This window comes from Natrix helvetica (genome assembly GCF_964273705.1).
Source record: "Natrix helvetica genome assembly, chromosome: Z".
In the NCBI taxonomy this organism is placed as follows: Eukaryota; Metazoa; Chordata; class Lepidosauria; order Squamata; family Natricidae; genus Natrix; species Natrix helvetica.
This window is the reverse complement of record NC_138554.1, coordinates 10,735,385-10,807,473: the sequence shown is the minus strand read 5'-3', so window position 1 is coordinate 10,807,473 and position 72,089 is coordinate 10,735,385. Positions and strand designations below refer to the sequence as shown.

Genomic DNA, 72,089 nt, shown 5'->3' with positions numbered 1-72,089 from the left:
AAGGGGATTGCCCCTACCATAGGAAATAAAAGAGGAATGAAAGGGGAGTGGGCTTTTGCAGGAAACAATTTGCTTGTTCTTTTGTTAGATTTGTTTCAGGAGTGTGAAGATCTGTCCGTGAATCTCAGAGACTCTGTGCCCAGCTTTCCTTGCACAGCAGCTCATTTGGAAGATATCTACATATCAAGTTAGAGAAGATCTGTAGTCATAAATATTTCTTTGAAAGATGGCTTGCCAGGCCTTGTAGAATGTGAATCAGAGGAATTCACATTCATTTTTTAAAAATGGGGCTTTGTCGGGACCAGGACTCTGCCTCATGCTTCTTGGAGAAGCCTAGGTCAGATCACATATTATATTTTAGACTTATGTCTTCCTCTCTTGTCTTTTGAATGTCTTCAGATCGTATATGGCTCTGCTCCAGTGATGAATGAACAAATTCAAGCTGTCTTTTCCCACCAGATGTTCCCAAACCGGGCCCATCAATATAATGGGATTCTTCAGCTGCTGTTGCATTTCAACTGGATATGGATCGGGGTGGTTTATCAAAACGAGGATATTACAGAGGAGTTTGTAGAGAAGGTACTCCCTAGTTTTTCCCAAAAAGGGATCTGTTTCGATTTCATTGAGCGGCTTCCGAAACAAACCTTTTCTGATTATATACCTGAGAGCATTGAAGAGGGCACCAGAAAAATGAAGGTTGTTATGGAAAGCAGTGCCAAGGTAGTGGTTATTCATGGTGAAGTTCACGGCCTAATGTTTTTCAGAGTCATGAAAGCCTACGTCGACTGGGATAATATTTCAATGAATACGAAAGCTAAAGTGTGGATCGTGACCGCCCAGATAGAATTCATATCGCTACCATTTCAAAGAAATTGGGATATCAGTTTCCTCCACGGTGCCCTGTCCTTTGCCCTTCACTCAAAAGAGTTGCATGGATTCTATGAATTCCTTCAAAGGAGAAGTCCCCTCTTGGAAAAAAAAGATGGTTTCTTGGCAGAAGTTTGGCAGCATGCTTTTACGTGCTCGTTTTCTGATGGTGAAACAGATGAGAGAGTTGAAAAACCATGCACCGGGGAAGAGAAACTGGAGGCTCTTCCTATGACTCTGTTTGGAATGAGCATGACTGGCCACAGCTACAGCATCTACAATGCAATCTATGCTGTAGCACATGCTTTTCATGCCATGCACTCATCCAGGAATAAGCAAAATGCATTGGTAAAGGCAAAGAGCTGGGATCTTTTCAATCAGCATCCGTGGAAGGTAATGTTTTGAACTTATTATGGGAAAGAGCACAATCTATGCTACAAGCAAACACATTGAGCTAAATGTGATGTGTCAGGGTAATGATTATTTAACAGTTGACCCGTATCTGTAAGACTGCAATACTTAAATGATGATGCAGTGAGAATGAGTCAGCAGGGTTATCACTTTAAGAGGCTGTATATACAAGAGAGGCCCTGTGAGGGTACCTTTCTCTCTCCATGTGTGCTTCTGTGCTATAGGTGATGATTGATTGCATGATTTTGCATAGCAGGTATATGTATATATTCCTTGTAGATAAACCACTATTTGAAAGACAAACCTCTGTTAGTTTGCTCCAGGGTTGTCTCAAAATAGTCACTCATGTGTGCACTCTGACATGATATGTTTCAATGAAGATGCCTCAAATGTGGCCTCTGTTAAAATGTATATTGTTTAGTATTATTATAAGGAAATAATACTGAGGGTGACATGACACCAATGTTTGGGGCTACAGCAAACAAGAAGGAGTCAACCTATTCTCCAAAGCACCTTAAAGAAGCACAAGAAGCAATAGGTGGAAACTAAGGAAAGAGACAACCAAACTAGAACTAAGGAGACATTTCCTGATAGGGAGAACAATTAATCTGTGAAACAGCTTGCCTCCCGAAATTGCGGGTGCTCCATCACTAGATGTCTTTAAGAAGAGATTGGACAACCATTTGGTATAGGGTCCCCTGCTTGAGCAGAAGGTTGGACTAGAAGACCTTTAATATCTCTCTTGTTATTCTGTTTTAATTTGGAATAAAAAATTAAAATATTGTTATTTGTTGCATAAACAGGGATCGAATTCCCTCTCTACAGAAGCTCATTGGCATTTACTTCATTTTTCACTATGAATTCATGGTATTATCACTTTGTGCAATTTTATTGCATGAGCTGAATAAACAATCAACTTTCTTCTGCTTCTATGCACAATCTGCACTTTAAATCAGAGATGGTATTCAGCTGGTTCTGGAAATTTTGAGTAGTTCAGAGAACTGATAAATACCACCTCTGACTGGCCCTGCCCCCATCTATTCTCTGCCTCCAAAGTCCCAGCAAATCAGGAGGAAATGGGAATTTTGCAGTAACCTTCCCCTGGAGTGGGGAGGGAATGGGAATTTTACAATATCCTTCCTCTACCATGCCCACCAAGCCATGCCTACCAAGCCATGCCCACAGAACTGGTAGTAAAAAAAATTGAATCCCACCACTGCTTCAAATCATTTGATATTCATTGAAATCATTGATTTTTTAGGTCTGTCCTTGATTACAATTACTCTAACAGCTTGCTTTTGAATAGTCAAAATCAAGCCTTGGGATTTTTTAATGTTCTAGTTGTAAGGCATATCCAGATTTTATCATTATGCACTTTCCCCTGCATCTTTTGTAGAAATTGACAGTATGAATTAGTATGGTTCATCACACCATTAGCCAGCTGTTTAGATTGGATTTGGTATTTTTATCCACCCATTGAGTCCTTCCCAAGGAGCTGAGATAGGCAGATGTTGTTGACCAGTGGTGTTAAAGATATGGTTACAGGATATAAGTTGATTCAAGTCAAGCTTGAAGAGACAATAACTTAGCCCTTAACACCAATAAGACCAAGGAGCTTATAGTGGACTACAGAAGGAATAGATCAGACATCCAGCTCTTGGTTATCAATGGAGAGCGAGTGGAGCAAATGGCCAGTTTTATGTTTCTGGGTGTTATCATAAAAGAAGACCTAACCTGGGGCGCTCACATTGCAGCACCGGTCAAAAGGGCCCAGCAGAGATTATACTACCTGAGGCTTCTCAGGAAACAACAACTGAACAAAAAACTGCTGGTGACTTTCTACCACTGCACTTAAAGAGAGTATTTTAACTTACTGCACTTGTGTATGGTTTGCCAATTGCACAGTGGCAGATAGGACAGCACTCCAGAGGGTCAAAGTCATTGCCCAGAGGATCATGGGTTGTCCTCTCCCCTCTTTGGAAGAGCTTTATAGCTCCCGCTGCCTTAAGAAAGTTCAAAACATTCTTAAAGATCCATCTCATCCTAGGCATCCCTTTTTTTTTTTTTGAACGATTACCATCCGGCAGATGGTACAGGATAATAAAAACAAGGACAAATAGGTTGAAAAACAGCTTCTATCCCATGGCAGTAACCATATTGAATTCTATAGTATAGTGTAGTGATGGTGAAACTTTCCGGCACTGAGTGCCCAAACTATAATGCCTTTGCATATGTGTGTGTGTGTGTGTGTGTGTGTGTGTGTGTGCATGTGTGTGTGCTGGAGCACCAGAAACCTGAAGAGTAGAAACTGGCGCATGAATGTCTGTTTTTGACCATTTTTCAGGCTATTTTCAGGCTGTTTTTAGGCCATTTTTGCCCCCAAAATGGCCTGCAAATGGCCAAAAAAATGGTCTGAAAAAGCCCTAAAAACCAGCCTGATTTTTGGGCTTTAAGGGGCATTTTCAAGCCTTTTTCCATCGCTCCGGCACCCACAAAGACCAGGTAGCTGGTGTGCATGTGCATGCCAGAAACCAATTGACTTTGTAAATTATAACATTTGGTGATTTTGTCAATGCCAATGACCATGAGGTGGTGCTCCCAATTTTGGGGGGATTGCACACCACACACATTACTATTAGTACTATATTTCCTTTCTGTTTGTAAGTTAAGAGTTTTTTTTTTTAGTTCCTTATTTTCTATTGTATTGTCCCCAGGATCTGCGATGTTCACTACTGAGAATGATTTTGTTTTCCACTTGTTTCTCTTTTCTCCCAATTTAGCTCCACCACTATCTGAGAAGCACCTCATTCAATAACAGTGCTGAGGAAGAGATTTCTTTTGATCAGAATGGAGAATTAGTTGGTGGTTTCAATATTTTAAATTGGATCATGTTCCCCAATCAATCTTTTCTCAGAGTTAGCATTGGTAAAATTGACATGCAGGAATCCTCAGATGAAATTCTTACTATCCAAGAAGATGCCATTGTGTGGCCTGGGGTATTTAACCAGGTAAGGTTGAGATGTATATGAAACTGTATAAACCTATCCACAATGGTTAAAATTAGTTTTAATATTTCTGGAAATGCACAAATTAAATGGGGCATGAGAGAGCAAATTACCCCTGAATTAAGATGAATCACCAATTAACTTTATAGTTAGAAGTACTTTTATTCTTTGGGACACACACAGAGAGAGAGAGAGAGTACAAATTTGTGTACAGTACAAATAATGTTTTGAATGGGCTAGAAGTTAAATATGCCTTTTGAAGACAGAGCCAGGTGATGTGATGGTTAAAGCATCAGGCTAGAAACTGGGGGATTGTAGTTCTAATTCTTCCCTAGGCACGAGAGCAGGTGCATGACCTTCAATCTAGAACCTAGGACCTCTAAATCCTAAAATGGATTTAAGATCCATCTACTTCTGAAAAATCTTGCCAACAAAATGAAAGGAACCATTTGTCACTAGGAATCAAGACTGAGTGGAAGGAATAAAACTGACAGGAAGGGGGAGGAGAAGGATGGGGGAGGGGAGGAGATCATGTTAATATAGTCTCTAAAACTTTAAAATGAAATGGAAAATTATCCTGTCCTTTTATAAGAGGGGTGTCAAACTCAAGGCCCAGGGGCCAGATCTGGCCCATGGGCTGCTTAATTCTGGCCCATGGGGTTGCCCTGGAAACAGCAAAGGACTGGCCAACTGTGCCTCTGCCAGTGAAAATGGTGCCCTGGAGGGCTGCACGTGGCCACACCCTCCCGAGCTCCGTTTTTGCTGGCAGAGTGCTCGTAGTGCTCCAGGCACCCCCGATACAAATGACATTGATCTGGCCACGCCCATCCTGGCCACACCCACCCCAGTCCCCCAAGGTCAAACACTACCCTGATGCGGCCCTCAATGAAATCGAGTTTGATACCCCTGTTTTATAACTTGTGTATGTTTTTAATCAATTAGAAAGGCATGATCCAAACATGATTTCAGTGTAAAATTATCCTCTGTGGAAAAGTAAGATCAGGGGTGAAATTCAGCAGGTTCTGACAGGTTCTGCAGAACCAGTAGTGGAAATTTTGAGTAGTTTCGAGAACTAACAATTACCACCTCTGGCTGTCCCCAGAGTGGGGTAGGAATGGAGATTTTGCAAATTCCTTCCCCCAGAATTGGGGAGAGAATGGGGGGTTTGCAATATCCTTTCCCTGGAGTGGGGTGGGAATGGAGATTTTGCAAATTCCTTCCCCCAGGATTTGGGAGGGAATGGGGATTTTGCAATATCTTTTCCCTACCATGCCCAACAAGCCACGCCCATAGAACCGGTAGTAAAAAAATAATGAATTTCACCACTGGGTAGGATGGAGATATTTGGAACTCTACACTGATTGGGAGGCATGAATTATAAGCATGGCAGGTAACTAAAAAAATAAATAAAAATAAACAACATGTGATAAAGGAAAATACAAACTGGAAACAAGAAAGCTGAAAGGGTTCTGCCTTTGTTAAAAAAAAATTTAACAACTAAGAAATAAAATATATTTTCTATAACTAAGTAGCTAAGATACAAATCAGAGGTGGCATTCAGCCAGTTCTGACCAGTTCTGGCAAATCAAAATTTTGAGTAGTTCAGAGAACTGGCAAATACCACCTCCGGATGACTCCGCCCCATCTATGCACTGCCACCCAAGTCTCGGCTGATCAGTTGAGTCTTCTTCTGTTGCCCTGCACAGGAGAACAGAGCTGGAAAGAAGATTAGTGGGGTGGGGAGGGAAGGGGATTTTACAGTATCCTTGCCCTGGAGTGGGGTGGAAATGGACATTTTATGGTATCCTTGCCCTGCCATGTCCACGAAGTCACTCCCATCAAGCCATGCCCACCAAGACATGCCATGCCCACAGAACTGGTAGTAAACCAATTTGAATCCCACCACTGATACAAATGTAAAAAATTATTCATGTAAATATAAGTGGTCCACAAAAAATTTATAGCATAATATCAGGAACTGCCTTGCCAGAACTAAATCACTCCAATTAGTGACATCATCTCAGGAAGATTTTCTGAAAATCCCCTAAGAGTTTGAGGGCAAAGAGGGCATGTCAGCCCTTCATTGTAGTTACCCCACTCTTTGGAAACACTCTTTCAAAGCCGAAGAGCCAGTGCTGTCCGAAGACGTCTCCGTGGTATTGTGGCTAGCATGACTAAATGCCGAAGGCGCACGGAAGGCTGTTACCTTCCCACCAAAGGTGGTCCCTATTTTTCTACTTGCATTTTTACGCGCTTTCAAACTGCTAGGTTGGCAGAAGATGGGACAAGTAAGAGGAGCTCACTCCATTATGCGGTGCTAGGGATTTGAACCTCTGAACTGCCAACCTTCTGATCAACAAGCTCAGCGTCCTAGCCCCTGAGCCGCCTCATCCCTTTAGAATATTTAAAATTAATTTAAATTTAGTAATTTAGAAGATTTAGATGATGATCTAAATTACACAGTTTAGAAGATCATAAAAGCCAGTTTTGTTTCACAGAGTCTTCAACTCACTCAAATGTCGTTGGAATCAGTCTTAATGGATTATTGATGTTGTTGCTATTGTTGTTGTTACTCTTGGCTGATGTCTTTAACTCACCCTGATTTGTTTGATTTGAGTTCACAGCAAAACAAAACAAAAACTAATAAACTGAGCAGAAAATATTATCTTAGCAAAAGTAATAGAAGTAAATACATAGATAAATATCTTCTCGTTCTATCAAACTGTCTTCCTAAGCCATATATTGTCTAATGAGTTGCAAAAACTAAACTAACTTTATTCTGTTTTTGTTCAGATGCGGCCCCTTTCTCTGTGTAATCCTCATTGCCGTTTAGGGTATACTAAGTCTAAGAAGGAAGGGGAACAATTCTGCTGCTATAATTGTATTCCCTGTTCAGATGGGAAGATTTCAGATAGGGAAGGTAATAAATAGCTGTATAGAGAGGAAAGCTTGTGACCAAATTTGGCCGCATTCAGTATTTCTGTTCTTCCAAAATGTGCATTGCATGCCAACAAAGCTTGCTCTGAATTCCTAAGGCCTCTTCTCTTTTCTTCTCTCCTCTCCTCTTCACATCTCTTCTCTTCCACCACTCCACTCCCCCTCCCCTCACTCTCCTCCCCTTCCTCTCCTCTTCTCTCCCTTCACTTTTCCTTTCCCCATCTCGTCACTTCCCCTTTCCCCTTCTCCTGCCTGCCTGCAGTATTTTCTTCTTAATTTCCTCCTCATCTTTCCTATTTCAGAAGAATTAACTGCTTCCAGCGAGCTAGAATTTCCTTTAGTGTATTGTTTTTGCCAATTTTATTTTTTTTGTTTCTTTTTTTAAAAGAGTTGACATTCATTTAACTTTTTATGAAGAATTTGGTGAACAAGAAAATCCACTAATAAAGAGATCATTAATAAAGATATAAGTAACATAAGTAGCTCTAGTTTTATACTTTTTTATTCATTTTCTGTATCTCTATGAGATAGTAGCTAGATTTGGGAGGTGACTGGAAAGTATTTCAGCATAAAAAGAGGTAATCAGAATAACTATAACTCTTAATCTATTATTTCATCTAAGAAAGGACAAATTCCATTTTCTCCTCTTCTTCAAATCTTCCTTTAAGATTTTTATTTAAGGAAAGTGATTCAGCTTTTGATTATTACCAACACAATTGTAGTGGTTCAGAATTCAATCCTGAATGACTCAAGGTTGACTCATCCTTCCATCCTTCCAAGATCAGAAAATGAGGATCCAGATTGTTGGGAGCAATAGCACTTAGACCTATATACCACTTTACAGTGCTTTTACAGCCCTCTCTAAGCACTTTACAGAGTCAGCCTATTGCCCCCAACAATTTGGATCCTCATTTTACCCACCTCGGAAGGATGGAAGGCTGAATCAACCTTGAGCCTGGTGAGATTTGAACTGCCAAATTACAGGCATTTGGCAGGCAGCAGAAATAGTCCGCAGTACTGCACTCTAAAAACTGCAGCACTGCTGACATTGTAAACCATTGATAGGAGGGCTATAAAGCATTATGGATCACTATATAAGTATAGACTATTGCCAGTGCTATTGCTGTATTGAAAAAGTATGAATGTATTGTCTTCTTTTTCAGATGTAGATGATTGTTTTGAATGCCCTAAGGAGCAATACCCAAACAGATTCAAGGATGGATGCCTTCCAAAACAAATAACCTTTCTGTCTTATACAGAACCATTGGGGATCATCCTGGCTATGTTTGCTCTATGCTTTTCTTTCTTCACAGTTTTGGTGCTTGGAATCTTCATGAAACACAAAGAAACACCCATCGTCAAAGCCAATAACCGAAGCCTCAGCTATATTCTACTATTCTCTCTCCTATTCTCTTTCCTTTGTTCTTTGCTGTTCCTTGGCAAGCCTGAACAGTGGAAATGCCTCCTTCGGCAAACTTCCTTCAGCATGATTTACACCATAGCAGTTTCTTGCATATTGGCCAAAACCATAGTAGTGATTTTTGCTTTCATGGCTACCAAGCCTGGATCTCGAATGAGAAAATGGGTGGGGAAGAGATTCTCTAACTCCATTATATTTTCTTGTTCCTGTATTCAAGCCGTAATTTGTATTGTGTGGCTCTCCACCTCTCCCCCTTTCCCTGACTTGGATTTGCATTCGGTGACAGAAGAAATTATACTGCAATGTAACGAAGGTTCGTCTGTCATGTTCTATTGCGCCCTGGGCTTTATGGGTTTCCTAGCCACTGTCAGTTTTGTTGTGGCGTTTTTAGCTAGGAAATTACCTGACAGTTTTAATGAAGCCAAGTTCATCACATTCAGTATGCTGGTGTTTTGCACTGTTTGGCTGACGTTTCTTCCAACCTATCTGAGCTCCAAGGGAAAATACATGGTAGCTGTGGAGATCTTCTCCATCTTAGCTTCCAGTGCTGGGTGCTTGGGCTTTATCTTTTCTCCAAAATGTTATATTATTTTGGTGAGGCCTGAACTGAACAGCAAGGGGCACCTGGTAAAAATAAACAAGTAAGAAATCTAACTCTGACTCAACTAGTTTTTTCCCCTCGTGACCATGTTGTTGTTGTTGTTGTTACTTCCTGTGGTGATGTCATCGTGCTTGGAGCTGAGGAATGGGAGTTCTCATAACCTCTAACTCTAATTTCTTCATTTGAGCTCATTTCTGAGCGCTGGATCCTGAAGGGACTAGCAGATTAAGGGGGAAACTCTGAAGACGCTGGGGTGATAAGGCAAATTCCACAGCAGGTAGGAGAAACCCATTAAATGGAAGAGGATCTATCCTGCCACTTGGTCAGGACCGGAGTAATGGCGACCATGTAAGAAGGAAGCAGAGAGAGAAAGCAGTTGAAATCGAGTCATCTGTTATTATTATTGACAACCCAAAGAAAAGGAGGACAACACAAAATTGGCAGAGAGGGTGAGCTGGAAAGAAAGAGGCTCTGGGACAGAGGCTGTTTTTGCAATCCAGATTTTTGCCGAAAAGTAGTGAGAGCTGAGACACTGAGTTGGAATTGACTGCGTGAATAACTTGAACGAAAGTGGCCACAGTAAGAATGAAAACCCGGCATGGACAACAGAAATGAGACATAGTAACTGCTGAGAAGACTTGGAAAACACATAAAGGATTGTTTAACACTCGAGTTGCTTATTGATTTTTTTTCTTTTTGCTCTTCCTTCTAATCTTTTGTTTTTCCAAAAAATAGCTGAATTTTGAGCTTTGAACAGTTTCAACCATGAAAAATAAACTCAGGTAACAAAGGGAGCAAGCGCTCTTTTTCTTTTTCTTTTTGGAGAGGACACCTTACAAAAATATGGTATTTATTATCCTCGGAACTTGGAATGGTACTGGAGACAGTAGAGAGAGAATTGTTTTGGAACAATTAGAGGGCTTCTTTACCCACCCCGCTTTATTTTGTCTTTGCCGCTGGACTTGTTGTACTAATTGATTGCAACTAACAGTGATACTGAGGAGAGGATGACACCTAGTGGATTATAAATTTGAACCGTGAAGTCTGATGCAAGAAAATCAATGGTGACATAAGCTGGAGAGTGTGTGTGTGTGTGTCTGGTCTTGTTGTATTCAGGTCTTTTCCCATGTAAGATTGAGATTGTCTTGGCAACATTTCAGCGAGGTCTCACTCCCCATCTTGAGGATGGGTTTTGGACTTAAAGTGTGATCAGAGCTGCAGTCTTTCTATAAATCTTGGTGTGGTGGGTGGAGTGCTGGCTTTGTTTCAGTAAGTGGAATGATTTGTTGTGTGGTTGTATTATGATTGGTAGATTGGTGCTGATTGGTGCTGGCTGTGTGTCTATTGTTGTTTTGTGTTATAACGGCCTGGGTGGTGGGTGGGGCTTGTTTGCTGACTAGGGCTGGTTTTCAGATGTCTGGTAGGTGGGAGGTATCATCACGTTTATTTATGTTGTGGGGGGTTTCTCTATTTCGAAAACTTCCATAATTATTCTCTTGTTGAAGTGTTCTGTTTTGGAGATTAACCTGGTTCCTTCAAAATTAATTTCATGTCCTGTAGCTTTAAGGTGCTGGAAAAGGGAGGAAGTTTTTTTTTCTTTTTTTCTTACTGCATTCTTCTGTTCTGCAATGCGTTTATTCTCCTGTTCATTTGTCCTATGCATGTTGCAGGGCAGATTTTGCATAGTATTTCATAGACTCCTTGGTTTTCTAGCTGGATTTTGTCTTTGGAGTTTCTTAAGATGTTGGCTATTTTTTGGTCAGTGTTGAAGGCTGTCTTGATATTGTGTTTGTGGAGAATTTTGCTGATTTTTATCTTTTGGTGCCTTTGATGTAAGGGAGGAGGGTGATGACGTTGTCCTGTTCTATTTCTTGTTTTTTGGGGGAGTCTCCCCTTGGATTAGGTTGGTAATTGTTTTTCTTTGGAATCCATTGGAGATTAATACATTTGTGAGAGTGTGTAATTCAGTTTTCAGGTGGTCTTTGTTGGCTAGGCGTTTGGTTCTGGAGATGAGGGTCTTGGCTACACAGTTGGTCTGTGCAGGGTGGTGATGGGATTGTGCATTTAAGTAGCAGTTGGTGCATGGTTTTTTTCCGGTAGATGGTGTGTCCTAGGGAGCCATTGGGTTTTTTGTAGATTAGGACGTCCAGAAACGGAAGTTGGTTGTTTGCTTCTATTTCCATGGTGAATTATATTTTGGGGTGTAGGCTGTTGAGATGTGTGAGGAAGTTGTCCAGTTTTTCTTTCCCATGTGGCCAAATCATGAAAGTGCCATCAACATATCTAAGCCAGAGTTTGGGTTTGTGTTCAGATTTATCTTAGTTTCAAAATGTTCCATGTATACGTTTGTGATGATGGGTGAGAGGGGTGATCCCATAGGTGCTCCTTCTATCTGTTTGTATCTTTGTCCATTATGGATGAAGTATGTATTGGTTAGGCAGTGGTTGGTCAGGTCCAGGATATGTTCAGGGGGGTTGTGTTTGTTCTGGATAGCTGTCAAGGCTTCTTTTATAGGCACTTGGGTGAAGAGGGATATGGCATCGAAACTCATGATTAAGTCGCTGGGTTGTAGGTTTTGTTTCTTTATTGTTTCTATGAAGTGGAGTGAGTTTTGTATGTGTGAGGTGATAGATTCTGCCTAGGTTTGGAGTTGTTTGGTGAGGAACTTGGCAAGATTCTGTAGAGGTGAGCCTATGGAGCTGACTATGGGTCTGAGTCATGTCTCACCTCTGGCCTTATCCTGGAATATGATTTCTCCAAAGAATCCCCCCACTCTAGAATAGTAGAATTCTATAGGAGATTTAAGATGCACAATTTGTTAAATGTTGTCAGAGTGTGCACAATGTGACTACTATTTTGGGACAACCCAGGAGCAAAATACAGTACACAGAGGTTTCTCTTTTAAACAGTGGTTTTTCTTCAAAAAAGTTATTAAGTTGATCTTATGTTTTACCATCTCTCTTTTTTCTTTTTTAATTTTATTCTTTGGATCTTTCTGTAGTTCAGCTTCAGCTTCCATAAGTTCTTTTTGCATACATTCTTGTTGGGTTTTTTCGTTTTCTAGTTTTTCTCGCCATGTAGGCAATCGTGAGGCCCCTTGTGTATACTTTCATAGTGTCCCAGAGATTTTGAATTGAAATACCTCCCCAAACATGCTGGAAATGTGAATCAATACATGGAACATACTACCACTTATGGTGGACCTGTGAGGAGGCTAAATCTTTTTGGGAAAAGGATCAATAACAGGTGTTAAAATAGAATGGAAACTTGAAGTTTTTTTATTAATAATGACTGTGAAATATAAAAGAGAAATTCAGTATTTAATATTACATATAATTACGGTGGCAAGGATTGCCTTTGCCCAGAAATGGAAAAACAAATTATCCCAAGCAAAGTCATGTATGACCCATCATGACCCATGGACAATGTTCCTTCAGGCCTTCCTGTCCTCTACCATCCTCTGGAGTCCATTTAAGCTCACACCTACTGCTTCAGTGACTCCATCAAGCCACCTCATTTTCTGTCATCCCCTTCTTCTTTTCCCCTCAATCGTTCCCAGCATTAGGCTCTTCTCCAGAGAGTCCTTCCTTCTCATTAGGTGGCCAAAGTATTTGAGTACTATTTGAGTACAGGATCTGGCCTTCTAAAGAGCAGTCAGGGTTGATCTCCTCTAGGACTGACAGGTTGGATCACCTTTCAGTCCAAGGGACTCGCAGGAGTCTTCTGCAGCACCATAGTTCAAAGGCCACAATTCTTTGGTGCTCAGCCTTTATAATAATAATAATAATAATAATAATAATAATAATAATAATAATAATAATAATAATAATAATAATAATAATAATAATAATAATAATAATATTTAATGCTTCTAGACCGCCCCCTGTCCCGAAAGGGACTCGGGGCGGTGTACAGTTCATACAAAATATAACAAAATACAATAAAATTAAATATGTACAGTTGACAATTGACATGGAGGAGGTTAAAAAGCAGTTAAAAGAACTGTACAAAGCAGATATAAGATAAATTCAAACCCCTAAAAACAAATACAGTAAATTAAAAAAAACCTAAAATAACCAGATATAACACATTTGCCAGGAGGGACAGTTGAATTATGCCAGGCCTGCTAATCGGAACAGGTGGGTCTTCAGTTTTTGCCGGAAGGAGCGGAGGTCAGAAGTGGTTCTAATGTCGGGGGGGAGGTCATTCCAGAGGGTTGGGCCCATCACAGAGAAGGCCCTACTCCTCGGTGTCGCCCGCTGGCATTGCCTAGTGGACGGCACCAGGAGAAGTCCCTCCCTGTGTGAGCGTATTGGCCGCAGGGATGTATGTGGGAGGATGGTCCATGGACATGCAATGATCAGCTGGCTGGTGTCCATGTGCACAATGGAAACCAGAAGACAAGCTCTTCTGGTTTCTGGCACTGCTGCATGAACAAAGAACAACTGATCATTGCATGGGTATGCCCACTAGAAACCCAGAAGAGGAACAGGCAATGCCATGTGTGGCAGCTCACATGGCTCTGCATGCCATTTTGGGCATGTGTGCCATAGGTTTGCCATCACAGCTATAGATCAAGGAGTTGCATTGGAGAATAAAAACTAGACTCTCTTCCTGTAACTGTTTTTGAAACAGATCTTGTCTTTGAAAAGGATAGACTACCTGGAACAGATTGGAGTTGATTGCAGTAGTGATGGTCAATTATGAATATTTGTAATTTACTCCATATTGAATTTATTTTATATTTGTTTAGAAGTCTCTGTCATTCTGGATTTATGTAGAAACAGAGACAGACAGACAGACAGACAGACAGACAGACAGACAGAAACAGACAGACAGACAGACAGACAGAGACAGACACAGAGAGACACAGAGAGAAAGAGACACAGAGAAAGAGACAGAGATCAGCTTTAAATAAGCACACATAGAATGGATTGTGGCACCACTACATGCAAATGAATATAGTCCTCCATTTACAATTTGTCTCTTAACAAATATTCAAAATTACAAAGTGCCCAGAACTGGTTCTTTATGGCCCCTAAAGCACTTCTGGACATCATAAAAAGTTTTGACACACCCCCTCCCACACACATGCAGTCACATGATTACATTCCAGGCGCTTAGCACCTGGCTCATTTTTACACCATTTGCAGCATCCATCCCATGGTCATGTTACTATGGTTTGCAATGTTTCCGCCCCAGTTTCTGGTAAAAAAAAAACCACCCACTCAGATTAATGGATTCACCCTTGCAATCATGCATTCATTTAACAGATGCTGCAAAATATTTTATAAAATCAGATCTGAACACATAGGCAGAAACTGGATGATTTGGGGAGTGTATAATTTCCTTGATTTTAAATTTGACTTATGATCGTAATAACTTAAACTGGAAATCAGTTGCAAGTTGAAGACTAATTGTAACTCAGAAACTGGATGATTTAGGGAGTGTATAATTTCCTTGATTTTAAATTTTATGTATATATGGAAACAGAGAGGGGGGGAGGGAGAGAGGGAGACAAGGGAAGGGGAGAGGAGAGGAGAGGAGAGGAGAGGAGAGGAGAAGAGAAGAGAAGAGAAGAGAAGAGAAGAGAAGAGAAGAGAAGAGAAGAGAAGAGAAGAGAAGAGAAGAGATGATAGACATAGATATAAATTCCTATACACCAGTGATGGCGAACCTATGGGACGCGTGCCACAGGTGGCACGTGGAGCCATTTCTCAGGGCACGAGAGGTGCTGCCCTGTCAGCAAAATTCACCTTTTTAAAAGCCATTTTTCGCCCTCCCCAGGCTCCCCAGGCTTTATAGGAGCCTGGGGAGGGCGAAAAGAGCCCCCGCGTCCGTCCGTCCCCGGAGGCTTCAGGGGCCGTGCGGAGGCTTCCCTGAAGCCTTCGCAACGCTTAAAACCACCCTCCGAGCAACCCGGAGGTCACTTCCGGTTTGCTCGGAGGATCCTTTTGAGCGCTCCGAAGGCTTCAGGGAAGCCTCCGGACGGCCCCTGAAGCCTCCGGAGGGCCTCCAGGGGGGCGGGGGAGGCTATTTTTGCCCTCCCCAGGCTCCTATAAAGCCTCTGGAGCCTGGGGAGGGTGAAAAAAAACATGTAAAAATGGGGGGGGTCTCACGTTGTGCGCGCATGCACACTGGGGGGTCATGCATTGCATTATGGGTGTGGCACGCCCGCACACGACCCCTCTGCGCTTCCCCCACATGTGGCACGCGAGCCAAAAAAGGTTCGCCATTGCTGCTAGACACCATTAAAAATGTCAGTGACTTTTTCATCGTACCAAATGAGCACCAAAGTTGAGTAGAAATCTGGGGAATTTATTCACCTTTCCAAACCTTCAAGCAATTGTCTCTTTGAATGATAATCATAATCATTCCCTCCTGCAATTATGACGTTAATATTATTTCTTTCTCCGAATCCTTGGGGAGCTTTAAGATCTATTTGGGAAAATAACAAAACAAAGCAATATCAAAGCATGCTTATCAGTCATTCAGAGTTAAAGTAGGAGTTTTACAATATGATTCTTCATCAGTTGGATCGCAGACAATTTTCACTCAACAGTCATGGCTTCAGTTCGCACAGTAAGCAACTAAGCAAGCTGAATAATAGTGGACAGGGGCCTTGTTGGGTCACATCACTGCTGCTTCATTCATTTTTAGCCAGAAGAGCTCCATGGAAAATGATGGCATTGGTGGTGTTTGTATTCGTGCTACTTCCATTGACAGTGTGCAAAGTGTCTAGCTTTAGATGTAATGTTAGTCAGCCTCTTCCTATTCATCATAAGTATTATAAGTCTGGAGATTTCATAATTACCGGCATCATTTCTCACACTTACCGTTTCACAAGTCCTACTTTTTATCTAAAACGCCCTTCCTCTGAAGTTTTTGGTGATTTTGTGTAAGACGCTTTATTTTCTTAATCTTTCCATATGTGCTTTCCAATTATATTCTAAGTGTGTTTTTCTGTTGCTGTTTGTTATGGGGAAGGAACTTGGCTGATACTGGTTAGTTTATTCATTCAGTAGACAATAATCTAGAATATTTTCTTTTCTAAGAATGTAAACATTCACTCCATTGTGAAACAGTCAACTTTCAGAGATGTATTTCTGCTGGTTCCAATCTTATGCCCAATACCATGGTGATTTGACTGTGTAGTCCCTCCAAATTAACAGAATAACAGAGTTGGAAGGGACCTTGGAGGTCTTCTAATACAACCCCCTGCTCAAGCAGGAGACCCTATATTATTTCAGACAAATGGTTGTCCAATCTCTTCTTTAAAATCTCCAGTGATGGAGCACCCACAATTTCTGAAGGCCATTCTATGGATTAATTGTTCTCAACTTAAAACTAAGGAGAAATTTTCTGACAGATCCCTTCCAACTCTGTTATTCTGTTATTCTCCCCTGTCAGGAAATTTCTCTTTACAGTGAGAACAACTGGTGCAATGGTTGTTCTCACTGTAAAGTGGGAGAAATTTCTGAAGGAGCCTCTTGGATGAGAAGCAAAATGACTTCAAAGAAAAACCAGAAAGTCCAGATGCCTCTTGAAAAAGCACCTTTGAGACAACCATGACCTGGATGGCTGAGAATCTCCATAGACAACCAAGGGAATGACTTGTCTTCTGTTCTAGGACATTTGAAAGGAAGGCACATTAGTTCTTTGATCTAATGGCTTAAGATACAGAAGGATCTTGACAAACTTGAGCATTGGTGCTATCTAACAACATGAAATTCAATGGTGAAAAAAATAAGGTTCTACATTTAGGCAAGGAAACCCAAAACACACAGGTACAGTATATGTGGTACCTTGCTCAGTAGTAGTAACTATGAGAGGAATCTTGGAGTCCTAGTGGACAACCATTTAAATATGGTTTAACAACCATGTGCAGCAGCTGTCAAAAAAGCCAACACAGTTCTAGGCTGCATCAACAGAGGGATAGAATCAAGATCACATGAAGTGTTAATACACTTTATAATGCCTTGGTAAGGCCACACTTAGAATATTGCATTCAGTTTTGGTCGCCACAATGTAAAAAAGATGTTGAGAAAGAGTATAGAGAAGAGCAACAAAGATGATTAGGGGACTGGAGGCTAAAACATATGAAGAACGGTTGCAGGAACTGGCTATGTCTAATTTAATGAAAAGAAGGATTAGGGGAGACATGATATCAGTGTTCCAATATCTCAGGGGTTGCCACAAAGAAGAGGGAGTCAAACTGTTCTCCAAAGACCTGAGAGTAGAACAAGAAGCAATAGGTGGAAACTAATCAAAGAGAGAAGCAACTTAGAACTGAGGAGAAATTTCCTGACAGTTAGAACGATTAACCAGTGGAACAACTTGCCTCCAGAGATTGTGAATGCTCCAACACTGGAAGTTTTTAAGAAGAGATTGGATAACCATTTGTCTGAAGTGGTGTAGGTTTTCCTGCCTAAGCAGGGGGGTGGACTAGAAGACCTCCAAAGTCCTTTCCAACTCTGTTATTCTATTCTATTCAAAAATGGATCTGCAAATTATTTCCTGCTATCCATCCTATTGGGTGTGAGATAACTCTGAATTTTTAAGAGAACCTTATGGCAAGGGTAGAAAGAACCATGCACTTACATTCTAATATAATTTCCCTCACCCTAATCTCTGCTTGCTACATGTAATTGGTCTAAACATATTTTACTGCAGAGGCTGAAGAATAGAATGCTCACACAGGAGACATATACTGGGATTTCGAACTGTCAAAGTGCCAACCTTTCTGATTAACAAACTCAGTGTCTTACACGCCTAGTCTTAATCTGGATGTTCCCCTTTTTATTTGAGAAAGGGAATGAATTAACTAGGTAGTATGAATTAAATTGAGTTGTGGCTTTTTTCCCCCCTTATAACTGAACCAATAAGAGAATAAGAAATAAGAATCTTCCTGAAGCATCCCATAGATTATATAACCTTCTGTATTACCAATCAGCAATTGGAGTTACTTATATCAAATGGCCATATTTCACAGCGACATTTGAACCATTCTTACTATATGGTGGACAAGACTAAGTCCAGCATTTTTATTCATTTCTTAGGCACTTTCTAAGAAATGAATTCTATTAAAAACTGCAAGTTAGCATGTGGACTCTCCCTATTTTCAATATCTAGTAAATCACTTTGAAATTTAGAATGAAAAATAGACCAATTCAAAAGAACATGAAGGTTATTCATTAACTTGCTGACCATATGAGATTTTGTGACCATTTTTAAAATTATGTCTCATGCATTATTATGTTATTAGTTATTATGCATAACTAAAATTATGAGTTATAGTTGGTTTGCTGTGCTTGATGTAAAACTCAACACACCTGAAATGTGTCTACATTTTTGTCCCAATAAAGTAATAAATTAGTGGAAGCTGAATGTCCAACATTATCACAAAGGCAATTGTATTGCTTTGCACTAGCAAAAGTACAAATACCAAGGAGAACTTTGTCTATTGGGTTAAGGTCTAACAATATCTGACTACAATATATCCCCATTTGAGATATTTACTCAGGGTATTCTGGGGGTAAGTCACCCAGCAGAAACATGCTTCAGGTTAGAAGCTTTTGTGGATCTCATGGGCTTTGCTTTTTCTGCTTGCTTTAGTGTGCGGGATAATGTCCATATAGAAAAAATGTCATAAGACAAAGCTCTTAAAATAACAAAAAAAAATCTATCTCAACTTTAGTGAACATTTAACACAAAGAATCATACCTACAGCAAGAAACACCCAGGATCACATTTAGTAAGCTTTGATATTCATGACACATAGTTATAATAATGACTTCTTTTGCATATTTATTGTTTTTTTTTAATTAGGTACTGTATGCTGCCTAGAATAGCCTTTTTCTGAGATGGTCAGCCATGTAAATTTGATGATAGATGATAAATAGATAGACAGGTGGGTAGGTAGGTAGGTAGGTAGGTAGGTAGGTAGGTAGAGAGAGAGAGAGGCAGACAGACAGACAGACAGACAGACAGACAGACAGACAGACGGACAGATAGATACATGATAGATAGATTGATGATAGATAGAAATATAGATAGATAGATAGATAGATAGATGATAGATAGATAGATAGATAGATAGATGATAGATGATAGATAGATAAATAGATGATAGATAGATAGATAGATAGATAGATAGATAGATAGATAGATAGATAGATAGATAGATAGATGATAGATAGATAGATAGATGATAGATAGATAGATGATAGATAGATAGATAGATGATAGCAGACAGACAGACAGACAGACAGACAGACAGACAGACAGACAGACAGAGCTTGTTTCCTCATTCAAAGTTTCAAAATAATCTGGTATTGATCTATGCATAGCAATTTTTAAAGCACAGCTCGGGGGCAGGCAGGACTGAAAAAGTGTCACATCATCTGGGGTGGCCTCCTTATTTCTCCTTGTTTGCTGTTGCATCATGTTTGAGCCTATATTGAATGTGTTTGATGGGGATTTCCTGGTATGGCTTATATTCCAAACTAACTCTAAACAACAGTGAGTGTAGGATTATTGCCAGAGTGTAGAGATCTGTCCAGGGTGTGTTTCAAGGTTTCAGACTTGAAGGTTATGCCTCAACTCTTATCCAAGGAATATTTGTTGTTGGATTCCATATCTAACTTAGGCTTAATTCATGGCTAATGGTGATAGCAATAGCATTTAGGGTCTTGGCTACAGAGTTGATTTGTGCAGAGTGATGATGGGATTGTGCATTTAAGTAGCGGTGAGGAGCCAAGACCCTCATCTCCAGAGCCAAACGCCTAGCTGACAAAGACCCCCTGAAAACTGAAATTACACACTCTCACAAACATATTAATCTCCAATGGATTCCAAAGAAAAACAATTACCAACCTAATCCAAAGGGAGACGCCCCCCCAAGAACCGAGACACAGAACAGGACAATGGCATCGCCTTCCTCCCTTACAGCAAAGGCACCACGGATAAAATCAGCAAAATTCTCCTCAAGCACAATATCAAGACAGCCTTCAGCACTGACCAAAAAATAGCCAACATCTTAAGACACCCCAAAGACAAGATCCAGCTAGAAAACTAAGGAGTCTATGAAATACCATACAAAATCTGGCCTGCCACATACATGGGACAAACTAATAGGAGAATAAATGCACGCATCGCAGAACACAAGAACGCAGTCAGAGAAAAAGAAAAAACTTCCTCCCTTTTCCAGAACCTTAAAGCAACAAGACATGAAATTGATTTTGAAAGAACCAAATTAATCTCCAAAAACAGAACATTTCAACAAGAGAATAATTATGGAAGCCATCAAAATAGAGAAACACCCCCACAACATGAATAAATGTGATGATACCTCCCACCTCCCAGGGGTCTGGAAACCAGCCCTAGTAAACAAATGAACCCCACCCACCACCTAGATCATTACAACACAAAAGAACAATGGACACATAGCCAGCACCTCAGCCACACAGGATGATATGAAACAGCCGACCAATCTACAAACATCAACTCCATCTACCAATCAGGATGCAACTAAACAGCCAATCAACCCACTTACAGCAACAAAGCCAACACTCCAGACACAGTACCACCAAGATTTATAGAAAGATGGCAGCTCCAACCACGCTTTACTCGCACAAGCACGAAGCCGAAAACGCCAGCCTGGAGATGGCAAGTGGGACCTCACCGAAATGTTGCCAAGACAATCTCAATCTTACACAGGAAAAGACTCGAATACAACAAGACCAGCATACCTACACCCGTGAAAATCTAGGAAAACAAACAAACTATATATATGCACATACATACATACATCCACACACACACACACACACACACACACACGCAGAGGAATTTGGTAAATATCTGCAGGATAAAATCGCTCAAATCCGGAGAGACTGGGTTCCTGTCAGTGATCCAGTGGAGACGCCCATGGCGAGTCTTGAGGCTTCTATCTGGGAGGAGTTTGACTTGGTTGCCATCGAGGATTTGGACAGATTGCGTGGACGACTGCGACCCACCACATGTTTATTGGACCCGTGTCCCTCCTGGCTTGTACTGGCTCCTGGGCCTAGTGAATGCTTCGTTGGGAGAGGGGTCTCTCCCGGCCGCCTTGAAAGAGGCGGTGGTGAGACCCTTGCTCAAGAAGCCTTCCCTGGACCCTTTGGAGCTGGCCAATTATCGTCCTGTCTCCAACCTTCCCTTCTTGGCGAAGGTTGTAGAGAGTGTGGTGGCCTACCAGTTCCCATGACATCTGGAGGAAAATGATTATCTAGACCCGCGCCAGTCCGGCTTCCGCCCCGGTCACAGCACGGAGACGGCCTTGGTCGCGTTGGTGGATGATCTCTGGAGGGCCAGAGATAGAGGTTGTTCCTCTATCCTGGTCCTATTAGACCTCTCGGCGGCTTTTGATACCATCGACCATGGTATCCTGCTGCGCCGGCTGGAGGGGTTGGGGGTCCGGGGCACCGTTTTGCGGTGGTTCGGCTCCTACCTTTCTGACCGGACGCAGCGTGTGTTGACAGGAGAAGAGAGGTCGACCCTACGCCCCCTTACTTGTGAGGTGCCACAGGGGTCGGTCCTCTCGCCACTCCTGTTCAACACATATATGAAGCCGCTGGGTGAGATCATCCGTGGTTTCGGGGTGGGATACCATCTGTACGCTGATGATACTCAGCTGTACTTTTCCACCCCGAACCACCCCAACGAGGCCATCGAAGTGATGTCCCGGTGTGTGGAAGCCGTACGGATCTGGATGGATGACAACCGACTCAAGCTCAACCCTTCCAAGACGGAGTGGCTGTGGGTACCAGCCCCCCGGTTCAGCCAATTAATTCCATCATTGGCCATTGGGGGCATCCATCTTGCCCCCGTGGAGCGGGCGCGCAATTTGGGCGTCCTCCTAGATGCCCGGCTGTCCATGGATGACCATGTGACAGCCGTGGCAAGGGGGGCGTTCCACCAGGTTTGCCTGGTGCGCCAATTGCGCCCCCTACTGGACCGGGATGCCTTGCGCACAGTCACTCATGCGCTGGTGACGTCTCGCTTGGACTACTGTAACGCTCTCTACATGGGGCTTCCCTTGAAATGCACCCGGAGGCTGCAGTTGGTCCAGAACGCAGCCGCGCGGGTAATTATGGGGAGTACTAGGTACTCCCATGTGACACCGTTCCTGTGCGAGCTGCACTGGCTTCCTGTGGTCTATCGGGTGCGTTTCAAGATTTTGATAACTATCTTTAAAGCGCTCCATGGCTTAGGACCTAGTTACTTGCGGGATCGTATTCTGCTCCATACATCCCTGCGACCAATCCGCTCGCACAGAGAGGGCCTCCTCCAGGTGCCGTCCACCAGACAGTGTCGAGGGGCGGCGCCTAGGAGTAGAGCCTTCTCTGTGGCGGGCCCAGCCCTGTGGAATGACCTCCCCCCGGATATTAGGAATACCTCTGACCTCCGCTCCTTCCGTATTAAGCTTAAGACCCACCTATTCCAAGCAGCTGGCCTGGCTCAACTTTGATTTAACCATATCGCTCCTGACGGGTTTTTAACTGGGTATTTTAATTACATTTAATTTCTAGGGGTTTTAAATACAGTATTTTAATTGTTTTTATCAATCGATCTCCTCCTTATGTATGTATGTATGTTTTAGTGTACCTTTGTTATATGTTTGTTTTGTTTACATATTTATTTCGAATGTTTCGTTGTACGCCGCCCCGAGTCCTTCGGGAGAGGGTGCGGCTAAGAAATAAATATATTATTATTATTATTATTATTATTATTATTATTATTATTATTATTATTATTATTATTATTATTATTATTATTATTATTATTACATACATACATATACATACACCTTGTAGATAAACCACTGTTTAAGAGAAAACCTCTGTGTACTGTATTTTGCTCATAGGGTGTCCCAAAATATTACTCACACTGTGCACACTCTGACAACATTTAACAAATTGTGCATCTTAAACCTCCTAAAGAATTCTACTATTCTAGAGTGGAAGGATTCTTTGGAGAAATTATAGTGTTATTCCAGGATGAGGCCACCCAATCTAACCTCAAACAAGTTATTTGCTAAAACATTCTGAATTCTATCAACTTCTATCAACAGCTTACAGTTCAAAATTGTAATATGTCCATTTCTCTCACCGTAGGGTCCTAAAACAACACTACCAACACATCTTGGCTTTGGAATTTGCTTTAAAGGAGGTAAATGACAATACCAATCTCTTACCTAATGTCACCCTGGGCTTCCATATCTACAATAATGATTTCAGGGCGAGGACTATTTATCTTGCTTCCATGGAACTTCTCTCCACAAAAGACAAACTTCTCCCAAATTATAGATGTGATGCACAAAATGAACTGGTAGCAGTTATTGGGGGACCTAACTGTGATGTCAAATTCAATATGGCAACCATTCTCTGCATGTACAAGATCCCACAGGTAGGCAGTGAGAAAACAAATAGATATTGCAGTAGACATGCAAAAATCTTCTATCAGCTTTGATATATTTTTGTTGTAAAGGAATGAGAAAAATGAATAGAGAGAAATTCAAGGACTTAATTTTAACAGAAATTCTTGGTTCATGGATACTAAGAATGGAATTTTGACCATCCATTCCTTTCTTTATGGAGCTATATTATATTATGAAGACTAGGAGCCATTCTGCATGGCTCTTAGTCCCATTCAAGCAGTTCAGTGTAGGCAATGAAGTTCCTTTATCATTATATCATATCATCCTGGCGCTGCCGGGATATTTACCCCAACTCTCCTTCATTGAAATGAACGTTGCCATCATTTCTAATGTTGGATTTTCCGCCTTACCAGAGGGAGCTCTCTTGTGGAGTACTGTGAAGTCATTACCATGGCAACTCCACCGTGCTGTGCAGTAGAAGCCATTTTACGACAATATGGTAGAATCCGTTTTAAGGCACAACAGGCTGTACCAACGGGTGTTAGGGGTGTCTTAGCCCTACAGTATTTGTTTCCAGAGAGTAAGAAATCTATGCACCAAGTGTGTGTGTGTATATATAAGTGTGTGTGTATATATATATAAGTGTGTGTGTGTGTGTGTGTGTTCCATAACTCTAGAATGCCTCAAGAAATTACAACCAAACTTGTTATATGTGTGTGTGTGTGTGTGTGTGTGTGTGTGTGTTGTATTTGTACTGAAAAATATGGTTTTCTGCCTGCATGGTCTTCTGTGATAAGCCGAAGGACAGAAAGAGGGAGTAGTGACCTTCCTCCCATATTTAGGCATACCAGGGGTTGTAACACAAATACATACATACATACATACATACATACATACATACATACATACATATATATATCCCTTTTGAAAAAGGAATCAGGTGAAAAATAAACTTTGAATTAAAAAATGGAGAAAGAAAGAAGAAAAGTTTCAGAATAGATGATCAACAAATACATACATACAAACAAACCCACATACTTGTGAAAAGTGTTTTCTGGTGTTCCCTTTTGATCTAGCTCACATATGGTTCAGATCTTGTGATGGAGAAAAAAACCCAAGAAGTCTTTTTCCATCAGATGTTCCCAAGTGTGGCACTCCAGTATGAGGGTATTCTCAGGTTATTGCTATATTTCAACTGGAGATGGGTTGGAGTGGTTTACCTGAATGATGTGAATGGAGAGAGATTCGTACAGGAAGTGCTCCCTATGTTCTCCAAGAATGGCATCTGTTTTGACATCATACAAAGATTCCCACAGCTAACTCTATCTGTCTTTGTTCATCAAATGATGGAGGAGGCACTTGACACACTCCGGCGTATCAGGAAAAGCACTGCAAATGTATTCATAGTCCACGGTGAAATTCAGACCTTCTTTGTTTTGAGAACGGTACTTTATTTGTCAGAATTTGAGAGTGTACCAATGGCAACAAAGCTCTGGATTATGACAGCTCAAATGGATTTCACATCAATTCCCTTTCAAGACGATTGGAACTTAGATTTCATCCAAGGTGCTTTGTCACTTGCAGTGCACAGAAAGGAATTGTTTGGCTTCCAGAACTTTGTTGAAACCAGAAGTCCTAAAAATAGAGGAGAGGATGGCTTCATCAAAGCTTTTTGGGAACAAGCTTTTAAATGTGTGTTCCCCATTTCTCTGGAAGACCAAGAGGAGAACAAAATCTGCACTGGGGAAGAGAAATTAGACTCTCTTCCTGCATCTGTTTTTGAAACAAGCCTGACCGCTCACAGCTACAGCATTTACAATGCTGTTCATGCTGTAGCTCATGCTCTGCATGATATGCATGCAACCAAATCCATGTACAGATCAAGAACAAAGAGAGAAGGATGGAAATTTCTGCATCTATCTCTGTGGCAGGTACGGTAACTGCACACCAAGCTGAGCTTCTCAATGATTATATGTACTGGGCTGAGCCATACCCTTACTAGGATTCGAACCTGGGCTGTTTTACATGTTAGGCAGTTGTATTAGCTTCTAAGCCACAAGCTCTCTTCCCTTATCAGCTGAGCCGAGGAAATGATTAGCACCGGGTGCTTTGACATAACTCTCTATATATATAGCAGTGATGGCGAACCTATGGCACGAGTGCCACAGGTGGCACGCGGAGCCATTTGTCAGGGCACGCGAGGCACTGCCCCGTTAGCTGGCCAGCTGAGTTCACCGTTTTTAAAAGCCATTTTTTCACCCTCCCCAGGCTCCAGAGGCTTTATAGGAGCCTGGGGAGGGTGAAAAGAGCCTCCCCCGCCCCCCCGGTCACTTCCGGTTTGCTCGGAGGGTCGTTTTAAGTGTTCCGAAGGCTTCAGGGAAGCCTCCAGACTGTCCCTGAAGCCTCCGGAGGGCCTCCGGGGGGCGGGGGAGGCTCTTTTCACCCTCCCCAGGCTCCTATAAAGCCTCTGGAGCCTGGGGAGGGTGAAAAAAGCATGTAAAAATGGGGTCGCGCCTGTTGTGCACGCATGCGCACTGGGGAATCACGCATTGCATTATGGGTGCGGCACGCCCACACACAATCCCCCTGCGCTCCACCCACTTGTGGCACGCAAGCCAAAAAAGGTTCGCCATCGCTGATATATAGCATTCAGCTGTTTCATTATTTCTTTTTGTCACTTTATTTTATCTAACATAGTTGCCATGGAGTAAGAGTTATATTGACCACGGTGATTATCTTAAATAATGTGACAAGGAGAAGAAAAAATAAGCAATAAATAACTTAGTTTTCTAATAAATTTGCCTTGCAGTGGTATTTTTATTAACCTAAATAAAACATTTAAGAGCCAGAAAGATTATTTGTAAATTTCCAGTTTGAATAACTGCTATCTTAGGACTACTTTTCATATCCTGTTTACAATTTCATTGTTTCCGATTTACATTCTTTCTAACAATGGATGGAAACTAATCAAGGAGAGAAGCAACCTGGAATTATGGAGAAATTTCCCAACAGTGAGAACAATTAGCCAGTGGAACAGCTTGCCTTCAGAAGTTGTTGGGTGCTTCATCAGTGGAGGTTTTTAAGAAGAGAACTCTCTGAGGGTTGACCCAAAAGACCTCCAAGATTGATTGATTGATTGACTTTCTTTCATTTATTTTCCTCATTCCTGATTTCAGTTCCATCACTTTCTGAGAGGTGTTTCATTTAACAATTCTGTGGGCGAAAAAGTTTCCTTCGATGAAAATGGCTCATTAATAACAGGATTTGATATTATCAATTGGATCACGTTCCCAAACCACTCCTTTCGGAGAATTAAAGTCGGCAAAATAGAACCCACAGCTCTTCCCAAGGAAGGCTTCACCATTCATGTAGAAGAAATTCAATGGCCCAGCCAATTCAATCAGGTAAGATGCAATATCAAGATGCCGGTCCCCCCCCCCCACACACACACACAGAAATGAAGGTTATTTGAAGTGTAGAAAAGTGCTCACCAAGACTATGCAAGAATCACCCAATCCAAATGGTAGCCTGATCCTGGTTTCTGAAATAGCCAAAATATTCAGTCATCCAAGACACAATTTACCATATTTTGGGGAGCATAAGATGCACCAGAATATAAGATGCACCAAGGTTTTGAAGAAGCAAATTAAAAAATAAAAGGTTTTTGCACTCTGCAAACCTCCCCAAAGCTGCTTGTTTTTCATGAGAACGGGCCCATTCCCCCCCCAAAAAAGGCATGAATAGTCTTTAGGGGGCTTGCAGAGTGCTCTTGGGGGGGTGCCCCCCCAAAATGAGAGGAGGCCCGTTTTTTGTCAAATGAATTGCATGCATAACCTTTAGGAGGCTTATAGAGTACTCCTGGGGGCTGGGGGGAGGAAATTGAGCAAAGAACGCCCCGTTTTCCACTCATTTCTGCCTCTCCAGCCCCCAGGAGCTCTCTGAAAACCTTCTACAGGCTCTGCATGGCCATTTTGGTGAAGGGGGAGGGGCTTTGGGAGGCAAAAAATGCTGTGTTCAGTGTATAAGATGCACCCAGATTTTCAGCCTCTTTTTTGATGGAAAAAGATGTGTCTTGTACTCCGAAAAATATGGTATTTTAAACTATTCGCATCCTGGAATATGTATTGAGAAACATCTGGATTCTGTCCTTCTGTTTTCTAACTTCTGCAAAAAAAATTCATGGTTCTTATTAATCTGATTTGTGTATCTTTGGTAAGTTCTTGAAACATCCATGTAATTCAAGACTCCATCTGAAAAGTATAAGGAACACTAAACATTTCCTCAAAATTAGTAGATTATCCCATTCAACTCATGTGAAATATGGAATAAATGTAAACATATGAGCTAGTCATTCCTGGCTCTAGGGGGCAGTGCTCATCTCCATTTCAAAGCTGAAGAGCCAGCGTTGTCCGAAGACGTCTCCGTGGTCATGTGGCCAGCATGACTAAATGCTGAAGGTGCACGGAACACTGTTACTTTCCCACCAAAGACGGTCCCTATTTTCCTACTTGCATTTTTACATGCTTTCGAACTGCTAGGTTGGCAGAAGATGGGACAAGCAATGGGAGCTCACTCCATTATGCGGCAATAGGGATTCAAACCACCTAACTGCTGACCTTTTTGATCGACAAGCTCAGTGTCTTAGTCACTGAGCCACCATGTCCCTATGGTATATATCGCTTCAAAAAATATATACTTTCCAGTGTCTTGTTCTCCTTTCATTCTTCCACAGACAAAGCCTCTTTCACTATGTAATGATATATGCCAAACGGGGACTAGTAAAGCAAAGAAGGAAGGGAAGCCATTTTGTTGCTATGATTGCTTTCCATGTCCAGAAGGAAAAATTGCAGATCAAAAAGGTAAGAAATCCTGGATAAAGATTTATAAGATGACAAAATATCAAATAATCAGTCTTAATTTGTCTATATACCTATTTTATAAAGGCTATTAAAATTGGTGTATTCTACAGGTCTTAAAATGACTGTGCTATGAGAGAGAGAGGGGGGGAGGGAGGGAGGGAGGGAGAGAGAGAGAGAGAGAGAGACGGACGGACAGACACAGAGACAGAGATACAGAGACAAAGAGACATTCACAAGTGCAATATCAACATATTTTAGTCTTATTTACAGCCCTCTTCGAGTGATTTACAATTTAGAAACATTATTTGCATATTTTCCCTAACAATCTGGATCCTCATTTTACTGCCCTTGGAAGGGTGGAGGCTGGGTCAACCCTGAGGCAGTCAGGATCAAACTCCAGATTGTTTCCACTTAATACTACACTTTAACTACTGCTCTACTAAGACTGTAGAGATAAGGGGGGGGGGGGAGAGATAAAAGAAAGAAAAAAAGAGAAAGATTGGTTGATTGATTTCAGAACAATGATTCTCCATTGATTAAATCAATGGAGAAAATAACCTTTATTTTCCTTTTTCCTTGGTCGACCACTTACCAAAAGGTAAGAAATCCTGGATAAAGATTTATAAGATGACAAAATATCAAATAATCAGATGGTCTTACCTATTTTACAAAGTTATTTCTCCTAGCCTTCTTTCTAAGTTTGTCTCTGTGCGTACACACATGTCTGTGTAACACAATAAATTGTGGTCCTCAGAAATCAACCAGCACAAACACATCTCAGGCTTATCACTTCAAGGTAAGTCAGCAGTCCTGTTAAACATTTAGTGGTAATACCACTAAATAAGGAACACAATAATGAGGACCATAACAGTATTTTACTATGTTGCTTCCGGATAAGCATTTGGAAAACTACTCTTCAAAATTGTAGGTGAAAATGATGCAAAAAGTGTTTGTGGTGATTATTTATTTATTTAATATGCAATGAGAACATGACAAAACAGAAGTAAACATTTACACACCATACATATAATTATGATGCAGTGGTCTCATAAATCCAATTCAGCTAGCCAGATGATCTCCTCTGGCATTGCTTTGTGCAGAACTTCCAGGGATCTAAGAATTCATGTCCTGAGCAATTCATGTCCTGTGCACTATATAATTAACTCTTTGCATATCAGTAGCAATAGCAATAGCACTTAGACTTATATACTGCATCACAGTGCTTTACAGCCCTCTCTAAGCAGTTTATAGACTCAGCATATTGCCCCCAACAATCTGGGTCTTCATTTTGCCAACCTCAGAAAGATGGAAGGCTGAGTCAACCTTGTGTCGGTGGGATTTAAATTGCTGAACTGCTGGCAATCAGCAGTCAGGAGAAGTAGCCTGCAGTACTGCATTCTAACCACTGTGCCACCACGGCTCACCATAGTACCACAATGACAAGGGAGAGGAACTGCTTCCAGTATCACATCTAATTCTATTCAATTTTGTTCAGATAGAATAAAGCAGGTTAAAACCAGGTGGTTTTTACAGAGGGAGCTGGGTAGATGTTAAGTGAATGGGTGTTTTCAATGCTGGCCTATGGCGTTTCAAACTTATGATGAAGTGTATCCGAAGAATACACCAAGGAAATATTGGTTTATTTAATCCTTCCAGAAAGCAGAGTGAAAGACATGGATGTGCAGCAAATGCACTCAATGAGGAAGGTAAAAAAAATCAAAATACATAAATCCACATAGGCTAATACACCGTGACTTTCTTAAATCATATTTTTTCTTGGTTTTATTTAACCCTTAACCACAGATGTACTATTTTGGCTAGGCTATTATAGACAGGAGGTCATAATGACCTCAGTAGCAAAAAGATATTCAATGTTTTCATGGCTGGATCTAAACATTGATGTATAGAGCAGTAAAGCAAAAAATGTATTGATCTCTATCAAACCCACATCGTGTAGGTCACTTTTTGCTTCTCCATCCTTGAACTTCAAGCTTTCTTCTCTAATTTTTACATTGGTCCACTGAATGATGGTGCTAATAATTTGTTTAGAAAATCATAATTTTCAAATCTCTAGGGGAGTAGGTGAATTTCCGAGATTTGTAGCTGCTTGCTGTAGTCCAGGTAATTGCGCAATAATATTGTCACTAGCGGTTCTGGATCTATTGCTTCCAAAAGGTTGCAGAAGACTATTTGAATTTATTCTTGCCATATAAATTATTGCACGACATAGATTGTACCTGGTCATCTGTTTCATTGGGAGCTTCATTATTGCTGATGTCAGAATTGGTGGTGGGTTCCTCATTGTCTTTTACAAAACTTTTGTCACAATCCGATTCCACTTCACTTAGATCACTCTGTGCTTCTCCATACCATTTTAGAACAGTTTATTTGAAGTTTGGATCACCAAATCACACTCTGTTTGGTGGAAAACTGACATTATTTTTTTAAAAAATATGTTAACAAAGATCTGCAGTCAAAATGACTGAAACTCAAATTCAAGTGCTGCTACAGAAAACACCAAATAATTGATGCAAGCATGATGCTGCATACACTCTTATTGGTACATTATTGGTACATTATTGAAGAATGTAATGAAGGTTCAGCTTTCGTGTTTTACTGTGTCTTGGGCTTTATGGGTTTCCTGGCCATTGTCAGCTTTGTGAGAAAACAAAAGCTATTTGCAACCAGAATGGTCCATTTCTAAAAATAGGGGTGTTCTTGTGCTCACTTCGGCAGCCATATGAAGATTGAGGTATGATGATAGTAATATATTTATATAAATATATTTGATTTAAAACATATAACTTGATATGAATTGTAGGTGATGACTGTGGGAGGGATGTACGAAAGCTCTTTGTAACCAATTGACACACTCTTTATTATTTGTAATTGAAGATATTTTTGTGGTGTTTGTTGTGTTTTGTCTGTTTTAAAAAAACAGAGGTGTTCTGAAAATTTTGGAAAACTCTTGCGGTCACTATGACCACAGGTGTCAGTTTTCAAAAAGATGCCCTAATTTATCTGAGGTTATGGGGTAATATTGTGAAAAAATATTTACAATCTTTTAGAGAATGGAAACTCTATTCTGCAATGATATAGCACTTAATTAGAAGATAGACTGTTGATAGAATAGTCATAGAAATCTAGATTGTGTATTTCAGATATGGATGTCTGCAGTCAATGTCCAGATGATCGTTATCCAAACCCTACCCAGGACTTATGCATTCCAAAGAAGAAAACCTACTTGTCCTATGGAGAACCTTTGGGCAGCACTTTGGCCAGTGTTGCTCTTTGTGCTACTTGTCTCTCTGCTTTCATCCTGGGAATCTTTGTTAAATACCATGACACTCCCATTGTCAAAGCCAACAACCGGAACCTGACCTATGCTCTCCTTGTTTCACTCTTCTTCTGCTTCCTCTGCTCTCTCCTCTTCATTGGCCACCCAGAGAAGCTGACTTGCTTCATTCGACAAACTGCATTTGGCATCATCTTCTCGACAGCAGTTTCTTGCATCTTGGCCAAAACCATTGTGGTGGTTCTAGCATTTACCACTATCAAGCCAGGGTTCAGGTTGAAGAAGTGGATGGGCCAAGTATTGGCCAACTCCATCATTCTTTCTTCCTCATTGATTCAAGTCACCATTTGTATTGTGTGGCTGGTCATTTCCCCCCCATTTCCAGATGTTGACATGCATTCAATGCCGGCAGAAATTATTGAAGAATGTAATGAAGGTTCATCTTTCATGTTTTACTGTGTCTTGGCCTTTATGGGTTTCCTGGCCATTGTCAGCTTCGTAGTGGCTTTTCTGGCCAGGAGATTGCCTGACACATTTAATGAAGCCAAGTTTATTACCTTCAGCATGTTGCTGTTTTGTAGTGTTTGGATGTCTTTTGTTCCAACTTACCTAAGTACCAAAGGGAAGTACATGGTGGCTGTGGAGATCTTCTCCATTTTGGCCTCCGGTTTTGGGATACTGAGCTGCATCTTTTTCCCCAAATGCTACATCATTTTGCTGAAGCCAAATCTGAACACAAGGGAGCAGCTAACAAGAAAAAATAAATAAACTGTGAACAATGAACCTGAAACACTGTCCATTTGTTCTCAAAAACACTGCAGGAAAAGGGGTGTTGTGTGAAGATTTCACATTGATGGATAGGTTTCTTTGGTTTTAACCCTTATATGTGTTTCATTTCATACACTGTTCATGCCTTTAGGTAAAAGCTCACTCTTCACCTCTAGTGTTCCTTCTTGCCAGCACTTTTGCACATGTAGTTTAAATACAAATTCTTATAGGAGGCATTGCTGTCTTTAAATATTGGGAAACATCGCGAGTCTGTGCAAGCAAAATGGTGTTAAAATGTGTGACATGTCAGCTATTTTATATAGTTATTGAGCAAATTCTCAAAATTCTGACCCCAGAACTTTTAAAGAAATTCAGAATTTCTCTATTAAAAACAGAGGTGGTATTCAGCTGATTTGGATTGGTTTGGGCGAAATGGTAGTGGCAACCTGTGGATGGCCTGCCCACCCGCCCAGCTTTATGCCATCCTATTTAGCCACATTTTCTAAGCCATGAGCAAAATGCATGTGCAGAAGGCCATGCACATGCACAGAAAGAGAGAGAGAGAGATGATGATGATGACAGTATAATCTATGGTGGAAAGATTCTTTGAATACCCTGGGTTTCTAATTTAGATTATTATTGAAATTTACAAATAAAATTGTGACATTTTGTTAATCTCATCTTCTTTAGCCTCTATTTTTTTAATGCAAAATTTGATTCCTCCTATTTTTGCAAAGCTGCTCATCATTTCAAAAGACAAAGAGAGAGTAGCAGCATGTTCCTTTGCTCATTTAACAATAAATAATTAGGATGGTTTGGATTTCGCTGTGATGTTACCTGGCTCCAGTGGTGGGATTCAAACATTTTTACTACTGGTTCTGTGTGCATGGCTTGGTGGGTGTGGCATGGCTTGGTGGACGTAGCTTGGTGGGTGTGGCAGGGGAAGGATACTGTAAAATCTCCATTCCCTCCCCACTCCAGGGAAAGAATACTGTAAAATCTCAATTTCCTCATGATCAGCTGGGACTCAAGAGGCAGAGAATAGATGGTAGCCAGCCAGAGGTGGTATTTACCGGTTCTCTGAACTACTCAAAATTTCTGCTACCAGTTCTCCAGAACTGGTCAGAACCTGCTGAATACCACCTCTGCCTGGCTCCCACACAGAGTAAACAGAACATTTATACTTTTGCAAGAACTGCTATGAGACAATTTATCCTGATTTTCATTAAATTCATATATCCTACCCAATTGAAACACAACAGCACAGTCACACCCAGCCATCTATACAGATAAATACATGTAGATGCCCTTCAAATGCATATTTTCCTCTTTATTTTACAACTGAGAACTCCTTGTGAGTCCATCCAAAGCATGCAGCATGGATAATGTCTACCGAATTCCAAAGCCTCATATAATCAATTCTGAGAACAACTGAACTTTTGTATGGATCGCTATTCAGTCTCTCCAAACGCTCTTCTATGTTATAAGATTGGTACTTGAAATGGTGTATCTTCCTAATCATGCAAATACATTGTAAACTGGTTTAAGGTAAAGGTTTCCCTTGCACATGTGTGCTTGTCGTTCCTGACTCTAGTGGGTGGTGCTCATCTCCATTTCAAAGCCGAAGAGCCAGCACTGTCCGAAGACATCTCCGTGGTCATGTGACCAGCATGACTAAATGCCGAAGGCGCATAGAGTGCTGTTACCTTCCCACCAGAGTGGTCCCTATGTTTCTACTTGCATTTGTTTTTTGCAATACATTTTTATTTTTATTAAACAAACAGTACAAAAGCAATCATCATCTTACATTACATCTTGTAGAAAGTGTGTCAACTGGTTACAATTAGCTTTCGTGCATCTCTTCCACAGTCATTACTTATATTCATATCAGATGTCAAAGATTCTTAATGAGTCTTACTATCAACATAGCATAGTTCTCATTTGACTGAAGTTGTTTTAGTGTCCTTTTGCCTAAAATAATCCATAGTTAAAAGCACGACCATCTGATGGCATTTCATTAGTTATTACAAAAATCATCCAATAACCTTAAGCCTTTATATCATATTCTAAATAAAGATTAGTTGACAAAGTTTCTAAGCCTTTTTTTCCCAAGTCACTGTTTACCATTTGTGTCCAGGTTCCTTTTGTTAAGGTAGTACACACAAACACACACACACACACACACACACACACACACACATATATATATATGTGTGTGTGTGTGTGTGTGTGTGTGTGTGTGTGTGTGTTGTATTTGTGCTGATAAAATAAAGGGAGACTAGTATGGATCCATTTCAAGCTGTTTAGCTCTCATCAGCTAGCCATACCCTTACTGGGATTTGAACTAAACAGCTTGAAATGGATCCATACTAGTCTCCCTTTATTTTATCAGCACAAATACAACACAAATATAAAAAGGCAACATTAAAAATAACAATATGGGTTTCTGCCTGGATGGTTTTCTGTGATGAGCCGAAAGGACAGAAAGAGGGAGGAGTGAGCTCCCTCCCATATTTGGTCATACCAGGGGTTGTAACACAAACACACACACACACACACACACACACACACACACACACACACACACACACACACACACACACATATATATATATATATATATATATATATATATATATATATATATATATATATATATATATTTGTTTTCGTAGATTTTCACGGGTGTAGGTATGCTGGTTTTGTTGTATTTGGGTCTTTTCCCGTGTAAGGTTGAGATTGTCTTTGCAACGTTTCGGCAGGATCTCACCTGCCATCTTCAAGCATGGGCTTAAAATGGGAATGGAGCTGCCGTCTTTCTGTAAGTCTTGGTGGGAGGGGATGGGGTGCTGGCTTTGTTTCAGTAAGTGGAATGATTGGTTGTGTGGTTGTATCATGATTGGTAGATTGGTGCTGATTGGTGCAGGCTGTGTGTGCATTGTTGTTTTGTATTGTAACGGCTTGGGTGGTGGGTGGTGTTCGTTTGTTGACTAGGGCTGGTTTCCAGATGTTTGGTAGGCGGGAGGTATCATCACGTTTGTTCATGCTGTGGGGGTGTTTCTCTATTTCGATGGCTTCCATGATTATTCTCTTGTGGAGGTGTTCTGTTTTGGAGATTAACCTGGCTCCTTCAAAGTTGATTTCATGTCCTGTAGCTTTAAGGTGCTGGAAAAGGGAAGAAGTTTTTTCTTTTTTTTTTTTCTTACTGCGTTCTTGTGTTCTGTGATGCGTGCATTTATCCTCTTGTTTGTTTGTCCTATATATATTGCTGGGCAGTTTTTGCATGGTATTTTGTAGACTCCTTGGTTTTCAAGCTGGATTTTGTCTTTGGGGTTTCTTAAGATGTTGGCTATTTTATGGTCAGTGGTGAAGGCTGTCCTGATATTGTGCTTGTGGAGAATTTTGATGATTTTATCTGTGGTGCCTTTGATGTAAGGGAGGAGGGTGATGCCATTGTCCTGTTCTGTGTCTTGGTTTTTTGGGGGAGTCTCCTTCTGGATTAGGTTGGTGATTGTTTTTCTTTGGAATCCATTGGAGATTAATACATTTGTGAGTTTGTGTAATTCAGTTTTCAGGTGGTCTTTGTCGGCTAGGCGTTTGGTTCTGGAGATGAGGGTGTTGGCTACAGAGTTGATCTGTGCAGGGTGGTGATGGGATTGTGCATTTAAGTAGCGGTTGGTGTGTGTTTTTTTCTGGTAGATGGTGTGTCCTAGGGAGCCATTGGGTTTTTTGTAGATTAGGACATCCAGAAAGGGAAGTTGGTTGTTTGCTTCTATTTCCATGGTGAATTGTATTTTGGGGTGTAGGCTGTTGAGATGTGTGAGGAAGTTGTCCAGTTTTTCTTTTCCGTGTGGCCAAATCACGAAAGCGTCATCAACATATCTAAGCCAGAGTTTGGGTTTGTGTTCAGATTTGTCTAAGGCGTTGGTTTCAAAATGTTCCATGTATAAGTTTGCAATGACAGGTGAGAGGGGTGATCCCATGGGTGCTCCTTCTATCTGTTTGTATCTTTGTCCATTATGGATGAAGTATGTATATTTGTGTTACAACCCCTGGTATGCCCAAATATGGGAGGGAGCTCACTACTCCCCCTTTCTGTCCTTCGGCTCACTACAGAAAACCATCCAGGCAGAAAACCATATTTTTATTTTTAATGTTGCCTTTGCTATGTTTGTGTTGTATTTGTGCTGATAAATAAATAAAGGGAGACTAGTATAGATCTATTTCAAGCTATTTAGCTCTCATCAGCTAACCATACTCTTACTGGGATTTGAACCTGGACTATATTACATATTAGGCAGATGTATTAGCCACTAAGCCACAGGCTCTCCTCCTTATCAGCTGAGCCAGGGAAATAGGTATGTATTTGTGTTACAACCCCTGGTATGCCCAAATATGGGAGAGAGCTCACTACTCCCTCTTTCTGTCATTCGGCTCATTACAGAAGACCATCCAGGCAGAAAACCATATTTTTTTATTTTTAATGTTGCCTTTGCTATGTTTGTGTTGTATTTGTGCTGATAAATAAATAAAGAGAGACTAGTATAGGTCTATTTCAAGCTACTTAGCTCTCATCAGCTAGCCATAACCTTACTGGGATTTGAACCTGAGCTGTATTACATATTAGGCAGATGTATTAGCCATTAAGCCACAGGCTCTCCTCCTTATCTGCTGAGCCAGGGAAATAGGTATGTATTTGTGTTACAACCCCTGGTATGCCCAAATATGGGAGGGAGCTCACTATTCAATATATATATTTAGCTTAAACACAAGATCATTTGTAATCTTCACAAAAAAGAGGTTCCGGTTTTCCCCCCTCTCCCAGTGCCGATAAAGCTCTCAAAGGACACCTGTGTAAACATTTTGTGCCCTTGGCTCTTATCACTTTTAATTATGGAAATTTGAAGTACCACCCAGCGGCAAAAGTATTAGTGGTGGTCTCGGAGCATCGAGACCGCACGTCCGTACCGTCGTGATGTTGGCTCCTCCTCTCTACTTGCATTTTTTACATGTTTTCAAACTGCTAGTTTGGCAGAAGCTGGGACAAGTAACAGGACTTCCCTCTGTTATGTGGCATTAGGGATTCAGACTGCTGAACTACTGAACTTCTGATCAACAAGCTCAGCATCTTAGCCACTAAACTACCATGTCTCATCAAAACCGCATCCCCCCATAACTTTCTAACCTGGTTTAGAAAGTGTTTAATGTTTTTTTCTTTTTTTGTAAAATCTTTTGTTTTTGTTTTTTTGGTTTAATAACTCGGTGCATTTATTTCTGTCCTACTAAAGGAGCACAAAATTTGCGCTCAAATACCAGGAACATGTTCAGATATTTTCAACGATTCAGAGAAACACTGCTGCTGATTAATAAGGGTAATGATGATATTTTCCCCATGCAATTCTGATATTAACTATGTTGACTTCCCAGTTCCTTGGGGGACTATTAGATCTATTGGAAAAATAACAAACCAATATTACAATGTCTTTATTTGTTGTTGAAAGCTAGAGTTGAAATCTATGCTTCTTCCTCACCTCAGTTGAATGACAGATAATTTTCAGACAACATTCATGGCTTCAGTTCTCACAATTAGCAACCACTCAGGTTGAACCGAGCTATACAGAGACTAGTCAGAAGAGTTGTGTGGAAGATGATAGCCCTGGTGTTGTTGCTATTAGTGCTACTTCCATTGGCGGTGTGCAAGATTCCTAACTTTAGATGCAATGTTAGCGAGCCTCTTCCTATTCATCATAAGTATTTTAAGTCTGGAGATCTCATAATGGCTTTCATTATTTCTCACACTTACCGGTTTTCAAATCCTACTTCCTATGAAAAATGTCCTTCATCTGCACTCTTTGGTGACTTTGTGTAAGGCATTTGATTTTCTTAATCATGCTGCATGAACTTTCCAATTGTATTCTACATCTGTTGCTGTGTGTTGGGGTGCAGATTTGATGCAGATTTGTTTAGCTGTTCAGTAAATATTTTTTTTCTAATAATGTAGGCAGACTCCACTGTCATCTAGAATAGAATTCTTTATTGGTGTGATTGGACACACAAGTAATTTGTATTTGGTGCATATGCTCTCAGTGTACATAAAGAAAAATAGAATACTTCATCAAGAATCATAAGATACAATACTTAGCAATAGTCATAGGTTACTAATAAGCAATCAAATTATACTAGGAAACAAATAGAACAATATAAATTTTGAACATGCTCATAGTCATAAGTTGGAAGAAATAGGTACTAGGAAGGAAGAGAAGAATAATAGTAATACAGTCTTAGGTAATATTTGGGGCCATATTTCTGCCTTATACACTAAGCATTTAAAGTTATGAATATTTCTTTCCAACATCATAATTATTTGCTTATGATTTCCATTCTGGGAATTAGGAATTCTTTCTTCTGAGATGGATCTAAAAATTATTATTACCATACTACTGGATAATAAATATCTTTGGATTTTTAAGAGAACATTTTAGCAAGAGTAGACACATTCTAATATAATTTACACACATGTACACACATTCTAATATAATTTACAAGTTAGTGTTGTAAATTGAATTAAGGATTTATTTGTGAGACTAATTCTCTCCTCATCCTAATCTTTGTGGTCTAAATATTGACTACAGTGATTGAAGAATGGAGCTAATGCATGGAGAGATTATTTTAAACTTCTCTATTACCTGTAATATTAATTTATTAATAGTTAATATTAATTTGAATGTTCTGCACAACTTGAAGAATGAGAGAGGAATCAGTAGCAAGGAAAAATTTGAGATAGCATCTTAAATACAATATTCTCAGTCTTAATCTTGGTGACTTTCATTTATTTGAGGATAATAAAGGGAGAACGTGACTCACCCACAATGACTCATTTGTGGATTCTGTAGGTGTTATTCTTTGTCAAAAATTCACAGAGAGTTTCCTAGAAGAAACCATAATCGTTTTGTAACTTTCCACAAAATTATGGTCATGGATATTAAGGGCCCAAACATGGCAGTCATATTTGAACTCATAAGGCACTTCAACACAATAATGTGTTGCTTTTCCAAAGCTCTATATTTTTATCTTTTCTTAACCACAGTCCAAAAAAATGTGACTGAAAATAGGGTTAGGGTTAGAGTTAGGACTTAGAATGATGGTTCTGCCTATTTTCAGTGTTCAGCAAATTACTTTGAAATCTGAAATGTATGGAGATCATCGCAAGAAGAACATGAGTGCCACTGATTGATTAGCTCAATCAATGAGATATTGTGACCCTTTCAACTTTGAGCACCATACTGAAGAAGTTAGGTCTACCTCTATGGAAAATTTCCATTTCTAAATCTTTGCTGTTGTTGTTAGTTGTGAAGTTGTGTCCAACCCATCACAACCCCATGGACAACATTCATCTGGGCCTTCCTGTCCTCTACCATCCTCTGGAGTCCATTTAAGCTCACACCTACTGATTTGGTGACCCCATCCAGCCACCTCATTTTCTGTCATTCTCTTCTTCTTTTGCTCTCAATCTTTCCCAGCATCAGGCTCTTCTCCAGGGAGTCATTCCTTCTCATTTGGTGGCCAAAGTATTTGAGTTACATCTTCAGGATCTGGCCTTCTAAAAAGCAGCCAGGGTTGATCTCCTCCAGGACTGCTTGATCATTTTGCTGTCCATGGGACTCAAAGGAGTCTTTTCCAGCACCATAGTTCAAAGGCCTCAATTCTTTGATGCTCAGCCTTTCCTATGGTCCAACTTTCACAGCCTTACATTTCAATTGGGAAAACCATAGCCTTGACTATACACACTTTTGTTGTCTGGGTCATTTCTCCGAAATGTCTTGAAAATCATTAACTTCTTTCAAATTTTTTAAGCTGCTATGAAATCATGCAAAACAGTCTTCCAAAAAGGATTGAAGAAAGTCCTAATGAAGTTCCTAGAAGTACTTGGACTCTTCCGGTTCAGAAGAAACCGAAGAAACAGCTTCAAAAATGAAAGTATATAAAACTGTTCTGAGAAAAAAGCACAAAGAGATATTTGGAAAACAATTTCACATATTTTGTGTTTTAATGTGGTTGGAGCATATTAGCATTCTGAAGAAAAAAATCTTTAGAGAAGTCACAAGGTTCTTCCAGGGCAAAGACCAAGCAATTTAATTTCAAATAAGACATTTGTTATCATTTTAGCTATTATTTTCTCTTGTTGTAGAGTCATGAAACAGAACTACCAACATATCTTGACTTTGGAATTTGCTTTAAAGGAGATCAATGACAACATTCAACTCTTACCTAACATCACTCTGGGCTTCCATATCTACAATAATGATTTCAGTGCCAGTGTTATTTATCTTGCTTCCATGGAACTTCTCTCCACAAAAGACAAATTCTTTCCAAATTACAAATGTGATGCCCAAAATAATCTGGTAGCAGTCATTGGGGGACCTAACTCTGATGTCTGTCTCAACATGGCAACAATTCTCTGCATGTACAAGATGCCACAGGTAGGCAATGTGAATATACCTTAAGTATTTAAAAAGGAAAAACATCTTTAAAATTTGAGGCATTTTTCTGACCAAGTTCACCAACAAAATGAACAAAATATAGACAAATCCAAAAACTTAATGGTAGCCCAGCGGTTAGAGTGCAGTACTGCAGCCTACTTCTGCTGACTGCTGGCTGACTGCAATTTGGCAGTTCAAATCTCACCAGGCTCAAGGTTGACACAGCCTTCCATCCTTACTTCGGAGGTGGGTAAAATGAGGACCCAAATTGTTGGGGCAGTATATTGACTCTAAACTGCTTACAGAGGGCAGTAAAGCACTGTAAAACTGTCAGAATATTCATGAACTGGAATAGGACATAGTAACAGGTCAGCCATTGGGGACTGGCTGGAATAGGACGTGGTAACAAAGGTCAGCCAATATATAGGCATAGCAACTAAGTCAGCCAATAAGGGCTGTTTGGGAGCTGAGATAGCAAGGAGCCTGGCATGGCTTAGGCTTAACTTAATTGCCCTGTATAGAGGAGGTTCTCTTTGTCTGTATTAAGCGCTGAACTATGAACTGAATCTCTCCAATCTCTCCTCTCTACCACATTGGAAGAATCTGCTGTTAGTATTGTATTCATGCGTTATCATGTATATAAAGAGGTTAATGAATCCTGCTGAATCAGTTATCTATGTGTGCTTTCTGGATGTGATTTCTACTGCAAACTCTGACAAAAAATGGTATATAAGTCTAAGTGCTATTGCTATTAAATAGAAACTCCATTCTGGGGAAAAAATTGTGGATTCCATTTTGAGTTGTCTGTTTACTTTGTCGTTGAGGTAGATTGTGTAATGTGAAGAGGAAGTAGACATGGTTTGATAGCTATATTCGTGTAAATAAATTCAGGCAACTTGGTTAGGGGGAGAAGAAAATGGTAAAAATGGATGAAATATGATTATTATTTTTTTGTGATTTGAAACCCAGTGCCAAGCCCGAATTTGATTGGGGTGTGGGATCATTTGTATCCTTGGGCATTCTGACATGAATTCAGTTTGACACTGAACACCAGAGAACCACAGGTCAGGGCTGAAGGGGAATGGAGGCTTCAGTCACAACATCATTCCTAACTGATGAGTCAGTCACATTTCAATATCTGGCTGACCAGAGGAGGAGGATAGATATCACTGAGCAACCAGCTACCATCTTGATTGGTAGTTGTTTTGTAGAGACGGTTGTTTTGGAAACTTGAGAAAACTGAAACTTATATTGGGGTGAAAAGCCCAGGAACTTTAGTGCTGGCTTTTCACCAGTTAGTGATGGTGTATCTAAATAAATTTGTACTTTGAGAAAATGAATGCCTCAGAATTCAATTTGTGATGGATGCATTACTTGGAACCTGACATGCTGATCCAGGAAAATTGAATTGTGAACAATAATCATTGGCATCCTTCAGTTTCAAAAGACTATGGTACAGTGCTCTGGAAAGAGGTCCTAAAGCACCATCTGGTGTGGCTAAAAAGGCCAATTCGAGAATGGCAATCCCTTCCACACTGAGAACAGATGCATTCTGTCCCCTGCCCAGCCACCAGATTTCGCTGGTTCCGGGACTGCCTGTTTGCCTCAGCCTGCCAATCAAATGTCTCTTCAAATTAGAGAAGGCCAGGCTGTGTCTTTAGCCTCCAAGCTAAGTGATCAGAGATCAAGGTTTCCCAGTTGTTTATGTCCATTGCCAAGGCCTTTGGATCCCTCTTGCAGATATCCTTATATCGCAGCTGAACAATAGTATAAGAATGAAAAACAGAACCAAAGAATATATTCATCAACAACCTTTATGGACAAACATCCATACTTGTTTTTCATTTTGGAAATATCTTTTTCTGGTGTTCTCTTTTTATTTAGCTCACGTATGGCTCTGCTCTATTGATGGAGAAGCAAACCGAAGGAGTCTTTTTCCACCAGATGTTCCCAACTGTGTCACTCCAGTATGAGGGTATCCTGAGGTTATTGCTATATTTCAACTGGAGATGGGTTGGAGTGGTTTACTTGAATGATGTGAATGGAGAGAGATTCGTACAGGAAGTGCTCCCTATGTTCTCCAAAAGCGGCATCTGCTTTGACATCATACAACGATTCCCCCAGCTAACTTTTTCTGTATTTGCTGATCAAATGGTGAAGGAGGGCTTTGAAACATTCCTGGGCATCATGAAAAGCTCTGCAAATGTATTGATTGTACACGGGGAAATCCAGACCATCATTATTTTGAGGATGGTACTTCACTTCTCGGAATTCGAGAACATACCGATGGTAACTAAGATCTGGATTATGACAGCTCAAATGGATTTCACCTCAATTCCCTTCCAAAACAATTGGAATTTAGATTTCATCCATGGTGCAATATCTCTTGCAATGCACAAAAAGGAATTGTCTGGTTTCCAGAAATTTGTTCAGGACCAAAATCCTAAAGGGAGAAAAGAAGATGGTTTCATCAAAGCTTTTTGGGAACAGGCTTTTAACTGTGTGTTTCCTGTTTCTCTGGCAGACCAAGAGGGGAGCAAAATCTGCACTGGGGAAGAAAAATTAGACTCTCTTCCTGCATCTGTTTTTGAAACAAGCTTGACCGCTCACAGCTACAGCATTTACAATGCTGTTCATGCTGTAGCTTATGCTCTGCATGTTATGCATTCAAACAAATCCAGGTTCAGATCAAGAAGAAAGAGAGAGAAATGGAAGCTTCTGGATAAATCATTGTGGCAGGTAATGATCTTCCAAGCTGAGATACGATATGCATACTTGTTCAGCATGTTTGTAAGTACAGAGTGGATATCTTGGTTAGTGGTTTTCAACCTGTCATCTGTGATCCCTGGAGGGAGGCATGATATAATCACATGAAGCCTGCAAAGGCTTGAAGAAGTGTTATGATTTAAACTTTGAGTTAAGCCTTGGAAGTCTGTGACCATGGCCCATGGCCACAAAAGATAGTGTTGTGGCCTGCCAGCAGAGCTGGTGGCAGACTCAGACAGTGAGGAGGTTGGGGAGGAACATGGGCCAGTCCTGGAGTCTGGGGAAGGCTCTGATGATTGCTCTGCTTCATAGGCAGAGATGGGGCCAGGGGACATCCAACAGTTATCAACTGCCTTCGGAGTAAGATATCAGTGGGGCGAAAGAACAGCTGGAGCCTGTTCCTGATGTGCACATGCACAGAGCTGCGAGGAGAAGGGAACAGCTATGGAATAGGGGCCAACTTGGGAGTAAAGGGACAGGTGGACAGTGAATGGCCCCTCCCATAGGGAATAAAGAGGAGCGAAAGGAGAAGGGAGTTTGCAGGAGACAATGAGTTCAATTCATTAGGGTGAAGATCTGTTCCTGACTTCTTGCCAAGTAATTGCTGCTACAGCGGGACATTTAGAAGATATCGGCCTGGAAACTCTCCAAACCTGATAAAGGTATGTAGTTGTGAAATCTCATGAAAGATTGTTTGCTGGGACTTTCCTGGAGAAGAATTCCCGTTAACCTAAATAAAAGTGGTTTTATCGGGACGAAGAGTCTGCTTCATGATATTGGGAAACCTAGCTCAGAAAAGATGTCTAAAGAATGTCAGTCATGAAGAAATAGCAATGCTGTATATACCGCTTTACAGTGCTTTACAACCCTCTCTAAGTGGTTTACAGAGTTGCCCACAACAATTTGGATCCTCTTTTTATCCACCTCTGAAGGATGGGAGGCTGAGTCAACCTTGAGCCTGGTGAGATTTGAACTGCCAAATAGCAGTCAGCTGGCAGTCGGCAGAAGTAGCCTGCAGTACTGCATTCTAACCATTGCACCAACCTGGCTCATCAAGAAAGGTGGAGAACCACCAATCTAGGGTCATTTACTGTCTTTTTTTTTTTTACGTACATGAGCATTTCTTTAATGCCATATATATTTTCTGATTCCAGTTGCACCATTACCTGAGAAGTGTTTCATTTAACAACTCTGCTGGGGAGCAGGTTTCTTTTGATGAAAATGGTTCATTAATTGCCGGGTTTGACATTGTAAATTGGGTCACTTCCCCAAACCAATCCTTTCAGAAAGTAAGAGTTGGCAATGTAGAGCCATCGGCTTTCTCTTTAAAAATGTTAAATATTTACGAAGATGATATTGAATGGCCACGTAGATTCAACCAGGTAAGGGCTTAATTCATATTGTAATACTGTAAATCATGTTCTGGTGTTTTTAAAAAAACAGTTCAGGCCTTATAGCCCCTGCAATAATTTACTTGTCATTGGATAATTCTCTGAGTTTATCTTAATGTATCTCTCTTATTCCCTCTAGATCAGGGCTATCACACTCAAGACCCACAGGTAGGATCCGGCCTGCAGGGTACTTAAATCTGGCCCTCAAGGCCAGCCTGTAAGTAGCAAAGGATTGGCCCATGGTGCCTCTAGCAACCAAAATGGTGTGCGGGGGGGGCACGTATGGCTGTCCCACACCCTGTTTTCAGCCTGGGTGGCTTTCTACAGCACTTTGCCAGCCAAAACGGGTCCTGGGTGCCCCAATGCACCATTTTGGCTGGCAAAGTGCTACAGAAGGTGTCCGTCCATCTCCCTCTTTCCCCCAGCACTGACCCGTAGAGGAGAAGTACAATGCTGATCCAAGCCTCGAAAAAATCCAGTTTGACACCCCTGCTCTAGATATTTCAGCATTCTTCTTTCACTCCTTTTACCTTTCCAATGTAGCAATAGCAATAGCACTTAGACTTATATGAACTGCAATTTGACAGTTCAAATCTCACCAGGCTCAAGATTGACTCAGCTTTCCGAGGTGGGTAAAATGAGGACCCAGATTGTTGGGGGCAATATATTGACTCTGTAAAATTGCTTAGAGATAGCTATAAAAGCATTGTGGAGCAGTATATAAATCTAAGTGCTATTGCTACAACAATTTGCTTAGTGACAATTTGAAGTTACAATGGTGCTGAAAAAAGTGACTTATGATCTTTTTTTTTCACACTTAAGACCATTGCAGTATCCCCATAGTTATGTGATTTACATTTGGATGCTTGACAACTGGTTTATATTTATGACTGTCACAGTGTCTTGGGATCACATGATCCCTTTTTGCAACCTTCTAATAATCAAAGTCAATGGGGAAGCCAATTCCTCTTAACAACTATGTTACCAATTTAACAACCAGTGATACACTTAAGAAATGTGGCAAGAAAAGTCATAAGATGGGGCAAAACTCACTTAACAAATTTTCCACTTAGCAACATAAATTCTTTTTTTTTTAATTTTTTTATTTTTCTTTATAAAAGACAAGACAACACATACAGAACAAGAGCAGGGAGGAGAACAGAAAAAAAACCCAATTTCATCAAACATGTCGTTTGGTTACAAGTTTTTGTGCAGTGGTTTTTACAATTAAGAATAAAGTCACTGATTATCCATTAAACATAGTTAAGTATTTCATTGAGCATTATGTGTTCAAATTACCATTAGTATTCTTTCTTTTATGACAACCCTTGTTTCTTTACATCCATAATTATCTACTAGGTAACAATAAGTCTTTATAAAATTATATCACCATTCTCTAAAAAATAAGAATAAGCATTAAATCAAAGAAAAAGAAAAAAAACTCATTACTTCATATAAGACATTTCTACTTTCCATTAGCCATAGAATTTCCAATCATCCACAATTCCAAATATAATTCTCCATTGTTATTTGTCAATCCATGTAGTCATTAAGTATTTCAGTCTATATTTATATCCATTATTCATTACATCATCATTATTCCATTTTATATTATAAGATAGTTACCAACTACAATCATACCTAACAGTTTAAATCAATTTAAATTTAAATCTTATATATTGAATACCTTATTGTTCTTATATCGTATAAGTAGGTAGTCTATTTCATAGATAAAGCTTAACACATATAAGAAGAGAAAAAGAAAAAATGATTTTTTCCCCAACATTAAGTATAGCTTTCTATTATTATTACATATAAGATAGAATAAAGGGGTAAAAAAGTTCATTTCCAGGTTTTTTTATCCAACCATTGATAATAATAAATTTAATAATAATAATAAATTTGAATTTATTAGCCGCTCCCTTTCCAGACAGGACTCGGGGCGGCGTACAATGGAGCATATAAAACACAAAACATATGTACAAACACATAAACATACACAACTCCCATACTTTATAGAATTGCTCATCCTCTAGTTCTCTAATTTCAAATGTAAGTTTACTCATTTCAGCACAATCCATTATCTTCCGAACAATTTCTTCCTCTGTTGGTACTTTCTCATTTTTCCAATGTTTAGCAAATACAATTCTAGCAGCTGTTAAGACATTTATAATCAAATATTTCAAGTCTTTATTGTATATTTCTGGTACTATTCCCAATAAAAAAGTTCTGGTTTCAAGTCTATATGTTTATGTATCATTTTCTCCAACCACATGTGTATTTTAGTCCAGTATTTTTTAGCTTCAGGACAGGTCCACCACATATGGTAGAATGTGCCCGGCGTATGTTGACATTTCCAGCATTTTTCAGACTTATTCTTCGACATTCTTGCTATTCTCGATGGGGATAAGTGCCACCTATAAAACATCTTATAGAAGTTTTCTTTATATGCAACTGACATTGTCATTTTGTAATTTTGAGTCCACAATTTTTGCCATTTTTCTAAGTCAATCCCATGTCCAAAGTTTTTTCCCCAAGCTAGCATAGATCCTTTCACTTGTTCTTCATATAGTTTTACCTCTAATAGATAATCATAAAATTTTTTAATTACTTTTTCATCATTGCCTGTTAAAATTTTATCTAATTCGGTCGGTTTATTATAAAAGCCCTCATTTTTTCTATCTTCATTGTATCTAGAATGCATTTGCACATATGAATACCAATTGAGTTCAATACCTTCTTCTTTCAATTCTTGTATAGATTTAAGTTCACCCTCAGTATTCAATAATTCAGCATATCTAACTGTTTCTTCCCTTTTATATACTATTGGATATGAAAAAGCTTCAATAGTTGAGATCCAGACTGGAATTTTCAAGTAGTGCAACCTCTTAACCTTCTCCCAATTTGATAACAGAGCCTCTCTTATAAAATGATCTCTAAAATAACCATGCTCTTTAGCTCCTTTATACCATAAGTATGCATGCCACCCCAACAGCAGGTCATGACCCTCTAAATTCAAAAGCCTACCATTTCTTAGCATTATCCATTCCTTAATCCACATCAAACTAGCTGCCTGGTAGTATAACTCCCAATCGGGTAGGCCCCACCCTCCCCTAGCAACATAAATTCTGAGGTCAGTTGTGGTCGTAAGTCAAGGACTACCTGTACTCCGTGTTCATTAACAACCCCGTGATTTGTTTAATGATCACATGATTCATTTAACAATCATGGTGAATTTCTTTATGATCATTATAAAAATGATAGTGACATCAAGACTGGTTACATGGTGACCTGCTTAATGACCACAAAGATTTACAACCAAAAGTCTGGATTCAATTGTGGCCATAAATCATGGACTACCTGTAGCTTGTTTTCTCTACCTATCATATAGAGGAAAAATAGCTCTAATAACTATTAAAAATATAATATGGAAAAATCAAGAAGTAACTTGAGAAGGTGAGCATAGTTGCTACAGCTAATATCATATTTGTAAAAACAGTGTAATTACTATGTATCTGTCCCCAAACGCTCTTGAAGAGGGGTACTACTGTACTATTTTTTTTAGCTCATTTCACAATTGTAAATCACTTACCCTTTTCATTTTTGGACAGACATGGCCCCTTTCTCTCTGTAATGACAAATGTCATGGAGGCACCAGTAAGACAAAGATAGAAGGGAAGCCAAACTGTTGCTACAATTGCTTTCCATGCCCTGAAGGGAAAATTTCAAACCAGACAGGTAAGATATACTATAAGAGATGTTGGTTGTGACCTTCAATCCCACAAAATCATTCAAAATGCAGGGGAGATTTTTTTCCCCAAAGTCTATTGAAGGTGTGCATAGTCTACAAAATTTCAGTAGAAATCTGTCTACCTTTTTTTCAAGGATACAAGTTTTGTTTTCTTTAATTCCAGAACAGAAATGAATGCATAAACAAGAAAATTGTTTAATTGTTAAATCTTAATTGTCTTGAAAAAGACAATTGCAAAGGACAGTTTTCACTCCATCTGAAGGAAGAGATGCCAGCGTTCAATGGATTAGATGTATACAAAATGCTTTTTTCCCCTTGTCCCACTCCCAGTTTAATGTTAGATATTTTTACTATCTAGTGGTCCTGATAGGAAGTGGAAGATGGGCAGAGAGATACAGAAGGCAAAGAATAATGTGAACAGAGGAATTTATAAGACTGGTTAAAAAAGGGAGGGAGGGAGAGAAAAAAAATAAAACAGCGTGAGGAGGCAATTGTACAAAGATTATACCACATGAAGAGAGAGGGAATTAAAAAATAGCAATTTTTAGGAAACAGTTAAACAAGACAAGAGTTCTTCAAACTTTGGCCATTTTAAGGCTTGTGGACTTCAACTCTGAGAATTCCTCAAGTAGCTATGTTTGTTTGAAGGATACCAAGATGGCTTCCTTGGCTTGGGCCAAGGAGTGGACTACAAAGATGGAAATCTATCTACATTTCTAAATCATTCTAGATTTTTTTTTTTGCTAATGCTTTCTTTTTCAGATATGGATGATTGTGTCCAGTGTCCAGAGGATAAATATCCAAACTATGACCAAGATACATGCCTTCCAAAAGATATAAGCTTCTTGTCTTATGAAGAATCTTTAGGGATCAGTTTGGCCATATTTGCTCTTTCCTTCTCTTTTGTTACAGCTGTGGTACTTAAAATCTTCCTCAAGCACCAGGATACTCCCATTGTGAAGGCCAACAACCGGAACCTTACTTATACTCTCCTCATGTCTCTTTTCCTCTGCTTCCTTTGTACCTTGCTCTTCATTGGACGGCCTGAGAAGATACCCTGCCTCTTCCGCCAAACAGCTTTTGGCATCATCTTTACAGTGGCGGTTTCTTGTGTGTTAGCCAAGACCATCATTGTGGTTCTGTCCTTCATGGCCACCAAGCCAGGATCCCAAATGAGGAAATGGGTGGGGAAAAGACTAGCAACCTATATTGTTCTTTCTAGCTCTTTTATTCAAGCCTCTATTTGTACAGTGTGGTTGGCAACCTCACCTCCATTCCCAGATTTGGATACTCAGTCAGTAACTGAAAAAATTGTTCTGGAATGTAATGAAGGTTCTGCTATCATGTTTTATTGTGTATTGGCTTTTATGGGTATCTTGGCTGTTATCTGTTTTACTCTTGCTTTCCTGGCCAGAAACTTGCCTGATAGTTTTAATGAAGCCAAGTTTATCACTTTCAGCATGTTGTTATTTTGTGCTGTTTGGTTGTCTTTTGTTCCAACCTACTTGTGCACCAAAGGAAAATACATGGTGGCTGTGGAGATCTTCTCCATTTTGGCCTCTGGTGCTGGTTTATTGATTTGCATCTTTTCTCCCAAATGCTATGTAATTGTCTTAAGGCCTGAGTTAAATAGCAGGGAACATCTGATGAGGCGAAAAAAATAAAAAAAAATATTACTTCTCTACACAAAAGAGGCTATCAGTTTATTTCATTTTTTGAGAAACTGGGCTTAGTCACAACAACATGTTCCATTTGCACAAATGCTATTGGATTAGAATTAATCATAGATGGATTGGAAGAACCATTTTTATAAGTTCCTCACTGGGATATAAACTTCATAGAAATCTTTTAATAAAACACAATGATTGTAAAAAAAATATTTGCAGATGTTCCTATTCTTTCAGCTCCAAATACAAAATGAATGTAAGAGTATTTCATGCAAAATTAGTTTTTTTCCCCCAGTTCTACTAATATACTGCAAATTGTTAGGTATAGTGCTTTAAAGTGAGGTAAGGTAAAGTAAAGGTTCCCCTCACACATATGTGCTAGTCATTCCCGACTCTAGAGGACAGTGCTCATCTCCGTTTCAAAGTCAAAGAGCCAGCGCTGTCTGAAGACATCTCCGTGGTCATGTGGCCAGCATGGCTAAATGCAGAAGGCACACGGAACACTATTACCTTCACACCAATTGTGGTTCCTATTTTTCTACTTGCATTTTTATGTGCTTTCGAACTACTAGATTGGCAGAAGCTGGGAAAGTAACAGGAGCTCACTCTGTTATGCAACACTAGGCATTCAAACCACTGAACTGCTGACATTCTGATTGACAAGCTCAGTGTCTTAATCACTGAGCCACTTTTAAAGTGAGGATGGAAGGCAAATTTAATGTGGTGGTTAAAAGCACTGGAGGAAAAAACTGGGAGATTGTGAATTGTAGTCCTGCCCTAAGTAGGAGGCTCACTGGGTGACTTTAGAGAAGTCATTCTTTCTCAACCAAGGAAAGGAGATAAAAGAAAGCCACTTCAAAAAAAACTTTGTCTACAATTTTTATTGACTTATTTATTTATTTATTTATTTATTTATTTATTTATTTATTTATTTATTTATTTATTTATTTATTTATTTATTTATTTATTTATTTATTTATTTATTTATTTATTTATTAGACTTGTTAGCCGCTCCCTCTCCACGAAGGGACTCGGGGCGGCGTACAATAAATACATCACATGTTATACGTTAGACGTTACACGGAGGAGGTATAAAATCACAACAACAATTGTTACAATACATAAAACAACAATAATAATAAGGTTAAAAAGCATTAAAAATACCCTAAAATTTAAAATTGCCAGGAGGATTAGAAATAGAATTATAGTTGAGCCAGGCCGGCTAGTTGGAACAGGTGGGTCTTGAGTTTTTTACGGAAGGAGCGGAGATCGGTAGTAATTCTAATGTCGGGGGGGAGGTCATTCCAGAGGGCTGGGCCCATCACAGAGAAGGCCCTACTCCTGGGCTCCGCCCTCTGGCACTGCTTAGTGGACGGCACCCGGAGGAGTCCGTCTCTGTGAGAGCGAATTGGTCATAGGGATGTATGGGGTAGGATGCGATCCCACAAGTAACTAGGTCCTGTGCCATGGAGCACTTTAAAGATGGTGATCAACACCTTGAAACGCACCCGGTAGACCACAGGGAGCCAGTGCAGCTCACTCAGGAGAGGTGTTAAATGGGAGTATCTCATACTCCCCATTATTGCCCGCGCAGCCGTATTCTGGACCAGCTGTAGTCTTCGGGTGCATCTCAGGGGAAGCCCCATGTAGAGAGCGTTGCAGTAGTCCAGATGGGATGTCACCAGCGCATGAGTGACTGTGCGGAGGGCATCCCGGTCCAATAGGGGGCGCAATTGGCGCACCAGGCGAACCTGGTGGAACGCCCCCCTCGCCACGGCTGCCACATGGTCATCCATAGACAGCCGGGCATCTAAGAGGACGCCCAAATTGCGCGCCCGTTCCATGGGGGCCAGTTGCTCACCCCCAGTGGCCAGCGATGGAATCCACTGGTTGAACCGGGGGGCCGGTAGCCACAGCCACTCCGTCTTGGAGGGGTTGAACTTAAGTCTGTTGTCACCCATCCAGACCCGTACGGCTTCCAAACACCGGGACATCATTTCGACGGCCTCGTTGGGGTGGTTCGGGGTGGAGATGTACAGCTGCGTATCATCAGCGTACAGATGGTATCCCACCCCCAAACCACGAATGATCTCACCCAGCGGCTTCATATATGTGTTGAACAGGAGAGGCGAGAGGACCGACCCCTGCGGCACCCCACAAGTGAGCGGCCTCAGGGTCGACCTCTGCTCCCCTGCCAACACGCATTGCGTCCGGTTGGAGAGGTAGGAGCAGAACCACCGCAAAACGGTGCCCCTTACCCCCAACCCCTCCAGCCGGTGCAATAGGATACCATGGTCGTTGGTATCAAAAGCAGCTGAGAGGTCTAATAGGACCAGGATGGAGGAACAACCCCTATCCCTGGCCCTCCAGAGATCATCTACCAACGTGACCAAGGCCGTCTCTGTGCTGTGCCAAGGGGCCAGGGTGGTTCGTTGCCACAGAAGAGGCCGCAAAGGCGCAACCCGGTCTAAGGCCCCGGCAGCCGCACTATTCCATGCGGCTACCAGGTCCTCCGTCCGGGAGCGGGTCAGGTCTACAGGAGGTGGCCCAAGCTCCATCTGGAACCTATCCGGTTCCATCAGGCGCCTGGGGCAGAACCATCTAGGACATTCTGGTTCCGCCTCCCCGTGGTGGGGGGTAGCGCCAGGGAAGTTAAGCCAGAGAAGTGAGTGATCTGACCATGACAGGGGCGTAATAACTAAGTCCCCTATTCCCAGATCACTCGTCCACTGGCCAGACACAAAAACAAGATCCAGCGTGTGGGCTCCCTCGTCCGTGGGACCCTGAATTAATTGAGTCAGGTCCATGGCTGTCATGGAAGCCATGAACTCCCGAGCCACCTCGGATGCTTCTCCCATCGACGGCAGGATGAAGTCCCTCATAACCAAAAGTTTGGGGGTCTCAACCTCCATCTCTGCGATCAGCTCGAGGAGTTCAGGCAGGGCCACTGATGTATAGCGAGGAGCCAAGTATACAATCAGCAGGCCCAACTGTCTCCCTGGACCCCATCTCACGCCAAGAGACTCGCACCCGGATATCTGTGGCACAGTGAACTCTCTCAGTTCCAGACCCTCCCGAATAATCACCGCTACCCCACCGCCCCTACCCTGGGCCCGTGGCTGGTGGAATGCTCGGTAGCCTGGTGGGCACATTTCCACGAGGGGTACACCTCCCTCGTGGCCCAACCAGGTCTCTGTTATTCCTGCGAGGTCCGGCTCCCCCTCTGAGATCAGGTCGTTAATGAGGGGGGCCTTGTTGACAACGGACCTCGCGTTACATAACATCAGCCTCAGGCCCTGGCTCTGTAGGTCCTGGCCACCTAGAATGCGGGGGTTGGTACAAGTGACCGGGTGTGTCCAACGACCCCGGTCTCCCAACCGACTACAGGTTCTTAGTCTGTCCTCGCACCCACCCCTCCCCACGACCGTTGGAATGGCGAAGCCCTCTGCTGGAATGTTATTTCCCCCCCTCCCCCAGTCCGCTCGCTCCCCTCCCGACCACACCTGTTCGCCTGGCTCTAATCACACTCCTGGCCTGATTAACCCTTCCCCCCCTAGAACCCCCTAAAACTGTTAAAAAACATTTAATTAAAAAACCCCTTAATCTCCGCTTCCTCCACCTCTCTGGGTTAATAAACCCGTCATCAAGGTGGGCCCTTGGAAGGGCGGAGGGCCTTACCTGCGAGAGGGGGGACTCTCGCAGCAGCAGTAGGTCTGACCTCGAGTATATTATGTTCATATAATTGCCACAGGGCCAAGCTCGTTTTCGGGTGCTGTAATTGTTGCCATGAGTTTGTAAGCCAGGACTCCCTACGAAAGGGGATAAACAGATGGTGATTGTCCATACCCTAGATGGAAAAGATGGGATGGTGAGCTAGCCAGCAAGCCAGATGGTCTATGGGTGGGATCTATGGGTGGGGCTGGGAGGCAGTTCGTAGTGGGCGGTGAGGGCAAAGCCCATAGTCAGAGTAGTAAGAAAATTGATGGAATTGATAAATGAGCAGGGGAGGCAGGTTGTCAGCAAGAACGGCAGGGGTAAAGAGTCAAACCTTCAGCAAATGGCCACCAGCCTCTCCAGCGTCTCCCCTCCATGTCCAGCCTTCGACGCGAGTGGCCCTCCGCCTACTCGGCGACCCAAAGCAGCTGTTCCAGGGCCCGCAGGACCGCTTCGGCCTCCCCGCAGTCCTCCTGCTGATCCTCCAGCCGATCCTCCAGCGCCCTCCGGCGCCGCGGGCCTCGTTCTCCCTCTCGCAGCCCACCCCGCTGGTCTGGGATTCACGGCGACCAAGGAGCTTGCCGCTCAGCGTCTCCAACCACCGCTGCCGCCGCCGCCATACCGTCGCCGCCTGGGCCGCTCGGGTTACCTGGGTCGTCCCCATCTCCGTCGCCACTCCCCTCCTCATTTTTCCTTCACTCGGGCCTTCGCCGCTCTGCTCCGCTCTGCTCCACCCAGAGAAAATGCTAGCTCAAAAGCGGCAGCCACCAACTCCACCCGGCACGCTCTCCTCTTCTACCCGGCTGTCCGACCACCCTGGTGGGCCAGCCTGGAGCCAGGACAATGCCGGGGTGGTCGTCAACAAATTCCCGGCCCTCGAGATGGAACAGAGGGCCGGCAGCATCCCTACCCCATCAGGGAGCCCCCGCAATCATGCAGAGCTCGCAGGCAGGTCGCCATTTCCCTCCGGAAGCTCCTCCTCCTATCCATAAGAGTTCCCAGGAATCAAGACTGACTCAAAGGCACTTGTGCACTGGAAGACATAAGAAATTCACACACACAAACACACACATAAATAAAGATGCTGAGCTTGTCAGGTTTGAGATCTGAGCACTATGCAACTATATGAGCTCCCGTTACTTGCCCCAGCTCCTGCCCACCAAGTAGTTTGAAAGCATAAAAATGCAAATAAATAAATGGGTAGCTCTTCAGTAATATAGTTATGATGGCCACATAACCATGTAACATGAAAGATGTCTTCGGACAATGCTGGCTCCCTCAGCTAATAAATGGAGATGAGCCCACACATGTGCCTTTTGATGGTTGATTTCTCTGAGTGCCAGGTTTCCATTAGTGGTGTTTTGGGACTTGGCACAAGGGTTAGCATTCAGTATTGCAGGCTAACTCTGCCCACAGACAGGAGTTCGATCCTGAAGATCTCAAGTTGTCTCAGACTTCCATCCTTCTGAGGTTGCTAAAATGGCAAATCAGGTTGTTGGGTGCAATATGCTGATTCCACTTAGAGATGGCTGTAAAGCACTATGAAGTGATATTTAAATCTAAGTGCTATGAACATGCAGTTAAGTATTGTACATTCACTGTTGAAATGGTAAGGTTACCTGGAGAAAATTTCCTCCTCCTCTAACTGTTAATATCTTATGCTGACCTAAACATTTTTACACACAAATGCACTGGACTAAACCCCTCCCCCCACACATAACCTTCTATTAAGAAATGCAAATCTATCTATCTATCCATCCATCCATCCATTATCTATCTATCTATCTATCTATCTATCTATCTATCTATCTATCTATCTATCTATCTATCTATCTCTCTATCTATGTTATGTGCCAGGCATTTCATCTCAAAGTGATCTAGATAGTTTATAATCAATAGAAACAATATGAAACATTAAAACAATACATAACAAATTTGCTTTGAAATTGACAAAAATGGAAAGAAGGGAGCCATATGCCCAAAGGGAGAAGGTGGCATCTTAACTTAATCTATGAATCGTCTCCAAAATGAGATGCCTCCATATAATTTCCAGGTTCTATATTTTCTTCAAATCAGACAGATTCAACTGGAATATCTCATTGATACTTAGAAATTTCATTTCCACTGAAGAAGTAATTGAACAAGAAGTGTCAATTCCAAAAGACATGCACACACAAATATAATTCACATAGCAATAGCACTTAGACTTATATACCACTTCATAGCGCTTTAGAGCCCTCTCTAAGCAGTCTACAGAGTCAGCATATTACCCACAACAATCTGAGTCCTCATTTTACCCACCTCGGAAGGATGGAAGGTTGAGTCAACCTTGAGTCTGGTGAGATTTGAACTGCCGAATTGCAGCTAGTAGTCAGCTGAAGTACTGCAGTCTAACCACTGTGTCATATATTTCAATAGTTCAATAATTAGGAAAATGCTAATATTGTCCAAATAAATTATTAAGAACTATATCAGGAAGGAAGGGAGGGATGGAGGAAGGTATACAGCTGTAATTTAACAGAAATATACTGGTATACAATACAAAATAAAAGGCTTTCATAGCAATATTTGACAACAGTGTGAACTTTAATATGAAACCTAGGCCAAGAACAACTAATTTCATTGAAGTTCAATCATAACAGTTACTCACATTGTTTATATTAATAATGGTACCATGATCTACAAAAAGAATTCCAAGCTTTCTGGTATGTTTTGACTTCAATATAAACATTTGCTTTTCCAGATATGGGTGATTGCTTCCAATGCCCAGAATATCAGTATGCAAATAATGATCAGGATTTATGCATGCCAAAGCATGTAACTTACCTATCTTTCAAAGAACTATGAGGACCAGATTAGTCACATCAGCTCTTGTGCTTTCTTTCATCACAATACTGGTGCTAGGAATCTTCTTGAAGTACCACAACACTTCCATCATTAAAGCCAACAACCACAACCTCTCCTAGGCCCTCCTCATTTCCCTTCTCCTCTCCTTTCTTTGTTCTCTGCTTTTCATTGGTCAACCCATGATGACGACCTGTCTCCTTTGGCAGACTGCTTTTGGAGTCATCTTCTCAGTGGCTGTTTCTTGCATGTTGGCCAAAGCCATCATTGAGGTTCTTGCTTTCATGGCCATCAAACCAGAGTCAAGGATGAGGACATGGATTGGGAAAAGAGTGTTCCGTTTCATTGTTCTTTCCTATTCTCTTATTCAAAGTACCTTTTGTACTATATGGCTTGGAATTTCTCCCCTCTTCCCAGATTTTGATATGTGGTCTATTAGTAGTGAAAAAATTATAGAATGTAATGAAGGATCTGTTACAAAGTTTTATTCTGTTTTAGGTTTTATGAGTTTCCTAGCTATAGTCAGTTTTATTGCAGCTTTCTTAGCTAGGAAGTTACCAAATCAATTACTTTCAGCTTGCTGGTGTTTTGCAATGTCTGGTTATCCTTTGTGCTTGCCTACATAAGCACCAAAGGAAAAGCTGTGGAGATCTTTGCCATCTTGGCATCTAGTGCTGGACTCCTGGCTTTTATCTTTCCCCCCCCCAAATGTTACATCATTATAACTAGACAGATCTTAATTAAAGGGAGCAATTAACAAAAGAATGAATTAAATTATATTGTCAAAAACTGAATATCTACTGGTGGAAAAACAATGGCACCCAGCCTTTAAATTCTACTTAACATCATAACGCTAAATAAATGGGAGAATGTATGGACTAGTTGCTTAAAAATGTACTTTGAAAGAACATTTTTATAAAATGATGTATCCTTGGGAGGGATTTTTTAATATGTGTTGGAAATGTGAGAGACAATTGGCTAGATAGTTTTATGACAGACAGTCAATCATTTGTGGAATTCTACAAGTTAAATAGAATTAAATACAAGTTAAATAACAGATGGTTAACAGAAAGATTTCAAGATTAGTGTAATGTTTTGTGCTAACCTGTTGACCATATATACATATGCTAGTTGGATACCCATGCTTCACGATGAAACTAAGTGATCAGGCAATGAAAGAAAAATCTGGTTCACTCTAGTTCAATCCGTTAGCTTAGTGGTGGTCGGTGATTAAAACACATAAGGGAATATCGCTCCTGCCACTTTGAGTCTGGAAGAAGTTCCATGGGTGGAAGGCATAGACATTTGGGTGAGGTACCAACGTTTAGTACTGTAAGAAGCCCCAGACCACTCCTGAGTGAAGGAGTGGAATATCTGCCAGTTTAAAGTGAGGTAACAGAATGTGAGGCAACTGGCAGTTGGAACAGAGTCCTTTTCAGGTGGGGAAGGGGAGTAGAACTCCTTAGCATCATAGTGTGTCAATTACTGTATAAGAAATACTAATGATCTGATGGTCATTTCAAAAAATCATTTCTTAGCAAGCACCTAGAAGCCAAGAGGAACATACGTGCCAAATTTCAAGTTTGTAGGCTTTACGGTTCTGGAGATTTCGTGATGAATGAGTGCAGTGGTGGGTTGCAGGCAGTACGCCCCAGTACAGGCATACCAAAGCCTGCGTGCCCTCCCGAGCTCCTTACCGGTCTTTTAAGTCTTCAGCACTTCCACACACGTGCACAGCATCTGCGCGATGCTCTGCTGAGCAGCTGGAGCATCACAGAGGCTCACAGAGGTGCTAAGACACATGTGCACACTGTGCATGTATGCGCAGGCTGCACACATCCATGTGGGCAGTTCCAACCATACCAGTTAGAACGGGATCCAGAACCCACCACTGAATGAGTGGTACTTGGCGTTTATATATATATAGATATTTGAGAAAGAGAGAGAGAGAGGGAGGGAGGGAGGGTGGGAGGGAGTCAATTTGCTTATCAGATAGAGATCTCTTCATCTGGAATATTTGTTTATATAATATAGTTTTCTTGTTAAATAAGGAAGATAATGTTTATAACTATGTGTAGACCCATTATGTAAGGGGAGGAGAATTCATCAGGTGCTTTTATTTTATTTTCAGCATTTATCTGAGTTGGATTTTTTTTATGTTCAATGTTAGATATTTGGGTCATTATTAATTTTTCTTTGTTGTTTTTGTTGTTGCTAGTGTTGGATATATGCTTTCCTGGGTTGTTGTTGTTTTGCTTTGTATTTTATTTTTGTTTGATAAAACACAACAAATATACAGTATGTAACAAAAAATTTAAAAAAATTCAATCTCATCAAAGCATGCATTTCTCTGCATTCTCTTTGTTATTGTGGCATCATGAAGGGAATTGTGTATTTTCTTTTTCTTTTTTGTACTCTCTTGAGATGGACTTTGAAATCAAAGATCTCACTCAGTTTATATCCAGTTTTGTTTTCATGGTAGAATAGAAATGACATTGTCTGTATGTCCTTCACTGGTCAAAGTTCGGTATGACTAGGAATCATCTCTTGAGGACACTGGAGTCTTTGCTATAAAAGAAACTAGTTTTGCAAAAAAAAAAAAAAGGACAAAACAGAAATGGCTGTATAACTCTTGAGTCTTCATTATCTTCTCTATAATTATGAGCTTCTTCAACAAACTGGGAAATTCCCAGGACCATTATTATTACTGACAGAGGCTTTAAGCATCTTCTCTGGCCTTCAGAAATAGACGGACTATAAAGATAGAATAATATCCTAGACTGGGCACTGAGGCTTTAATCTGCATTTACCTGGCTTTCGGTCCATCGCTTTGCTCTGCAGATCAAGGGTGTGCTAACAATAATGTGGGATCCGGGGAAGTCATTCTTTTCACAAATGATTTTCTATGTAGTTGTAATTCTCAGTTTCCTCATATTATTCTTCCTCCCTAAGAGCGTTGGCGAAGTTCCAGTAGCAAAATGCACGAGCACTGAGCCTGCATCAGTTCCTCATAAATATTATCAAGCTGGGGACCTCATTGTCGGCGGCGTCATTTCTCAGACCTTCGTTATATCTGAAATGATGTCATTCAGATGTCATCCCAGTAAAGATGGCTTGGTAGAACACATGTGAGGAACTAGATATTTTAAAGCTTCCCCCTACATCTTCTTACTCTTCCTTTTTATTTTCTGTGAAAGACATTCTACAGTCTACGATTCTGGTCGCGTGTGAAGAACCAAGTATTTTTTTTTAAATCATGAAATATAGCATCTGTTGTTTTTTTCTTCAGAAAAGTACCTCTTTCTGTTCAGTGTAGACTGATGGTGTTAGTACGTCTTATAGTATAAATCATTTTAATGGCAGCTCTTAACAGATTAACAGAATTGGAAGGGACCAACCTCCCACTCAAGCAGGAGATCCTACACCATTTCTGACAAATGGCAATCCAATCACTTCTTGAAAGTCTCAAGTGATGAAGCCCCCACAACTTCCGAAGGCAACTTCTGTTCCATTGGTTGATTGTTCTCACTGTCAGAAAGTTCCTCCTTATTTCTAGGTTGAATCAGTTTTGGTCAGTTTTCATCCATTATTCCTTTTCTGGCCTTCAGGTGCTTTGGAAAATAGCTTGACACCCTTCCTCTCCATGGCATCCCCTCAAATATTGGAACACTACTATCATGTCTCCCCTGGTCCTTCTCTTCACTAGAGTAGACATGCCCAGTTTCTGCAACCGTTCATCGTATGTTTTAGTCTCCAGTCCCCTAATCATCCTGGTTGCTCCTCTCTGCCTTTTTTCTAGAGTCTCAACATCTTTTTTATAGTGTAGTGATCATGCACTACTCTATATGTGGTCTTACTAGGGCTTGATAGAGTGGTATTAGTACCTCACTTGATCTTGATTGTATCTCATCTGTTCAATAACAGATAAGAAATATTTATAATAAATGACATCATTCTTCCAGTACTTCAACATAGGAAAGAAGAAAACTTTCTTTCAGAACTAATTATACAGAGAATACTTAACTATTTTTTAAAAATTTCATTGTAGATTATTGTCACAGAGCTACCAACACATCTTGGCTGTGGTTTTTGCTGTAAAGGAGATTAATAAAAATCCCCAGATCTTAACCAATATCACACTAGGCTTCAACATTTACAATAACTATTTTCTTCCAAGATATACGTGTATTGCTGCTATGGAGCTCCTCTCTACGCCAAACAGATTCATCCCTAATTATAAGTGTCACATTCAGAATAATCTGATAGCAGTCATAGGAGGACCAAGTTCTATTGAATTTCTTGATATGGCTACCATTATGACAGCTTACAAGTTTGTGCAGGTAAGTCCTTTGTTTAACATATATTGAGGATTGGAGTGGGTTAACGATATTTTAGTGTACTAACATTTCATGGTGGGCAATACATTTCATTGAATTTTCTTTTGGAGACAGTGAAAAAGCAAAGGTAGCTTGGATAATCTCAGCTGAACTCCTAAAAGAGCATCTAAACATAACAAGTATAGCTGGCAAAGAAGACAATGGTATTGTGTGGCTTATCTCTGGACACAGAGGTGACACCACAGTTCCAATCTGGAGGTGCAGAGTCTACAGAATGTAGACACAGAAGTCATTGTTATAATAACTGTGAGTGTTATTCTATGTCCCACTCATGGTTTTCAATCAGTTTTTAGTGTCCTCTTTTTTCAAAGCTAGTGGAGGCTTTCTAGCACATGCCTCACTGACAGATTATATCAGAAACTGCAGCTTCTACTTTCCTTGGCTGGACATCACATTGGTATAGGGTTCTTTTGCAACATCTTTGTAGCACTTGCATGTACAATCTTGAAGTCTTCCCAAACTCCCATACACTCTAGAGCAACTGGCAAGGCATGTGGTGGCCTTCCATTCAGCTGATATGTCCCATCCACCTCATCTGAGCTCTGATTGTCAACATCCAGCTTCAATAGCCAAATGAAAATCCTGGACCATTTCATTTCTCAAAAGCTTACTGTATATTGAATATGTGGCTTACTAATGTCAAGGTAAAACTAACTCTGAGATCCTCAGGTCCCAGTTCATAGTATTAAACAATGATTTTCCAAGCCAAACCCCCAGGCCTCCACATAGACCAAGTAAACTCTTTCCCTTTGTTATAGGAACCATCTGCCTCAATTGCACACCTGCTAAGATGTCCTTGAAAAGTTTCCAGACTCTCACAAGCTTCATTGGAACCGTACACGTTTTGTTTCTCTAGTTAACTCATTTGTAACCAACACTTCCCTACCTTTCTCTAATGGCAAATAGAAACGACAAGACACATAGCTGCCAAAGTTTCATTTTTGACAGATAATCAGGAGTTCAATGCTGCTGGATTCTACATGATCAACATTAAAAAACCAAACTAACTGACTATATTAAAACATTAAATTAAATTAATTTCAGTTAGTATTATATAGCATATTAATAAGTACTATTTAATGCAATTATATTAAAATACACCAAAGACCCACAATTTACTCTGTGATGGGTATCTTTCATCACCTTGTTTGTTTTAGGTGGCATATAGTTCTGTCCCAGAGAGCAGTAGCATCACTCAAGGTCATTTCTTTTACTGGATGCTCCCAAAGGCCGATCATCAATATCATGGACTTCTCCAACTCTTTTTGCACTTTGGCTGGACCTGGATTGGGGTGATGTACCTTAACATCGGCAACATAGCTGAGAACTTGCTGAGGAATGTTATTCCCATGTTTTCCAGAAATGGGGTCTGTTTTGAATTTATAGAAAAAATACCGGCTGGATTTCTCAGTGAGGATGAGAAGACAATGCATACATCATACAATCTTTTAAGTGTTGTTCTGAAGAGCACCGCTAAAATAGTGATGTTTCTGGGGGGATTTCAGAGTGTGCTAAATTTAAGGGCTTTGCTCAGAATTTCAGAATACAATGATATGCCATATAACCCCAAGGTTTGGTTCATGACAGCGGAGGTAGACTTCTCATCCGTTCCTTTCCAAAGATATTGGGATCTTAATTTCATTCATGGTTCTATGACGCTTGCGATGCACTCAAAACAAGTGTTGGCTTTCCAGAAATTTGTTCAGATGAGGAACCCGGTTTTAGATAAAGAAGATGGATTTCTAATTCAGTTTTGGCAACAGATGTTTAACTGTTTCCTCCAAGCTTCCATCACAGTCCAAGAGGATGACAATGTCTGCAGTGGGGAGGAGAAACTAGAGACTCTCCCTGTATCTGTGTTTGAAACCAGCATGACTGCCCACAGCTACAGTATCTATAATGCTGTCTACATGATTGCACATGCTTTGAATGCCATGTATTCTTTCCAAGGCCAACAAAGAACAATGATGAGAGAGAATTTCCTTAGTCAACAGTCATGGAGGGTAAGGAGAATAATTAAAACATTTCACTAGGTATATTGAAGCAGTAACATAGGATATGTCTCAGCCTTTTCATTTTTGAGCTGATCAAATATATAGTGACCTCTAGTAATTTTCACTATTTATGCCCAATGAAATTATATATTAAATTGTGTATTAAAACAATAACCCAATAGTCTTTCCTATTCAATCGGAATTCTACAAACTGAATTATTTTTTTCAGAAATGAGGTACCATATTTTTCATTCCATAAGATGCATTCCCCCCCTCAAAAAAAGTGTGTGTGTGTCTGTGAATCTTATGGAGTGAATATGGGTAACAGGCAGCAGTGGCAAACAGTGGCAGCAATCCCCACCACCTGGAACAGCTGATCAGCAATATTCCAGGAGGCCGATCCAACTGCTGATCAGCTGATCAGCAGTGAAGGCTGCAGCATTCCCCGACAGAGGCAGCAGATATGGAGGAGGCAGCAATGGTGGCATTTCTGGTTGGCCAGCCCGCTGATTGGCATGGCTATGAGAGGCCCAGATCCAGCTGTCACTCAGCTGACCAGTGGTGGGTGCAATGGAGCAGAGCCCTGATCAGCCACGTGCTGTGTCTGCAATAATGTGCTGAAGCTGCCCAAGCTGTTTGCTGTTTGCTGCAAGGATGCTAGCCAGATGAATACCAGATGGACACTGGGAGGCAGAGGCAGATTTTCTTTCTTATTTTCCTTCTCTAAACCTAGGTGCGTCTTATGATCAGGAGCATCTTATGGAGTGAAAAATGCGGTAATTCTAGATATTGAAAGTTACTCTCATAAATGACTTGGTCATTTGTCTAAGGAAGAAATCCAATATGCTTTCCCATAAGACATAACATCCTTGCAACAATTAACATATACAAAGCAAATTAGGTTATACTTTGAAGGGATATATGGTTTAATAAAAAATTATAAATGATTACAACTTACAATAGGAATTTAACTTTCAACATTTGTTTCTGCCTGTATGAATTACTTCTCAAAACTGTGTGTGTGTTTGTGTGTGTGTGTGTTGCCCATCATGCTTTCAACATTTTTTCTAGAAAATATTTTTTTTTTAACCATCAAAACTGTTCTACAAATTTTCTCCATGTACAATATTTAATTCCAGGGATTTGTCCAGGTACTCACTAGGAGTCAATATGGATTCAAAGGTGCAGGTGCACACAGACATATGCAGAGAAAGAGAGAGTGAGAATGAGAGAATGAGAGTGAGAGACAGAAGAGAGAGAGAAAGAGAGAGACAGAGAAAGAGGCAGAGAGAAAACATTCACAATAAAAGTTATTCCCTTGAAATTCCAATGACTGCTACCATAATCAAATCAAATATACATTTTATCTTATAGCATTTGACCTTCTCAGATTTTGATTAATATTAGCACAATAAGTTCTAAATTGGATGGAGCAATTAATTAAAATGGTGTGATACAAGGTTTTATCATTCAGAAATCAAAGTCTTTCAATATTTTCTTGTTTCTCCTGTTCTTTTTGTGCTATTTTTTTCCTATTTTAAAGCATTGAAACCAAGTAAGTACACTAGATTATTATGAAATAGGAAGCCCAAGACATCTTATATTTCTTATTAACAATAGGTTCTTCCAATTTATTATTTTTCCATGGGATTTCTTTCTTTCTCTTTTATTACTTTATAGTATAAAACCCAAAATGGGATGTGGTGGTTCAGTGATTAAGACACTGAGCTTGTTGATCAGAATGGTTGGCTTTTTGAATCCCTAGAGCCGCATATTGGAGTGAGCTCCTGTTACTTGTCCCAGCTTCTGCCAACCTAGCAGGGCAAAAGCACTTAAAAATGCAAGTAGAAAAAGGTAACATCGTTCCATGCACCTTCGGCATTTAGTCTTGCTGGCCACATGATTACAGAGACATCTTCAGATAGAGCTGGCTCTTCGGCTTTGAAACAGATATGAGCACTGCCCCGTAGAGTTGGGAATGACTAGCACATATATGCGAGGAGAACCTTTACTTTTATAAAACCCAAATGTAAAAAAGCAAATAGTAGGACACAGAGGGGAAGGAAAGGGGAAGAAACATCCATGGGATGTCTTGTTATCATCATAAAAGTCTTCTTAAAAATAGGCATTCAATAACAAGGCAAGATGTAGAAAGGGTAAACATAAGCTTATTTTTTCTGTGTTTGACCCAGATATTCAATAGATTATTTATTATTGTGTTGTCTCTTATAAGTTTTCTATGTTTGATAAATAGTTAGACTTCCTTAATGATGCATTTATAAATTTGATTTTTTCAATATAAGCCATTTTTCTTTGCATAATAAAAAAATATTGTTTCACAGAGGTATTGTTCGCTACTGTAGGTGTAAATATTTCACAAGTCTTATTATTAAATTAGTGAATATTTTATTTACTGAGTTATCATTACCATGTATGTATGTATGTATGTATGTATGTATGTATGTATGTACATTTTCACCTCTTTCACTACTGTTTAGCTCCACCACTTTCTACAAAGTATATCTTTTAACAACAGTGCTGGAGAAAAAATTTCTTTTGACAAGAATGGTGAATTGCTGGCAGGATTTGACATCATAAACTGGATTACTTCCTTAAACCAGACCTTTCTCAGGAAGACAGTTGGGAAGATAGACCCATGGGTAACCACTGACAAATATTTGATCATTTATGAACATGACGTTGTTTGGCCCAGCTGGTTTAATCAGGTAGAGTCCATTTTATTTTAACTCCTGTTGCACTTTTTTCCCCACTGTTCCAAAAGTGTTATACAGCTCAAACTTTAATGTGAATGGTGCACATATTCAGAAATGTGAATTGTTTGGTTTTTTTTTGCTTGTAACCCTTGTGCTCAAATTATGTGGACAACAATGAGTTCTTTAGAAAGACAGGAATGGTTTGTCATCCTGTCTTCCACTCATCCTCTGGAGTCCATTTAAGCTCATGCCTACTGCTTCAGTGACTCCATCCAGCCACCTCATTCTCTGTTGTCCCCTTCTTCTTTTGCCCTCAATCGTTCCCAGCATTAGGCTCTTCTCCAGTGAGTCCTTCCTTCTCATTTGGTGGACAAAAAATTTGAGTTTCATCTTCAATAATCTGGCCTCCTAAAGAGCGTTCAGGATTGATCTCCTCTAGAACTGACCAGTTTGATTGCCTTGCAGTTCAAGGGACTTGCAGAAGTCTTCTCCAGCACCATAATTCAAAGGCCTCAATTCTTTGGCGCTCAGCCTTGCTTAAGGTCTTTTTTGCTTAGTTTCTAGTCATGAAAACACTTGAGAATTATGGTGCATATTCATATTCTAGTACCATTATAATCCATTCATCCAATAAATGTTAATATATTCCCTGGATAAGGAATAAAACCGTTAACAGCAATTTGTGGCCCCATTGCAAGTTATGGACCAAACAAATTTGGTCCATAAAATTTAATTCATTGTAGGGTACCAAACTCTGGAAAATCCCATTTGCAAACTCTGTTGGATTCCAAACGATTTTGCATACTGACCAATAAATGCAACAATACAGTAAATTAATTTCCTAAGACTCATTATGTTCCCACATGACCACATTGAAAATGTAAAACAAATGGACCAGTCTAGTTAAGACATCAGGTTGGAAACATGGCAACCATGAGTTCCAGTTCCATCTTAGACAAAAAGCCAGTTGGGTGAGGTTTGACCAGTTACCTTTTCTCAATCTTAGAAAGGAAGCAATGTCAAACCAGTTCTTGGAATCTTCCCAAGAAAACTGCAGGGACTTGTCCAAATAGCCTTTGTGAACTGGACACAATTGAATAGGAGAAAAAAAAACCATATAACACTATAATCCTAATTTATACTGCAGTATTCTGTTCTGACCCAGGTCCCCAAACACCACAAACCCTCTAATGTGAGCTCAAAAGATTCCTTTGTTAGGAATGCTGGAAGCCCTGGCAAAAGGTTTATCTCACGGGGATAACAAGTCCATCCATCTGGAAGATGAATAGTTGTCTGCCACACCTATTCATCTCTTTCCCCCCCCCCCCTTGCCTTTTATTCCCATAACTAGGGCGGGGCCTTGCTAGCAGCATTGGCTCTTCCATCCCAAGGATCAGCCCATAGATTTCCACTGCTCTCCTCTCCTCTGCCTTCTGCACAGTGAACCCAGCTGTTTGTTTTCTTCCTCATCAGCCACCTTCCAACCTTAGGGCTGTTGACTCTCCATCTGAGGACTGACAGACAGTCCAGGCTCTGCCTCTGTCTCTGCCAGCTCCATTTCCTTTTGCCCCTCAAAGCTCCCAGTTTGCCCTGATGCTGACTCCCACACCTCCTCCTCCTCCTTCTCTTATTTGGCTGCTAGAGGGATCGGCGGCCAACAGTCTACAACATATTCTAAAAGATGGTAGATTCTCCTTGAATCCATTGTTCAACTTGCCAATTGAAGATATTTCCAGATCTCCAGTATTTGAAAAGTCTTATTCTCTCTGTTGAAACATCTTTCTTTTTTTTTTCTGGAAAGGAACGTCCTGTTTCACTTTGTAATGAAAAGTGCAATCCAGGTTACCGCAAGACCAAGATTGAAGGGCAACCGTTTTGTTGTTATAACTGCACTCAATGTCCAGAGGGAAAGGTCACAAATCAGATAGGTAAGAGATCCCAAGAAAGACATTGGCTGTGTCTGAACATTTGGATATCAAAGTATGTTCAACTGACTTAAGATTCTTCTTAAATTCTTTTTTATTTTTTTATTTTTTAAAAAAAGGCAAAAAAAAATCCATCTCCAAAATGTTTTGTGTCATTTCTCTTCTACACAAGCTGTTCCTTCTCTACATGTATTCTACATGAATTATTAAAAACATTGCTAGCTCATTACAATGTGTGAACTGAAAAAAAGGAGATAAAAAAGAACAGCTTATTCATCTTCGTCAACAAAATCTACATGAACAAATCATACCAGCAGACAAAGTCATAACATGTGCTGCCCTAGCAGTATATAGCTAGTGTAGGAATTAAGAACTGTCTCCTTTAAGAAACCAACTTATGGGAAATGTAGTTCCATGACATGTGATCACATCTCTGTTTATGATTGGCCACTGGGGCATCTTGCCCACATGCAAAGTTTATAGTCGGTCAGTTTTGAATGCCTTTGTGAACCAGAATAGTAGTGTTTTATATCTCTGCTCAATATGGGAGTGAAATCATCATCTTTTTACACTCTGTGATGGGACAGATCATTGAAAGTCAGAAATATTTTAACACTGAACTGTAAGTTTTGCTATTAAGAATGCCTGATAATAAACTTGATCTGAAACTCCTAAGCATGGAGTTAACTGCATGCCCCGAGCAAGCCTACAACGCCCAAGGCAGAACATAACACATTTAGATTGTTTAATCTGAAATACTACATATAGAGAGCTCAAAATCATATCCTTATTTAACTTTGTATATTTTAAACAATACAGCCAAAGACAAACAGAGGTAGATGCAAGCATTTTGTATTAATTCATCAGTACCTACATTACAATAACATGCTTAACATCAGCCTCAAATATAAGATCTAGAAAGAGCATTAATTAAGCCTATAACTGTTCTGACCCAGGCTTAACAGAATCACGAAACAGACTCCTTGTTGCAAAATAAACCATTTTTCATTTGGCTGATGTGAATTCCTCACATTCACATCCAGAAAAGTCCCAGCAATAAGACTTTCAAGGTTTAATTGCAACAACAGACCTTATCAGTACTTGGACAGTTGCTAGGCCAAGCAGTCGCAATGCTGTAAAATGAAATACCTGACAAGGAGTCTCTGTGAGACCAAACTCAAATAAGCAAATCTTCACAATAATAAGTGAATTAATTGTCTCCTACACTCACCTTTTGCTCCTATTTATTCCCTATGAGTGGGGCCATTCAGCGTCCCCTTGTGCCTTTACTTCTGAGTTGACCCCTGTTCCTTAGTTGTTCCCTTCTCCTGACAGCTCTGTGCATACACACATCTGGAACAGGCTCCAGCTGTTCTTCTGCCCTACTTAATTCCGACTCTGAAGGCAGCTGATAAATGTTGGATGGCCCTAGCCCCATCTCTGCCTCTGACACTGAGCACCCATCAGAGCCTTCCCCAGACTCCAGGACGGGCCAATGTTCCTCCCCTACCTCCAGACTATCCGAGTCTGTCACCAGCTCTGCTGGCAGCTGGCGGGCTATAACAATAATGTATGCAGGAGAGCAAGCAATGGCAAGGCTTACACCCACAGGAGGCATAGATCGACATAAAACTGATTCTGCAATGTGCAAGGGAGTTTTCAAACATTTAATGGCAACTGTATGTTTTATTTATCAGATCTAGATTACTGTTTCCAGTGCCCAGAAGATCAATATCCAAACAACAAGCAGGATTTATGCATACCAAAGGATATAAGCTACTTAACTTATGAAGAACCTTTGGGGACCAGTTTAGTAACCTTGGCTCTTGTGCTTTCTTTTATCACAATATTGGTGCTGGGAATCTTCAGGAAGTATCACAACACTCCGATCATCAAAGCCAACAACCGCAGCCTCTCCTATGCCCTCCTCATTTCCCTTCTCCTCTCCTTCCTTTGCTCTCTACTTTTCATCGGTCGACCCATGAAGGTGACTTGTCTCCTTCGACAGACTGCTTTTGGGATCATCTTCACTGTAGCTGTTTCTTGTATGTTGGCCAAAACCATCACTGTGGTCCTTGCGTTCATGGCCACCAAGCCAGGATCAAGGATGAGGACATGGGTTGGGAAAAGTCTAGCCCTTTCCATTGTTCTCTCCTGCACCTTGATTCAATTTCTTATTTGTACTGTGTGGTTAGCAACCTCACCCCCTTTCCCAGACATGGATAAGCACTCCTTCATTTCTGAAATCGTTGTGGAATGCAATGAAGGGTCAGTTGTCATGTTTTATAGTGTTTTGTCTTTTATGGGTTTCCTGGCTATAGTCAGTTTTATTGCAGCTTTCCAAGCTAGGAAGTTACCAGACACATTCCAGGAAACCAAATCCATCACATTCAGCATGCTGGTTTTTTGCAGTGTCTGGTTGTCGTTTGTCCCAGCCTACATGAGTACCAAAGGCAAATACATGGTAGCTGTGGAGATCTTCTCCCTCCTGGCCTCCAGCACTGGGCTTCTGGCTTGTGTCTTTTCCCCCAAATGCTACATTATCATCATGATGCCTCATCTGAATAAAAGGGAGCATCTCATAAAGAGAATTATTTAAGCAATCTTGCTTTTTGTCTTTGTCCAACATGGAAATAGCATAATGAGATAAATCCCCTGAGTCATCAATTTTGAGAGGTACATTAAAGGTCAGATTTTCATGGTGCTTGAAATAGATCCAGAGTATCACCCAAAGATATAACTATTATGTACTAGAGTTTGTAACGATTGGCTGTATTTATGTAACATTTTGAATCAAATGAACCTAATTCATTAGTTGGTGCAGTGGTAGATGAGGAAATTATGAACGTGGATGTAGAGTTACGACAGCTACAGCAGATACAATAAGCAAAATGTGGCTATTATGGTAGAATTAGCAGAATTTGAAGTAATCCTGGATGAAATCATACAGTTCATTCCTTAGGGTCTATACTTAGCTAAAGGTATATGTAAAGGTTCCCCTCACACATATATGCTAGTCATTCCTGAATGTATGGGGCAGTGCTCATCTACATTTCAAAATCAAACAGCCAGCGCTGTTCAAAGACATCTCTGTGGTCATGTGGTGAGCATGGTCCATGGAATTTAAAATTATGAATTTAGTGGTTCCTGAGGTCTGAAAGGTTGGTGACCCCGGTATAAGCCATTGTTAGGTTTCCTCACTGTCTTTTGTTTCCCAGCCTTTGGAAAAGTTTGTGGGAATAATCTTCTAGGTGGTAGTCTCCTGTTATGATTATCGGAGTGTCTCACCTCAGCAAGAGTTTCTGCATCCCCTTCTCATTCAACCTATTGATGTCTCTAGTCACTTGAAAAAAATAGTCTTTGATTTTTCTGACTGAATGAAAGCAAATTTTATCAGCTAGTATTAACAGTGATCCATTCTTTTCCAAGATTTTGGTCTTTATGGGTCAATAGATATAACTATGAATCCTCTCTAGAATTTCCTGTCTCTCTTTTTGTTTCTGCTGAACAGAAATAGTGCCAGATCCATTTGCCTATTTTTTACACTGCTACTATCTAATGTCTAACCTTCATCAATGGAAGTTTTAAAGAGATTGGACAACCACTTGTCTGAAATGGTACATGATCTCGTTCTTGAGTAGTGTATTAGACAAGAAGATCTTCAAGGTCCCTTCCAGCTCTGTTCTGAATTGAATTGAAACCACACTGCTGCAGACCAATATTAGAAGGGCTAAATAAATGAGATTTGTAAAGCCCTACAAAGTTCACTGAACATCTCAATATCTGCAATGAAGCAATATAGGTTGCATTATTTATAGCACAATAAGAACAGTTTCCAGATATTCTGGAAGTTTGTATAACATT

The 72,089-nt window shown here is 40.6% G+C and overlaps 2 protein-coding genes across 2 annotated transcripts; both read left to right on the top strand.

Annotated features, from left to right (window-relative positions):
• Nucleotides 1-38,358: 38,358 nt before the first annotated feature.
• LOC309401278 (vomeronasal type-2 receptor 26-like) lies at nucleotides 38,359-50,634 on the top strand (the record flags this gene model as incomplete). The annotated part of the gene is made up of 6 exons (XM_081970341.1): nucleotides 38,359-38,447; nucleotides 40,771-41,062; nucleotides 42,947-43,801; nucleotides 44,983-45,210; nucleotides 48,831-48,957; nucleotides 49,733-50,634. 6 exons carry the CDS (start codon nucleotides 38,359-38,361, stop codon nucleotides 50,632-50,634), a joined length of 2,493 nt encoding a protein of 830 aa, XP_081826467.1.
• A 6,746-nt stretch (nucleotides 50,635-57,380) lies between these two features.
• LOC309401277 (vomeronasal type-2 receptor 26-like) lies at nucleotides 57,381-70,824 on the top strand (the record flags this gene model as incomplete). Its single annotated transcript, XM_081970340.1, has 6 exons — nucleotides 57,381-57,716; nucleotides 60,148-60,323; nucleotides 61,244-61,535; nucleotides 62,750-63,595; nucleotides 68,102-68,228; nucleotides 69,923-70,824. The coding sequence occupies 6 exons, from the start codon at nucleotides 57,381-57,383 to the stop codon at nucleotides 70,822-70,824; spliced, it is 2,679 nt and encodes an 892-aa protein (XP_081826466.1).
• Nucleotides 70,825-72,089: the final 1,265 nt, after the last annotated feature.